The following is a 72,089-nucleotide window of genomic DNA, read 5'->3' as shown; positions in this document are numbered from 1 at the left end:
ATTTCTACATTATATATTTTTAGATTTTTACATTTTACATTTTCATATTTTTACATTTTCATATTTTTATGTTTTATATTTCTATATTTTTACATTTTTATATTTTAACATTTTTAAAATTTTACATTTTTACATTTTCATGTTTACATTTTACATTTTACATTTTATATTTTTACATTTTTTCATTTTCACATGTTTACTTTGTTATATTTTTACATTGTTATATTTTTACATTTTACTATTTTACATTTATATATTTAACATTTTACGTGTTACATTTCATATTTTACATTTTTACATGTTACATTTTATATTTTTACATCTTTTATTTTATATTTTTACATTTTTATATTTTATATTTTTATATTTTTACATTTTTATATTCATGCATTTTATATTTTATATGTTACCTTTTACATTTTATATTTTTACATTTTATATGTTTACATTTTAAATTTTATATTTTTACATTTTATATTTTTACATTTTATATATTTACTTTTTCACATTTTATATTTTTACATTTTTACATTTTTACATTTTACATTTTTACATTTTTACATTTTATATTTTACATTTTTACATTTTATTTTTTTACATTTTTATATTTTACTTTCTGTTTAATGTGTATATCTTTCTGTCGAACTTGATAAGATTTCTGTCGAACTCGGGAATCTGCAAAGAATTTCGAATGGGACCACAGATTATTACTTAAGATTGGACTTTCAACCTTCAGAAAAGTGTAACTTATGATTTTTACCACGTACTTTATCCACTATGTCACGGATCCTTGCGAACAACTATCGACGAAAGTATACAAGGCCAGGATATATAGAGCGTGAACGTTAAAAGATTACTTGCTAACATGTCCGAATATTATAATTAGCGAAAGTGAAAACAAACTGTGTATTATAAAAAGAGCAATAAATATGTTATTTCAAGTGTGTTTGCAGCTGGTAGCAGATCTGACCACAACTGTGAAAAACGAAACATTTTTTTTTCATAACATGAATTCATTAACATAGAAATCAGTAATGATGAATATTAATTATCACCAATAAAAATATGTGAATTGACGCAAGGATTTTTTTTTCCTGAAAATGTTGGTCAGTATTTATCCTCCGTCTGCTACAAAGCTCCTCAGAACATGTTAGTTGAGTAGGAATGGAGAGGAACGGAAACAAGTAAAAGAAAACGATATATATATCTATACATAAATTTCGCTTAGTCGGTCTGTCCGTCAAAATTTTCTCTGTAATTACTGGACCGATCTGGTTATAATTTTGTACAAAACCTTTGTTATGATAAGCTACAGCGAACCCAGTAGTATAGCATCCGATTGATTCACAGTAAGGGATTAATAGGGTTAGGGTTAGGGTTAGTGATTAATAGGGATTAGTCACTACACTTAAGAAGTTTTCTCGCAAACTACTAGGCCGATCTGACTGAAATTTTGTATGAACCTTTGTTATAGTGAAATGCAGCGAACCTAGTATTATGGCATCCGATCGACGCAGATTTATGGATAAAAAAGAATGTAAAAAGATGACGATATAACGCAAAACAGGAGCAATAATTAAAGAATCTTTAACCATCAATTTCGTATAAAACAACAATTCGAAGTCAACAGGATGTACTTTTGTCATGTTTTAACGGCTAAAACATCTAACATGTGTAGGACGTGTTCGGTGGAAGAACGACGTAAGCGCCACACACGATCCTCTCATTACCATTCAAGGAGCAACCGACAGACCGAACGTTTCGTCGACACACTAAAAATGGCAGACCAACAGACATTCTCCAAGTTCATAGAATCATGAAAAATCCTAACGAACCAGATGCCGGATCTTCAGCTAAAATCATATTTTGGCAAGAAATCGAACCAGTTTTTGAGAAACTGTTGAACGACGTAAGCACCACAAAAAAATGCGGTTCAATGTTTGGAGCATAATGATAATTCTTTGGGTCTTTAAATGGGAGAATCGTGAAATAGAAGAAAATTATTAACGATTTAATCAGAAAGACAATCTTACAATATAATTTATCATCTAAATCTCACCTGTCTGTTTAAATGTATGTATGCACATTTGTATGTATGTTTGTATGCTTGCCTAAAACTTTTGATAAAGGCGACGGATTTTAACGAAATAGATATCGTTTTGAAGCTTGACCTTTCGGAAGACAAATATCGAAAAATTGGCCAAACAAATTTATTTCTTCACCCTCAACTAGACACTTTCCTACAGACAGGGGTCGCTTTTTTTCACCGAGATTTTCGAAAGTGATCGCCTCTTTTCGTTTTTTTTTTTTTTTTTTTTTGCTCAACTTACACCCTTACGCACATCTCCGCTTTCTTTTCCCCATTCGCGTCACGGTTTCAATCCCGTCTGCCTACTAAAACTTCTTTCTTTTTGCTCAACATACACCTACACACACCCGGGAAACGCCAGGCACTTAGACTAGTTCTAACATAAAGTACAAATTTAACTAGATTTAGTTATAAACCATATAGCGGTCGTTTAAATTTTTCAGAATGATTAACGCAACCTTCTCCAAGTCTGCGATTTCCTAGAATGCATTTTTATTTTGAAGAACTACTGACATATTCTTCTCCACAATTTCACTTCCGTTTTGTTGTTTCTCTTTCTTATTGGTCAATCGTTCATATTCTCTTTCTTATTGGTCAATCGTTCATATTCTCTTTCTTATTGGTCAATCGTTCTTATTCTCTTTCTTATTGGTCAATCGTTCTTATTCTCTTTCTTATTAGTCTATCGTTCTTATTCTCTTTCTTATTGGTCAATCGTTCATATTCTCTTTCTTATTGGTCTATCGTTCTTATTCTCTTTCTTATTGGTAAATCGTTCTTATTCTCTTTCTTATTGATCAATCGTTCATATTCTCTTTCTTATTGGTCAATCGTTCATATTCTCTTCCTTATTGCTACTTCGTTCATATTCTCTTTCTTATTGGTCAATCGTTCTTATTCTCTTTCTTATTGGTCAATCGTTCTTATTCTCTTTCTTATTGGTCAATCGTTCATATTCTCTTTCTTATTGGTCAATCGTTCATATTCTCTTTCTTATTGGTCAATCGTTCATATCCTCTTTCTTATTGGTCAATCGTTCTTATTCTCTTTCTTATTGGTCAATCGTTCTTATTCTCTTTCTTATTGGTCAATCGTTCATATTCTCTTTCTTATTGGTCAATCGTTCATATTCTCTTCCTTATTGCTCAATCGTTCATATTCTCTTTCTTATTGGTCAATCGTTCATATTCTCTTTCTTATTGGTCAATCGTTCTTATTCTCTTTCTTATTGGTCTATCGTTCATATTCTCTTTCTTATTGCTCAATCGTTCATATTCTCTTTCTTATTGGTCAATCGTTCTTATTCTCTTTCTTATTGGTCAATCGTTCTTATTCTCTTTCTTATTGGTCTATCGTTCTTATTCTCTTTCTTATTGCTCAATCGTTCTTATTCTCTTTCTTATTGGTCAATCGTTCATATTCTCTTTCTTATTGGTCAATCGTTCATATTCTCTTTCTTATTGGTCAATCGTTCTTATTCTCTTTCTTATTGGTCAATCGTTCATATTCTCTTTCTTATTGGTAAATCGTTCTTATTCTCTTTCTTATTGGTCAATCGTTCTTATTCTCTTTCTTATTGGTCTATCGTTCTTATTCTCTTTCTTATTGCTCAATCGTTCATATTCTCTTTCTTATTGGTCAATCGTTCTTATTCTCTTTCTTATTGGTCAATCGTTCATATTCTCTTTCTTATTGGTCAATCGTTCATATTCTCTTTCTTATTGGTCAATCGTTCATATTCTCTTTCTTATTGGTCAATCGTTCATATTCTTTTTCTTATTGGTCAATCGTTCATATTCTCTTTCTTATTGGTCAATCGTTCATATTCTCTTTCTTATTGGTCAATCGTTCATATTCTCTTTCTAATTGGTCAATCGTTCATATTTTCTTTCTTATTGGTCAATCGTTCATATTCTCTTTCTTATTGGTCAATCGTTCATATTCTCTTTCTAATTGGTCAATCGTTCATATTCTCTTTCTTATTGGTCAATCGTTCTTATTCTCTTTCTTATTGGTCTATCGTTCTTATTCTCTTTCTTATTGCTCAATCGTTCATATTCTCTTTCTTATTGGTCAATCGTTCTTATTCCCTTTCTTATTGGTCAATCGTTCATATTCTCTTTCTTATTGGTCAATCGTTCATATTCTCTTCCTAATTGGTCAATCGTTCTTATTCTCTTTCTTATTGGTCAATCGTTCTTATTCTCTTTCTTATTGCTCAATCGTTCATATTCTCTTTCTTATTGGTCAATCGTTCATATTCTCTTTCTTATTGGTCAATCGTTCATATTCTCTTTCTTATTGGTCAATCGTTCATATTCTCTTTCTTATTGGTCAATCGTTCTTATTCTCTTTCTTATTGGTCAATCGTTCTTATTCTCTTTCTTATTGGTCTATCGTTCTTATTCTCTTTCTTATTGGTCAATCGTTCATATTCTCTTTCTTATTGGTCTATCGTTCTTATTCTCTTTCTTATTGGTCAATCGTTCTTATTCTCTTTCTTATTGATCAATCGTTCATATTCTCTTTCTTATTGGTCAATCGTTCATATTCTCTTTCTTATTGCTCAATCGTTCATATTCTCTTTCTAATTGGTCAATCGTTCTTATTCTCTTTCTTATTGGTCAATCGTTCTTATTCTCTTTCTTATTGGTCTATCGTTCTTATTCTCTTTCTTCTTGGTCAATCGTTCATATTCTTTTTCTTATTGGTCAATCGTTCATATCCTCTTTCTTATTGGTCAATCGTTTATATTCTCTTTCTAATTGGTCAATCGTTCATATTCTCTTTCTTATTGGTCAATCGTTCATATTCTCTTTCTTATTGGTCTATCGTTCTTATTCTCTTTCTTATTGGTCAATCGTTCATATTCTCTTTCTTATTGGTCAATCGTTCATATTCTCTTTCTTATTGGTCAATCGTTCATATCCTCTTTCTTATTGGTCAATCGTTCTTATTCTCTTTCTTATTGGTCTATCGTTCTTATTCTCTTTCTTCTTGGTCAATCGTTCATATCCTCTTTCTTATTGGTCAATCGTTCATATTCTTTTCTTATTGGTCAATCGTTCATATCCTATTTCTTATTGGTCAATCGTTCTTATTCTCTTTCTTATTGGTCTATCGTTCTTATTCTCTTTCTTCTTGGTCAATCGTTCATATCCTCTTTCTTATTGGTCAGTCGTTCATATTCTCTTTCTTATTGGTCAATCGTTCATATTCTCTTTCTTATTGGTCAATCGTTCATATTCTCTTTCTTATTGATTAATAGTTCATATTCTCTTTCTTATTGGTCAATCGTTCTTATCCTCTTTCTTATTGGTCAATCGTTCATATTCTCTTTCTTATTGGTCAATCGTTCATATTCTCTTTCTTATTGGTCAATCGTTCATATTCTCTTTCTTATTGGTCAAGCGTTCATATTCTCTTTCTTATTGGTCAATCGTTCATATTCTCTTTCTTATTGATTAATAGTTCATATTCTCTTTCTTATTGGTCAATCGTTCTTATCCTTTTTCTTATTGGTCAATCGTTCATATTCTCTTTCTTATTGGTCAATCGTTCTTATCCTCTTTCTTATTGGTCAATCGTTCTCATTCTCTTTCTTATTGGTCAATCGTTCTTATTCTCTTTCTTCAAGTGCTATTTTAAGGGGGCTTACAACATTAATTTTTTTAGATTATATATATTGCTATTTGATCTTTCGTAAATATATACACTCGTTAAATAAAACGGTTTTATAAAAAATGTCTTACAAGGTGGAAGCAGAATTAAATATTAATTCTCGAAAGCATCCCTGTTGTATCAAAGACCCGAGCTGCTTTGATAGAGTTCAGAACCGCCTTCGAAACCTAGTAGGTGATGTGTTTTTTTCTTCCCTGCAGCCTCTTTCCTAAAGAAGACACGTCACGAGCCTGTCTTTGCTCTATTTCCATGGCAAGTGCTCGTCTTAACTCCAATCCATGGTTATCACTTGCCAAACTTTCAAAAAAACACTCGACTAGCTACAACCACTATCAACAATTCCCCCCACTATTTATCTGTGCCTAAATCATAACGCAAGTTCCATGAACACAGCTTCTTTTCTAGAACTGTCCGCCTATGAAACACTATTCCACTGGCTTGCTTCCCGGTCGGTTACAGAATGGAAGCCTTCAAGTCTAACGTAAACAAGTTCTTGTTGAACCGCTCCCTTAAATAATCAAATTGTTCTCAACTTACACAATTAACGATTACAATACTACCACATTACAGTTATTAATCGTTATCTCTGAGTGGCGTTCGTGCCTTGATAAGTGGTGACTCCCTTGTAAAAAAAATCAAGTTAACATTTGACGAAAAGTGTCATTTTCGTTATTGGTCAACACCCTGAAGCACATACACAATAACCTTAAGGTTCATTGCGCAATGTATGTATCGCTTAACATTGCTGAACAAGGTCAACAATGCTTGGCACTGTCGTTGTATAATGAAACGGGCGATCTCAAATGTACCAGTTTAACGTCTGTTCATTGTTCGTTTTCGTTTTTAAGGGTGATTTTTTGATGTCGACATACAAACACCAGCGAATAAAAAAGGTCAATTTATTGCGACAAGGGATAAAAAAACGAACGATAAGTGATTCAAGGAAACTAACTAATCCTTCCATGTCTATATTCAGCAAAAACGTATGATAGTATCGATAAACGAACAGTAACTATCCTGTTCTCAATGTAAGAGGTAATACCTGGTAAAACGTTAGCGTTACATTTTCACTTGCACTCAACACGTTCCACGCAGAGACATTCGCAAAGGAAGAAAAAAGAAACAGATTTCTCAATTTAAATAAAAGGCATTTATTCATGATACTTTCAAAAGTAACGTATTGTCTCTTGACGTTTCTAAATATCCCTACTACTAGTCATCGGAATACTGTTCTCATCTTGAGTGTGATTTTCACAACGTTTCGGTCGATGTAAGCTCCGACCTTCTTCAGGTATATCTTGTCGAACACCGGAAGAGGTGTTGGAAGAGTAAGAAAGTCAGAAGATCAGAGTTGATTGGCCAAATAAAGAATTTCATGGTTTACGACAATCATGTGTCCATAGATACAATAAGTACACAGTTTGATATCAGTGTAGGAACAATTATTCGTGAAGAACTGAAAATGCGAAAGATTTGTACCAAAGGTTTTCAGAGAACATAAAAAAGAAAGGCATTATTATGGGCATAAAGACAGTGTTTCACTCTCCCTATAGTCCAGTTCTTACTCCGTGTGAATTTTGGTTATTCCCTAAGCTCAAGGAAAACCTTAGAGGTTGGCGTTATGAGACAATTGAGGCTGTTACGAGAGTCATTAACACATTCACACAAGAGGACTTCCGTGGAACCTTCTAGAAGTTCTTGGAACGGTACAACAAGTGCATTACAGCCGGAGGAGATTACTTCAAAGATGATTAGAGTTTCATGTGTGTATTATCAATAACAGTGCCCATACAAGAAAAGTCTGGAAACTTATTTAAGGAACCTTGTATATCTCTTATAATTAATTGATTAAGAGAATATACAAACGCTGGAGAAATAAGTGATAAAAATATAAAGACTCCCAGGCAACATCAAATAATTTAAAAGATTATTTTAAATATAACCGGAATGAAATTCTGACAAACGTGCATTTCCATAAACGTCCCTTTGAAGATAGTTGAAAGGATATTTCACATAAAGGCTGAGTGATAGCAGACAAAGGAAGGATGTTCTAATCCTTTATTTTATTCGACTTTGTGGTTAGCTAAAGGCTAAAGAATAATCAGCTACTTGTTTAAAGGGATCGGTCATAAGCTGGACTTCTAAATAATCGCCATCTCAGCGACTATCTCATTAACAGTGATGACATTCATAGCATAGAAATTAAGGTTTGCTTTCCTAATTGATCTAGCGTTAGGTGTGATTTCCACAACCAGATCTTGTTTGCAAGGACTTCCTGTCTGTTGAACATTTTTACCGGGGAACCATTTCCCTGCAGACTACAACATGGTTGTCTTCAAGCATAATGTTAACTAATTTTTGCAATAAAACGCACCAATCCCATCAATCATATATCTTACAAAGTCACCATTCGCACATGACTTAAGTATTGTTGCCAGATCTGGATTTTTGCATCTACCACTAGTCTCTGCATCTTAGACAGAGTTAAAAAAAGAGTCACCAATCTTAATAGGTTTCCTCACTGTCGGCCAAGCTCCAAACTCTGTCCCATCGCCGCAGTATTGCATCCCTGCTCCTGTTGTACAAGTACTTTAATGGAATATGCTTCCCTTCAACGAACTCATAACCCATTCGATGTAAAAAACCCTGACTAACCCGAAAAGCAGCAAAATCTCACCCCTTCACTGATGAGGTCCCTAGATATCGGAACGCTTTCGTCTCTAACAATTTATTTCTTCTGAGTGCTATACTTTGGAATTCCTTTCCCTCTTTTTGCTTTCCTGGCTGTACTAATCTACAGAATTTTAAATGTAACGCGAACAAATAATTTGCTGCTCAAATCCCCACATTGTCTTCTGTAGACACGTTAGACCCTTTCGTCCAAATGGCAATACATTTTGTTAGAGGCGAACAAGTGTGAAAGACATGCAGTATACTTAATCATCTTATGACCATCTTATTGTTAACTAATAGCTGGCCGCCTTGCGTTGATCGGTCGTGCACGACGCTTAAACTTGATATTAAAATTTATGCAGATTACCTACTTGTTTATGATAGAATCTATCTTCTATTGAAAGAAATAATTTGCCCGGTGGACAACTTCACGAAAAAAAAAATAATGATGATAATGTCGTTCATCGAATTCCGTCTGTTTGTTTACAATATGACGTCATATGATATTTGCGTTTGACGATCTTAAAAATAGTCTTCTTTGTCTATAAGAGAACAAAGACTATTTTTAAGATCCTATTTTTTCGATTTTTGATACGTAGTATATCTGAACATTTTTATCGTAAATTGAACTCATTAATAAGAAAATAAAATAAAATGGTGAGGTACACCCGGGCTTGAACAGGGGATCATTTGATCTGTAGTTGAATGCTCTACTACTGAGCTATATCTCTAGGTCACAATAATTCTGTTTTTAAGAAGAAATGATTTGCTGAGATTTTATTATCACCCCCTTTGACCAGTGTAACGTAAAATATTCCCCTGTAAAAATCCTTTATTTTTTTTATCTATGAGAAAGAAAGACTACTTTTAGGATCAGATATTTTCAATTTTCTGATACTTATCGGATGAATTTTTGTACAAAACATTTCTAAGAACACTGCCAGACATATAAATTAGCTTTTTTTTAATTTGCAAAAGATAGACTCAGCTGTTTCGGAACCTATGAGAAAGGAACTCACACCCATAAAAGTGATATTTATACGATAGTAGAGATTATCAATGCGGGATTCACCTTACGCGGGCTAAACAGGATTCCTATAATTCTAGAAGGTTTCTAGGAAATATCAAATTCACAAATGGTTCCCAGTCGCTTGCATATCCCAGTCAGAAAATGACGACAATATGCTTCTCCCACATGGTTGTACATCTGATACTATCTCGGCTAAACGAAGCCTGCTACGAAAAAGGTGGGCTCTCTAGAAAGTTACCCACACGTGAGAGAATCCTGTACCTCTACAAAGCCAGTATTCGCCCATGCATGGCGTATTGCTGCCACATCTGGCCTGATGCATCTGCCACTAGTCACCAATCTAATAGGTCCGGCACTAACAGCCAAACTTCAACCTTAAAACCAGACAAGCAGCAAAGTCCCACCCCTACACAGTAGAGATCCCCAGATGTCAGAAAGCTTTCTACTCTAATAAATTCTTCCCTAGAACTGCTAGATTTTGGAACTCCCTTCCGCCTTCCTACTTTCCCGACTGCACTGAAATGCAGAAGTTCAAGTGAAATATAAACAGCCATCTTGCTGCTCAACTCCCTAAATAATATCCCTGCAAATTATGACCCAGATAGGAGCCTCCTATATCAAAGTGGTACTGTGCCTTTGGGGTGAAAATGCAATACAAACAAAAAATAAACAGTTTGGTTTGTATTCTAACTCATAGAAAAAACTAACCCAAGACAGATGTTTCTGGTGTGCCGCACGTAACAAAGGGGCTACAATTGCTGAATTGGACTATTTTGACAACTCTTTTCATCTTGACTGTTATTTTCACAACGTTTCGGCTGATGTAATCGCCGACCTTCTTCGCATATTATCGAACTCGAGAATCTGTATGAAATTCAGAACGGAATCCATTATTTAATCTACGAAGGTAACATTTTTTAAATTCCATTTTCACCCTCAAAAAGCCACAGCACCACTTTGAGATTGGGGGGGGCTATTATCAGAGACATAAGTTGCTGGGATACTATGTAGGGAGTTCAGCAGCAAGATGTCTGTTCACATTACACTTGAACTTCTGCATGTCAGTACTGTAGAAGAAACATGACTCCGGGAGGGGATTCCAAAGTCTAGCAGTTCTAGGAAAGAATATATTAGAGTAGAAAGCTTTCTGGCATCTGGGGATCTCTACTGTGTAGGGGTGGGACTTTGCTGCTTGTCGGGTTTGTCGGGGTATTTAGGTCGAGAGGGTACCTCATTTCATCAACTATGGCTGAGTAGAACTATAAAGTAATTCTCAATTCTATTCTTAGTATCGTCTGCATTGAGAGTAAGAAGCTCCAATATCCAGAAGTCTGTTCCCCAGAATTGAATTTACCTTAATACTTTACCCGTTACGCCACGGGTCGATTCACATGGATTAAATAAATTCTGTAAAGATTCCCGAGTTCCCAGAAAGATCACCGCGTAAAATTTTATAAGCGAATATAATATTTTATGCTAGTGGGGCAGATTGCTGAAACAATCTTTCACTTGGTGCTTGTATCACTGAGTGAAAGATTGAATATTGAGATGACCTGCCCCACTATGTATCCATATTCAATATTTACTACAACAGTGTTCAATACCTAAGAAAAGCTAAGTACTAAGTTATGAAGACATTTTTTTAGCAATAAAGCTTCACAGTCTTCTGCATTTCATCCCCGTACGAAAATCATCAGGATTAAATGCCTGAAGATTCCCTACGTGGTTGAAACACTAAAGCGTAGTTTAATTTCAATAAATACACTTTCATCACATTTTTACGTAAATGTGTTTCATATTTACACAATCGTAAAAAAAAACAAGATAATTACTTCCGGTCGAAGGATTCGAAACCAGTTTAAAGTCAGTCAAAGACCAACATAAATTAACACGCAATCAGGAACCGTCTGTGGATTTGCTATTTCCTAGAAACCTTCTAGAACTGTAGGAATCCGGTTCAGTCTGCCTAAGGCGGATGCCGCTTCAGTCGATAATCTATCTATCTATCTATCTATCTATAAAAGTGAAAGTGTCTGTCTGTGTGTGTATCTGTCTGTCTGTGTGTGTACATTTCCCTACGCAATAACTCTGTCAATTTTTAGTCTACAGACTCGAAATTTGATATACAGGGTATTGAGATTTTGGAATATCTATGTAATCGGTTTCGACCAAAACTTTGGCGATTAATGGGTCAAAGTTCAACCATTTGACCTTTGAGAACTCTACTAAACTCCTCCGACAATTTTGGGTCTAAAAACTTGAAATTTTAGATAAACGTTCCTTGGACATGGATCTAACTTAATAACTTGATCTGAGCCCAAAACAATAAATGTTAAGGGGTCATAATAGGGGACAGAGTTAAAAGAAATTGACAACTTTTTTTTTTTGCTCAACATACATCTCCAAATACTCGGGCAACGCCGGGCACCCATGCTAGTATATCTATAAAAATGAAAATGTGTGTGTGTGTGTGTGTGTGTGTGTGTGTCTGTGTCTGTGTACATTTCCCTACAAAATAACTCTGTCAATTTTCAGTCTTGAGACTTGAGATTTGACATAAGGTCTATTGAGAGTTTGGAAACACTTTTTAGTCGGTTATCGGCCAGAAATTTTGGTGTCAAGGAGTTAAAGTTCAACGATTTGACCTTTGAAAACTCTACCAAACTCCTCCACCAATTTTGAGTCTAAACACTTGAAAGTTTAGATGTAGGTTACTTGAACATGGATCAAACTTTTTAATTTGATTTGAGTCCAAAAACATGAATGTTAAGGGGTCAAAATTGAGCTCAAAGTTTAAAAAATTGACCTCTGCGATGTCTACCAAATTACTCAACCAATTTCTGGTCTAAACATTTGAAAATTTATATAAAGGGTATTTCAGAGACCGAAAATTGATAGAGTTATTTGGTAGGGAAATGTACACAGACACACATACACATGCAGAGACAGACATTTCCACTTATATATATTATGTATGTATGTATGTATGTATGTTTCATTGAAGAGCTGAGACAAATTTTGTTTGTTTCTCTTACAATCCATTTTTTCTTTCCATTCAACACACTATTTCATTTTTTATCTTTATTATTTTTTATCACTCGCCTGATGATGACCAATGAAGGTCGAAAACGGTCGTGAATACGGCAATTTTCTTTTTACACTCGAACAGAATGTTCGGAATCTAGTCCGTCAAAAAGGAAAAAATGGATTGTAGAAACAAACAAGAGTTGTCTCTACTCTTCAATGAAACGTGCATTAAGGAAAAAATGTTGCCCAAGTATACTAATGTATGTATGTATGTATGTATGTATGTATGTATGTATGTATGTATGTATGTATGTAATGGATAGCTTTGGTGACTCCTGCACTGCCTTTGGTCTGAGGATCAGTCTGTCTAAAACAAAGGTGATGTTCACTCCGGCACCGGGCCAGTCATATGTGGAGCCGAACATCATGGTCTATGGTGCTAGACTGGGAGTAGCTGATTCATTTGTTTAGTTTGGTAGTTTTCTATCGAGGGATGGCTGTCTCGACACCGAAATCTGCTGACGAATTCAGAAGGCATCTGTAACTTTTGGAAGGTTGGAGAAGAGAGTGTGGTCTGATCGTGGCATCACAGACAAGACTAAGATCTGCGTTTACAAGACCTGCGTGCAAACCACACTGTTGTCTTCATCGGAGACATGGACATTGCAACAAAGGCACATTAAATGGCTTGAACAATTCCACCAAAAATGCTTGAGACATATCTTAAACATCAAGTGGCAAGCACAAGTACCCGATACTGAAATCCTTGTGAGAGCATGTTGCTCTAGTGTGAGACCCTTGTAATCAAATCTCACATGCGTTGGGTGGGCCACCTGGTTCGAATGAAAGAATGTAGGCTACCAAAACAAATTTTTAACGTGGAGATGGAAAATGACAAGCGCCCTCAACACCAGCCTAGGAAGAGGTTCAGGGACTCTACAAAGAATAATTTGAAAGTCTTACAAATCGACATCGACACATGGGAAGAACTTACTCTGCAAAGGCTGAAGTGGTGAAAGCTTGTACGTGAAAGTTGTGATGTTCTAGAGAAAAGAAAGCAGGCCCACAACAATCTGAAGCGAGAGCTTCGCAAAGGTTTAATTGATGGTCTTAACCATGACACACAGAGCTGGAAATGCGACACTTGTGAACGAGTGCTTTTGTCAAAAGCTGGCTACGTCAACCACCTTAAGTCGCACAAAACTCCTGTTCAGGTTAACTTTGCACCTATTAGTCCGAACCAAAGGATCTGTTTAACATGCAGCAAAGTTTGCAAGTCTACTGCTAGTTTGAGAAGACATGTGATTGTTCATAGGAATACCTTTAAACCTCCAGAGGAAATCATCTCGATGGAATTTGCTCAATTTGTATGTCACATTTGCTTCAAGATGTGCAAATCTGCGGCGGTAGTGCAGAGTCATCTGAGATGGCATGGACGACAAGATTGGGAGAACGCAATGTGACAGCGATCATCTGGAAAGATGCAGCAATCATCATGTATGTATGTATGTATGTATGTATGTATTTTTTTTTTTATAATATTCCGCTTCACTGGAAACAGGCAGTCACTTTAATACTCATCTAAAAAATAAAATAATAGTAAGAAAAAAAAAGTTACACGAAAGTACTCCATGTGCTTGGCAGTGTTCTTAGATAGGTTTTATATCGGGATGTCTTCGATAAGTATCGATAATAGATAATGGAAATAATCCGATGCAAGAAGGAACAGGCGATTGACATCTTACACAGTTTAACATCATAAATGCATTTGAAAAGTTTTATTACTACACAAGTCGAACGGTCCGAAATATAAAATCAATAGTAGGTTCTTTGATATGACAGGGGCCTGTTCGAAATGAATGTTCTGTTTAAAACACCATTTCCTACTGATACTTGACTTTTCATTTTAAACTATGAAAAATAATTTCATAAAATCAACTATAGGTTCCCTACAGTGCAATGTACAGTGCATTGTATTGTGGAGTAAGTCACTCCCGAGAGCCATGTGAAGCTTCCTTCGGATGCACCGCGATGCGTCCCCAACTAAAGCAGGCAATCAATCGATTTGATGGGAAAATGGGCGATTTCACCATGAATCATCGATGACAATATAAATATGTGTGAAGCATTTGTTGATCATCATCTAAAACCGGGCAACGTCAGTCTTCTTGCTAGTATATGTATGTATGTGTGTGTCGGAGGAGGGAGAATATTGATCCGGATGTAGAGGAAATCCTTTCCGAATTGAGTGGATTTAGAACCTCTACGTTTGACAATTATAATTGTGATTTGCTCAAAAAAAAAAAAAAAAATAAATAAATAAAAAAAAAAATAAGTAAAATAAAATAATAAAGGTGGAGATGAATTCATAAAAAGGGTTTTGTGGTTGGCGTGCCCCTTACAAGCCGGACGAGCCGCTCCTGCGGAAATGTTGTAAACCGGGCGTTAGACACACTCCTTCTCACGCCTACGCCCATTACTGGCCGCCGGGATTATTATCCTTCTGATTGGCGTTAAACCATGGCTACCTCGCAATAAGTAATGCGTGTATTCTCCTTCAATTTTTGTAGATTTGAAAATCAAATCCGCTTTTCTGTTTTTAATAAGGACAAAAAAGAGAAAGGGAAAGGAAATTTGATTGTTAAACGTTTAAAAGTGCGTGCGAGTATTACGCGAGATAAAAGAGTATCAAAAACCCTTTCACCTTTTAAAAGTCGCCCAATCGCATAGAATCAGAAAAAAAAGGAAGTAGTAAACACAGTATTTGCCTTCTTTCCACTGCAGGAAGATGTTACACAAGATCGGAAGTGGGGCGAGTCAAATCAGCGCCCATCTATAAAGAAGCAATCTGGACTTTTAAAAAATGCATGAGCAGTCGCCGGCATATCCCGGCCTGGGAGCCTCAGGAAATAAGCAATAAACCTACTTCACCTGAAAGTCTGAGAATGCGGACCTCCTATAATTGCATAGAACCCAAAACATACCATATCTCGATCAACAGAGAATAAGCTATTTCCACAATGGCTTTTACCACTAGTCCCTCTCTCTCTCTTGGATAGGGTCCCCAAAAATGTTTTCAGTCTAAAAGGCCCCACTTTGCCAACTAAGCACCAACCTCTGTCCCATCGCCGCAATGTTGCATCTGTGTCCGTTTTGCATTTCTTTTAATGGAATTTGCTCTGATGAACGCGTTGCACTTGTGCCCCCTCTCGACGTACATATATCCGACAAACCCCACTAAGCAACAGAATTACACCCCTTCACTGTTGCGGACCTTAATAATTTCTTCCCTCAAACAGCTATACTTTGGAATTCCCTTCCTGTTACCTGCTTCCCTGAGTGCAGATATGTAGAAGTTTAAATGCGAGGTAAAGCAACATCTTGTTAATCTTTTTTAGGCATGGTAGCAAATAGTTTGTTTGTTTGAAATATAAAAGAATAAATGTGAAGGGAGAAGTTTAAGATAATTAAAAAAAATAAGGTAATTTTTAATAATTTATCTAACAGTAAATGACTCAAGGACTATCAATACATATACATATATATATACATATATATATATAAATATATACATATATATACATATACACATATATATATACATATATATACATACACATACACGCACATACACATATATACACACACTCATATACACACATATATACATAAGTAACTAAACTAAATTTATTATTATTATTATTATTATTATCATTATTAATTTTATTATAATTATTAATATCAATATAATAACACTATCATAATATTCCGCGTTTCATCCATACTAGGATTCGTCAGACATAAGCCTCCCCATAACTGACGAATCCTAGTGTGGCTTAAACGCGGAATATTCTGTGTAGCTTAATTGCCATATACATAATTCTAACTTACTATATATATATATATATATATATATATATATATATATATATATACATGTATGTATATATATATATATATATAAATATATATGTATGTATGTATATATATATATATAGAGAGAGAGAGAGATAGATAGATAGAGAAAGTAAGAGAGAGAAAGAGACGGAGTAGAGAGAGAGAGAGAGAGAGAGAGAGAGAGAGAGAGAGAGAGAGAGAGAAGGGGGATAGATAGAAAGAGCATCAATAATACCCTTATAAGTATATTACATGAGGCAACAGCCACCAGTTTTGTGTTAAAGCATCAGGAAAGTACCCAAGCACTAAAGAAATTCAGCAGTGGGAATTGTAATAAACTAAAACGAATATCGTTAAATATTATTGCGTATCGTTGCCAATTACTCGTATTTCATGTCGTCGAGACACCAATCTTCTGATCTTTGAGGCATTGTAAGCCAACTGATTTCCGTGTAATATATACGTCATTATATACATATATATATATATATGAATTATATATATATATATATATATATATATATATATATATATATATATATTCTTATTTTGTTTAAAATTCTTTTCAATTTCTACAATATTTCAACATAATCTCTTTTAAGTGTTTTTTTTTTTGATAGGATTTGTATTTTAGTTTAATTTGTGGATATTTGTGACTCAAATAAATGAATTTTTTAATTTATAAAATATGATCCAAAACTTTGCCGTTTAAATTAATCCTTAGATCAGGGGTTCCCATACTTTTGGAATTCGCGACCCTACATATTCGAAACACACACACATGTTTACATATGATTTATGTGCCCGCAACGAGCACACACATACTCGCTACTCGCATGACAGACACTAAAACGAAAAAATGCTGACACTGTACAGAAACTAGTGTCAACCAATGCTGTGTCTGTCCAAAGGAGCAGGTACCATGGGGTCTCTCAGGAACTGACTACCAATACGGAGCCACTATTATGAGCATAGAGCAATATATCATGAGCTGCAAGAATCCAAATCTTAAGATGGAATATCAACAATAAAAAAAACAAGAGTAAGTAGAACAACCTCCATTACAAAACATTTTAGACAAAACTGTTTTACAAATGATATAAAAACTAAAAACAACGGAAATAACCCAGAAAAGTCGACAAAAATACACGAAGATCTTCCACTGCAAAACCATGAAGAATGGGCCAAGCAACAGCGTGCCAATTATTTTCTGGATTAATTCACCCAGGACTGTATAGATAAAGAAGTCTCCGTAGACTGATTGAAAAGAGGATTGTTACACTGTGATTAAGAGTGAATGGTAATGGCCGCTCAAGATCAAGGCTTGATAACCAATGACTTTAAACAGATGAGTGGTTTCAATAATAACAAATGCAGGTTCCCCCCTAAAAAAAATCGAGTTGTAATTTCGTCTGGAAAACAACTATTATACAATGTGACACAATGGAGTGTTCAAATATCTCTACTGGAAATCTGCAAAACGCTGATTATCCAAGGAAGCAACAAATCATGGGAACATGTTTACCAGGAAGAACAGTTGGAAATGTCATACACCATCCGCTATAACTATGAAATTCCTGCAGCTCCTTACTTAGAAAACGGAGCTGTTACGCCTGATGTAGTGATATGGGAAAGGATGGAGGAAGTAGCAACCCTAGTTGAAGCAATTGTCCATAACGATGCTGGGTTTAACAGAGATGAGAGGGAAAACTAACGAGATACTAAGGTGTTATGCACGATATGAAAAGAAATTGGAATCTTAAGAAGATCCTCATCATTCCAGTAATTATAGAAGCAATCGGACATTTGAAAAAGAATTAAAAAAAAACTACCTGTTGAATATATCCGATGAGCCAAGTTCAAGAGAAATACAAACAATTGCACTCAAAGGAACGGTTAAGATTTTTAAAAGATCTCTCAGTTGGAGCAACTGAAATAGTGGGTGAATTTCTGGCGTCTTGTAGGATGCCCCGTCCCCATAAAAGTAAAATGATAAGAAAATTAAAACACTTGAAAGAAACAGTTTCATACACGCATACATATTCACGGGCTCGCTCACAGGCAAGCATACACACACGCATATTATCACATAACGTCGTTGAACTAACGTGACGCACATTCTATTTTGCATGAGGTACCTTCAATTAGTTCCCAGGCTTTTTTGTACAGTCATTTAAAATTGTCGTAGACTCTTGAAGATTGCTATCTTATAAGATGATTGATCAATTTTTATGATTTCAGCTCAAATGAACAGCCAGAACAGGAATTGGAATAAACCCTACTAAAGCCTGGTTATCGCAGCTGATGAATTTTATAAATGCAATCTGAACGTGGAACACTTCAGAAGAACGATATGAAGTTTTGTTTTAAACTTGAAAAAATGTCATAAAAACGTATGGAATACTTCAGACTGCCTTTGGACCATCTCACATGAATCAAGCATCACTTTTGTAGTGACATAAGAGATTCAAGGTAGGCAGGGAGTCTGTGAGGAATGTGTGGAAATAGCAACGAAGTCAGAACACCAGAGTTGATTGGCCAAATAAAGAATTTCATGGATAAGGTCCGTCGTGTGTTTGTAGAGACAAAAAGTTCAATGTAAGTGTGGCAATTGTACCCACAATTATTCATGAGGAACAGAAGATGAGGAAGACTTGTGCGAAGTTTGTTCGAAGGATGTTCAGAGAAGATCAGAAAAAAAAAAAAGATGTCATGACAACAAGGAATTGGTCAATTCAGGTCCTTATAATCCAGACTTTGCTTCCTGTGATTTTTGGTTATTCCCTAAGCTCAAGAAAAACCTTAGAAGCTATCCTTATGAGACAATTGAGGAGATGAAATAGGCTGCGACAAGGGTTATTGACACGCTTACACAAGAAGACGTTTATGTGACCTTCCAGAAGTTGTTGGAACAGTATAAGTGCATTGCAGCCGGAGGAGATTACTTCGAAGGGGACTAGAGTTTCATGTGTGTACTATCAATAAAAGGGCCCTGGCTTGGAAACTTATTTAAGAAACTCCTAGCCAAGCAAAAGAATGTAAAAGCTTGAAAAATGTAATTGATGAAAAAAATGTCTTAAGTTATTTTTAACAAGGCTACACGCTCCCCTACCAAGACGGCGCGACCCAAGGGAAGCCGCGACCCACTAGTTGGTAACTCTGCTATAAATGGTGGGGATGCTGTAGATTGGAGCCGAATCCTCGTAAATTTTCTTTTATTCTTTTTCTTATCCTTTTAGTTACACTCTGTGATTCTGATCTGCATTTGTGGTTTTGGCATCATTTTTTGGGGGAGAAGGGGGGTAATTGGCACGAAATTCATCCTTCTCTAGTTCGAAGTGTCTTTGCACGCAGAACATGGCGATGTTGGCAAAAATATGAATTCCACATGTGGAAAACGGATGAATTACAGAATAGTTGAAGAGAAATAGGTTGGCAATTAATCCGGCATATCTATGTTGACTCATAGATGTTAAGCGACGTTTAGCCTTGCAATTGTAAAGATGGGTGACCCTTTGGCAAGAAAAGGTGCTGTATTGTAAGAAAATCATACATGAAAAAGGTAAGGCGCACAATTTACTATGGTTTTCTTTGTGTTAGTAATATGATTAAGCTAAATATTCATTTAGTTCACAGGTATGGATATAAATATAGAATTAAAAAGCAGCCTTATATATTAGAAGAAAAAATTCCTATATCAATATATATATATATATATATATATATATATATATATATATATATATATATATATATGTTGCTTCGGTAAAACATGTTTTTCAATTATATTTCACTCTGTGTATACCAATCCTTTTTGTTTAGAAGCTCAATGCATGTTAAAAATAACAATAGAGCATATATATATATAATTATTTTTTTACTATAATAATTAAATACCTACAGACACTAGTGTTTCATCCTTTCGGGATTCTTCAGTGCAGGGTGTCACGATTACTACCAGTCGAACGATTCGAACCCCGCGGCACGAGACATCTCTGGCTCGATTAGCGGAGGCCGTATCCATTCGGCTACCATTTTAATTTAAATGTTCATTACGTCAGACAGACAGTGATCAAATCGTTATACGATGATCTACGCATAAGAGCTAAATTGACCCACTTTTTAATTCAACTGAAAGTGCTCAACGATAAGAAACGAAATTCCAATATCCAAATATTTATTTTACATGCAAAATAGCTCCTCGAGCATGTTAAAATTTCGATACTTTTGTTTGTAGATATGTTTCACTAAACAGAAAGAAACGGTTATTATTATGTCGATACTGTTCCCTTCCGTGCATACCCTCTTCAGAAACATTACAAATTCTTTGGTAGAAAACACGCATGACCATATAATGCTGCAAAAAAGGAAAAAGGTTAATAGAAGACTCAACATGTATATATACATAAGTATACATTAGCTGTATATATATGTATACATATTCATATTTAGAGATTAATTAACCTGGTATAACTATCTAGCAGTATGTTGAGCACTATTGGATTAAATGTTATGCTTACCTACTTGATATTTCTTTAGATTATTTCGTTTATATGAACGGATGTCTATAAAGTAGTAAAAGTTACGGTTAGTTTTTCAACTGAGTCTTTCAAAATGTTAACCTTGTACCTGACTAATCTCAGCTCAATAAAAAAAAAACCGTTCGCTTTCGGAAAGGCTCCCTTAAGTAATTTCGAAATGCACGTGATGAATTTGCACCAGTGCGGATCAGTGATAATCTAAACTGATGGCTGATTCGCACTGCCGAGCACCGGCTTGACCCTTAGGTCGCCAAGGTCAGTGGGTGGAATGTCTTTGAACTTGACTTCTGGCAATATAGCTGACGAGACTGCTATCGGTATGCAGACGTCTCCACACAGTAACAGATATGCACAGAGACCAGATGCATGTATGTTGAAAAAAAAAAAAAAAAAAAAGAATAAAATGGTAATTTGGAAAGACTATTTATTATTGGTGAATGATTTTTTTATTTGCTGGTTCTGTTTTAGCGCACATTAACCGATTTTGCCGGAGATTTTATTTCTCAGCACCCAAACAAACAGAATCTATGCCATTTCTATAATGGCCTTTTCCCTGTTGATTGCGGTTTGTTCTTGGCATGTGCAGTTCTAAGATGCCTATCTTAACAGGAATTGTTTTTTCTCTTTGAAAAGGGGCTAGTTTATTGTTAATCGCCTAAAGCACACCCACCAGGGAATGCCGGCTAAGCTGTCCATGCATTTTGTTTTGCAATCCATAATAATCCTTCCCGGGGGCGTTTACTCTTCAATCTTCAATTCTCAATAATTTCATGATTTAAATGTTTTATGTAAGATTTATTTTATTTATTTAGTTATTTTATTTATTTGTTTTATTTATTTATTTTATTTATTTATTTGTTTTATTGGTGCATATTTTGTGAACGATATATTCTGTTCAATCCATAGTCGGAATCCCGGATCATAACCACTTCGTATCAGTAATGGTAACTAAGGTTACTCCAGACTCCTAAAATCTTTTGAATTGATGTCTCACCATCCTATGCATATTAAGTGAGCCTAAAGCTGATCAGTATTAAAAAAAATATATAACAGAGCACGTATGAACGCATGGGAAAATATTAGCAGGAGCTGTAAGATAACTGGCTTGCGAGGATATTTACAGCAGTAGCCGAAACAAGCACATATGCAAATTAGGAAGTGCGTGCGCACTGACGCGACAAAAGAAAAAAGGAGAAAGGGAATCATGTAGTCGGGAGAAAAAAACGCGTGGTTGAAAAAGATGGACGTGTAAAGTCGAAGACGAGACATGGTTATTTACAGCCGGCGTGTAGTGGAGCAGAAAGAAAAACCCGACCAGGTGAGATAGACATGTGACAGCGAGAGACTGTTAAGCTGGTGTCAAGACTGGGAGAAAGAAAAACGGTAATAAACGACTTGTGTTAATAAAGAAAATAAAAACGAGTCGGATTTATTTATTTTTGTTTGTTTGTTCCTTTTCAACGGTGCCGGAATGTCTGGTGTCTGAGTGAGGTTTGAACTGTAACGAACACGGTTCAAGCGTAACTATCACGTTACAATGTATCGATTGTCACTCCCGAGCACTTTGTTCTGATTTTGAATTTCTTTTTATTTCATTGAGCCACCACTTATCAACACCTAAACGCCCTCTAATCTATCTATCTATCTATCTATCTATCTATCTATCTATCTATCTATAAATACAACTTTGTGTGTGTGTAAGATCGTTCATTATAGACTCCGAAACTACTGAAAATATTTTCTTTACAATTTACAGAACTTCGGTGCTTAAGTCTGCGAGTGAACTTAGTTAAGTTTTGTCTCAGAATACCCCCCCCCGATAATTATCGATAATCGAAACCGTTATTTGGATTTGTCTATTACCAGCAAAGCCATTTTTCCAATGTCGTCGCTTAGCAACAATGATAGAACAACGGGCCGTGAAAATTCTACTGTATGTGGGTAAGTTGATAGCATACCTTTTTTTGCACAACATAGTATGTATGTTCAAACCCCGCACGTAAATTTCTTTTTTTTCATTAACTGCAAAATTAACGCTTATTTTTTATTTATTTATTATTTTTTTTTGCATGACGTGGTCTGTAGGTTCAAACTTCGCACGTAAATTTCTTAATATTTTTTTTTGTTAACTGGAAAGAAGTTTATATAAAATAATTTTATAAAAGAAACAGTAGGTTCTCTACACTGTAATGTAGAATGATATATATTTTGGACTAAGTTACTGCATGCAGGCATGTGAAGCTTCCTCCCGGGCGATTTCACGGATTTCGATGACAATAAAAATATAGGAGAGTGAAATATTCGTTGATCATCATTCAATCCCGGGCAACTTCGAGTCTCCCAATTAGGGTAATATATAGAATTAAGTTGCTACTATTTTTCACGTTTGAACTTGATACCAATAAATCTAGAAATTCGGTATTCTGACTATCAAACTTTTTGCGAACCTCACATTTTGTGCATTTTTACATAAAAATAAATTTCAACCAATTTCATCGATTACTTATAAATTCCGGTATGAGAAACTTTACACAAGGATTTATGTTTTGTTTTCATTAGATATAATTAACCAATGATAACGCTGATAATAACTATCAGAAATATATTAATAATATAACTATTATCAAGGAGTAACAATTATTATGATGGTTAGAGTGAGAAGATTAAAAATCACAACATAAAACCCAACTGAATTAAATTAAGATATATAAAGCAGAAAGAGTTTTGCAGTTCCCACCTTCTTTTATAAATGCAATATAGTATTTTTTTTTTTATTACAGTTTTATTTGCGTTTATGAGGGTTAATCAAGCGTTTGTATGACATAATCTTTCATGGATGAAATTTGTGTGAATACCTGGGCAACATAATTATCGTCCTCTACCTCTTCTACCCATGATCTTTCCTGACAAACAAATCTGTTCTATTCCGCTTTTTCTGTAGACATGACCCATGAATCTCATTTGTCCTTTTCGTATTGTTCTCATTAGAGACCTTTCTGCGTTTGCCATTTCTAATACCTCTGGGTTTGTTTTCTTTTCTGTCTCGTACATCTTCAAAATTCTCCTCAGGAACCAAGTTTCAGTTGCTTTTAGTCTCTTCCTCGTGCTGTTGGTTATTGTCCAGCACTCACAACCGCATAATAGAACAGACCATACATATGTACGGAGCATTCTGAATTTGCTGTCTATTTTAATGTTTCTGTTGGATATGATTGATGATAATCTCTTAAAGGTGACTTTGCGACTATACAACTTTGTATTTCGGTAGTGCACCTTCCATCAGATGTGATCCAGTATTCCAGATATTTGAATTTATCAACTTGTTTAACTTGTACATTGTGACATTGTAGCTTGCATGTTCTTGGATATTGCCATGCTTACCGTTTTTGAGATGTTTAAGTCTTTTACTTTCACTTGTTTCCACCACAATATCCAGCATGTGTTCGAAGGTCTCTTTGGATTGTGCTATTAAGTGTCGTCTGCATACCTTGGATGCTTAATCTTGTGTCCATCCAAACTTATTGCTTTGATATCCTCAATTTCTCTCAGTACATTTTCGCTTTAGAGGTTGATTAAATCTGACAAAACACATCCCTGGCAGACTCCTCTTATTAAGGTTTCCTCACTGTGCTCTCCATCTATTCGAACTGTTGCCTTTTGTCTCCAATAGAGATTACTCAGAATTCTAAGGTCTTTCCCATCAGTGGCTAGTTTTTTTAGCATTTCAGATCTTACTTTATCAAGGACTTTTGAGAAATCGATAAAACAGGTCTTTCTGCATCTCTATACATGCTTCTGTCAGCATCATCATTGTGAATATGGTATTTGTTGTTCCATTGTCTGCGACAAATCCAAATTGCGCTTCTGATATTTCAGATCATATTTTATTTCGCAGTCTCATTTTCAGTAGAAGCTTCAATGTAGGACTCATCAAGCTAATTGTTCTGTGACATTCACAGTCGACTGTTCCAGGTTTCTTGGGGAGTGTGATGAATGTGTGAGATTAACATACCTGTGGGAATCTTTCCAGTGTCATAAATGCTATCGAAAAGAACAGATATCTTATTAATACCTATTTTATCAAGTGTTGGAGGATCTCCATTTAATATAATGCTTTTATTATGTTACAATCTTACTTGCGTTTGTGCGGTTTAATGGAAATTTTGTATATGATATTTCGTTTATGAAATTTATTTTTTTCACATGTGTGGTAAACCTTAATTTAAAAGTGTATATAAAAACCGATTAGAATAAGGGTTTTCTTAGGCTCGTTTGAACTAAGGTTGAACACAGACTTGAAGAAAACATCTGCTCATCCCTAAAGTTGTATTTTTTTAACCAAATGTTTTTTTTCGTTAAACCAAATTGAATAAAATTAATAAGAAAGCTAAATGTTTTTATTTTTCGTAATTTTTTAACAAAGGTTTATACATAAAAAAACAAACAATTTTTATGTGTTTTTCATGTATAATATTTTTTTGTATTTTTTTTTCTTATTTTTATAACTAAGTAAACTTTTTTTTTTCATGAATATTTTTTCCTGTCGGTTGGGGCTGGACAACTGATTTTAAAAAAATTATATTAAATTAAGACAGCCGGGATATTCTTTTAGGATTAGATAAACTTGTCTACGATTGCATCAGACGATGTCAAAGTAGGGTGAGATGAGATAGCAGATGTAGAAGAAACTTCGCCAACCCAATCGGGTAGCTTTCCGATATATGGTTTGAGAAGGAGACAAAAGGATCATTACTGTCGAGAAGTTCTCCACTGCGTCCGTTGATTTTTCCCCAGTATTTGCCCCAAAGCTCCTTGTCTGCGGACCGTGTCGAGGAAATATTCACTTCGTGTAGTCACATCTGATGTACCCCTACATCGCTTTCAAACTGTCTCGAAACTCTGTGACGTCTTGAACACGTGTCGTTATTTCTATCTAACAATTCCACACCTGCTTCTCGCATGTTTTGTCTAGTGAGTTAGACTCGTTGGGCGCAGTGGGTCTATTTCCGTTCTTCTTACATGCACTCAATGAAACAGCCTCGAAATTCATACTAGTTAACATAATCATAGGGTAGCAATATATAACACATAGAAAAGAAATTGCGAGTCTAACTCTGCTCTATTGCTATGTTCATACCAAGTGCTCGGTTGAGCTTCGATATATAACCCCTCTTTAAAAACATTCGCAACAAGTACTCGTCTAGCTACAACAACTCTCAACAATTTCTCTTATTCTTTATCCCTGGATAAAACTAAACGAAAATTTCATTAGCAGAGTTTCTTTCCTATGAAACACAATACCTTAGGGCTGTTTCTCAGCTGACTATAACATTCTAATGTAAATAAGTTTTTTTAAGCCATCCTTTTATTAAATAATCCGCATATTCCGCCATTGCTCATCATCACAGTGTTGTTTGACCGTCTATTTAACACTCATTAACCCTTATCCTAGAGTGGCATCTAGGCCTTGATAAGCGATGACACACCCCCAAGTAAAATAGAACTTTTTCGCCCACTTACCTCTTCGTTATCACAGAAAAGTCATTGCAAGATTATCTTTACACTGTCGTTGATTTTATGGTCGATGCTCGATAACCGGTGACCGCGAAGTGTAAAAAACGCCCTCGTAGAACGGTTATCACAACTAGTCCTTAATAAACTTGAATACACGCGCAAATTTCGATTATACCCACTCGACCAGTGACATTTCTCTTGAGGTTTTCGACTTCCTCCGGGTCAGATAAATCACATTACTTAGTTTTGTTAACGTCTCAGTTATTGATTGGCACACGTCCCGCGTGTCTACAGTCGAGCTATTCTTCCCACTCACCTTCGCCACGAACCTCTTGTAATGATCAACAGCCTTTTCGGGGGATGGAAAGGGTTACGAGAGGGTAAGGGTTATGTCCGTTCTCCAGTGCATGAATCAATATTGCCCGAAGGACAATATTTTCTGAAAGAGATGGAACGAATGATTTAAGAATTAGTTGAGGGATTTGATCAATAGAAGTAAGTTTAATAAAGAATGGACTGACCTTTTCGAGAGGTCAATAGGATTTGTCTCTAATGAAAAGAAAAGCAAGAACTAAATACGTTCGTTTTATTTCGATTCTATTCCCATCTTGAGCATTATTTCCCCATAGCACAGTGAAGATCTTAGTGGTCACTGGGACATAAGTATAGTCCTAGGTGGTTCCAATTCGGAATACCCAATAACGTTCAATGCAGTAGCGAAGCAATTCTTTTTGCCACCAGGAAAAGTCGTAAGACTTGCCGCCCTCTTGGTGAGATTTGATAACCTGTTCAAAAAGCCATTAAAATATTATATTTTCATGGAACTATTTTTAGACTTTCATCTAATTTCTGTACTTTTATGCATATACTTCGTCTGTACTTTTATGCATATACTTCGTCTGTACTTTTATACATATACTTCGTCTGTACTTTTATACATATACTTCGTCTGTAGTTTGATACATATACTTCGTCTATACTTTTATACATATAAGGAAATAACTAAGAAATGTTATTTTTTTTCAACTAGACTGTAGTTTTACATAACATTTTAATAAACAAAAGATACTGAAAAAATTGAATTTTATAGTCTTCTCTGCATAATTACCAAGACAAAAAAAAAAAATGAAAAATAAAACAAAACAATGAAATAAAACAGCTAAAAAATAATGTAATCTTCCAGAATAAGCAACGAATTTTAATATCTTTTTTTTTTGTTAAGAATAAAAGTCGTGTGAAAAATGTAAATAAAGGCACTAAAACACACACACACACACACACACACACACACACACACACACACACACACACACACACACACACACACACACACACACACACACAAAACTTATCAAGTTGGGTTAAAAAAGGAACTTTCCTTGTCTTTGGTAACATTTGTTTTTGGTTTATTTATTGTTTCACCCATTTTGGAAACAAAAGCGAAAATGTGTTTCTTAGTTTTTTCATAAATGACGTCACGTTTGCGAACTGAGAGAATCAAAGGTTTTCAAATCAGTCTCTCCGTGAAAGCCGTGCGAATAAGACGCTACCAATAATGTACATACCACTGATGTTCACTAATTTTAAAATGGCAGCTAATATTAGTCTCTCTCTCTTTCTCTGTCACACACACTCTCTCTCTCTTACTCTCTCTCTCCCTCTCCTGTGTCAATTCTGTCTAAATCATACTATTTATGACAACTTTCATCGAACTCGTTGTTTTCTATTTCTTTTCGAAAATAATCTTATTTCTATAGCAACCAGTAAACAAATCGGCGACGACGCAAAGAAGCGGAAAGCGCGCACAAGACCAACAAACACAAATACCCCAACCTATGTTTAAAGAACGCTTTGAACTGTAACGGATACAGTAGATACAGATAGGTCAGTTTCATGGTAGGTGTTCGTCTTGTTGTATAGCCGGGGTGTGGAGCAAATATATAGAGCGGAATGACCAGCTACGTGTCAATATTATATACTGAAGATATGTAACATAGCTGTTACTTATAAATTGTGTCGTCATATTTAAAACTTCTCGGACCCGCACGTTGTCAGTTACTTCGTCGTAAATGAAAAAAAAAAAACAAATAGAAAATAGAAAGGAATATAAATTCGACACGCCATTTTTTTTAAAAGTGAAAATAAAATGCATTTTTTCGTGCTTCTTCCAAAACAACGCATTTCATTACTTTTCTAAAGTCTTTTCATACACACATGTGCTTTTTAAAAGTCTCCTTTTTCCAGCCACCTGACGCTTTCGTATTCACACGCCTATCTTTCCCGGTGAAACTTGATTCCCACCAACGCTTTCTTCACCCTCGTATTTACACGATAATCTTATTTGTGGGAAACTTTTCTTCTCTCTCGACGACGTGGAGTATTTTTTATCTCCTTTTTTTGCAACGAAAGCTCGCACAGACTTGGTAATTTACATAAGAACTTTAACAGCCGTTGCTGCTAATATTTTTGCTAGCCAGCTATCCTTCGGCTGCTGCCGCTGATTTTCTCACATACACGCATATGCGCCCTGTTATATATATATATATATATATATATATATATATATATATATATATATATATATATATATATATATAACTTTGTATGAGAAGAATGTTGTAGTTTTTCATTGTGCGCAATGTTTGAAGGCTATATCAATGCGGTTCGTAGGAAACGCCATGGACATTAGTTAGCGCACAAAAGAATAATGACAATATTAGAAGATTAAAAAAATAATTTTCAATTATATTACGTTTATTTACGAACATAAAATGTATCATACAAGATGGTAGATGTTCATGTCCCTAATTTTCGAGAGTAGTATCTCTTCTTCCGGGAGCACTTAACAGAATTCTCAGCGTCGCAGGCTTCGTACCGATTTCCGCGTAAAATCAATTTGTTTCTCATGCAAATCAAACAGAAAACAGACAGGGTGGTCTAGTCTACTAAAAATGTAATTAAGGGAGTTTTAATCTCCCCAATGGGGAGCAATACCGCTCCCCCTATGCAGTCACTCCATAAAAGTGCTGTTAAGAATTATTGTAGCTTTGTATATAAATTATTAATTTTTGTGTATTTCGTTTTAAGTATGTACTTAGGAATGTTAATGACTGCTGTATTAGTGTCGTGTAATAAGCGTTGTTTCGTTTCCTTTGGCCATCTTTGGGTCTTGATTGATGAAGTCACAAAAGCTGCAATAAAGTTCGATCCCAAAAGACCAGAAGTCTGGAGTTGTATTTTCAGCAATTTTTATTTGCAGAATGTTTTCCCCTTTGAAAGTTGCACGCTTGTCCTAAGTTTTATATCCTGGCTCTTTCGTACACAGAACAACTTTCCCGGCCCACAAAAACCATGCTTGAATTAGTTCCCCCTGCCAAAGTATATTCGCCAAAATATATAACGCTGTATATATGTACGTATCTTTGGCCGTGTATAACGTAGCATATTCTGATCGTCTAATGTGCGAATGTGTGCACATATATTTATAACTGTGTATAACACATATAATAAACAGAGATAGATACATTCACCAACAGTTCAACAAACGGGATTAAATGCATCTTACAACTAGTTCCTTTGGAGAATGAAAATCATATTTTCGGGGGAGTTATATTCTGGCCAATAGAGGAAATACAACTAGTTCCTTTGTCCATCTTTGGGTCTTGATTGATAAATCCACAAAAGCTGCAATGAGGATTGATCCCAAGAGACCGACTAGAAATCTCGAGTTGTATTTTCAGCAACTTTTATTTGCAGAATGTTTTCCCTTTGAAAGTTGCACACTTGTCCTAAGTTCTATATTCTAACTCTATCGTACACAAGGCAGCTTTCCTGGCGTACAGAAACCATAGCCCTCAGCCGCCGATGCCTCTCGTCTATTTAGCTCAATCATATCACTCCAATTGACTTCATGACTAAACTCTACATGTATATTAAAACTATCCTCCTTTTTAATTACGATTCAATACACGTAACACTAAAAGATCTTCGCCTGATCTTTTTTCATGTATGTTTGTTTTACTAAGAATTCCAAAGTTATTATAATTGTCAGCTAACATTTTTAACTGTTCAACTAAAAATTCCACTTCCAAGTTATTATTTATCCAAACTAAAAATTTTAACGCATTTGTAAAATTCCATTTCATCAGGTTAATATTCCTGGTACACTTTTCAGCTGCAGAAAACATCTAGACTAATAAATAATTACAAATGAATCACCTTTAACGTATTTATGTATATTTGCACATGCGTACAAAGGCACTTTAAGTTGACCTACGCCTGCCAAGTTCAATTGTTTTTATTTTGACCCCTTAACAGCTATTTTTCCAAGCTAATGACCGAAGGGAATTTGTTCCACAAGTCCAAATCCCTTATTTATCAAGTTTAAAGACAGTAGAACAAAAATTGACAGAGGAGTTGGTAGACACCTTTCCTAAAACAGACAGATACGTTCACTAACACACACACACACACACACACACACACACACACACACACACACACACACACACACACATATATATATATATATGTGTGTGTGTATGCGTATGTGTGTGTATATATATACTATTTTATATATATATATATTATTTTATATATATATTATTTTATATATATACTATTTTATATATATATTATTTTATATATATATTATTTTATATATATATTATTTTATATATATATTATTTTATATATACATTATTTTATATATATACTATTTTATATATATACTATTTTATATATATATTATTATATATATAAACTATTTTATATATACATTATTTTATATATATATTATTATATATATATACTATTTTATATATATATTATTTTATATATATATTATTTTATATATATATGATTTTATATATACATTATTTTATATATATATTATTATATATATATACTATTTTATATATATATTATTTTATATATATATTATTTTATATATATATTATTTTATATATATATTATTTTATATATACATTATTTTATATATATATTATTATATATATATACTATTTTATATATACATTATTTTATATATATATTATTTTATATATATATTATTTTATATATATATTATTTTATATATACATTATTTTATATATATACTATTTTATATATATACTATTTTATATATATATTATTATATATATATACTATTTTATATATATATTATTTTATATATATATTATTTTATATATATATTATTTTATATATATATTATTATATATATATATTATTTTATATATATATTATTTTATATATATATTATTTTATATATATATTATTTTATATATATATTATTTTATATATATATTATTTTATATATATACTATTTTATATATATACTATTTTATATATATATTATTATATATATATATTATTTTATATATATATTATTTTATATATATATTATTTTATATATATATTATTTTATATATATATTATTTTATATATATATTATTTTATATATATATACTATTATATATATATTATTTTATATATATATTATTTTATATATATATTATTTTATATATATATACTATTATATATATATACTATTTTATATATATATTATTTTATATATATATTATGTTATATATATATTATTTTATATATATATACTATTATATATATATTATTTTATATATATATTATTTTATATATATATTATTTTATATATATATACTATTATATATATACTATTTTATATATATATTATTTTATATATATATTATTTTATATATATATTATTTTATATATATATTATTTTATATATATATACTATTATATATATACTATTTTATATATATATTATTTTATATATATATTATTTTATATATATATTATTTAATATATATATTATTTTATATATATATTATTTTATATATATACTATTTTATATATATATTATTTTATATATATATTATTTTATATATATATTATTTTATATATATATTATTTTATATATATACTATTATATATATATTATTTTATATATATATTATTTTATATATATATTATTTTATATATATATACTATTATATATATACTATTTTATATATATATTATTTTATATATATATTATTTTATATATATATTATTTTATATATATATTATTTTATATATATATTATTTTATATATACATTATTTTATATATATATTATTATATATATATACTATTTTATATATATATTATTATATATATATTATTTTATATATATATTATTTTATATATATATTATTTTATATATACATTATTTTATATATATACTATTTTATATATATATTATTTTATATATATATTATTTTATATATATATTATTTTATATATATATTATTTTATATATACATTATTTTATATATATATTATTATATATATATACTATTTTATATATACATTATTTTATATATATATTATTTTATATATATATTATTTTATATATATATATTATTTTATATATACATTATTTTATATATATACTATTTTATATATATACTATTTTATATATATATTATTATATATATATACTATTTTATATATATATTATTTTATATATATATTATTTTATATATATATTATTTTATATATATATTATTTTATATATATATTATTTTATATATATATTATTATATATATATATTATTTTATATATATATTATTTTATATATATATTATTTTATATATATATTATTTTATATATATATTATTTTATATATATACTATTTTATATATATACTATTTTATATATATATTATTATATATATATATTATTTTATATATATATTATTTTATATATATATTATTTTATATATATATTATTTTATATATATATTATTTTATATATATATTATTTTATATATATATACTATTATATATATATTATTTTATATATATTATTTTATATATATATTATTTTATATATATATACTATTATATATATACTATTTTATATATATATTATTTTATATATATATTATTTTATATATATATTATTTTATATATATATACTATTATATATATATTATTTTATATATATATTATTTTATATATATATTATTTTATATATATATACTATTATATATATACTATTTTATATATATATTATTTTATATATATATTATTTTATATATATATTATTTTATATATATATACTATTATATATATACTATTTTATATATATATTATTTTATATATATATTATTTTATATATATATTATTTTATATATATATTATTTTATATATATATTATTTTATATATATACTATTTTATATATATATTATTTTATATATATATTATTTTATATATATATTATCTTATATATATTATTTTATATATATATTATTTTATATATATATTATTTTATATATATATATACCATTATATATATATTATTTCATATATATATTATTTTATATATATATTATTTTATATATATATACTATTATATATATACTATTTTATATATATATTATTTTATATATATATTATTTTATATATATATTATTATATATATATATATACTATTATATATATACTATTTTATATATATATTATCTTATATATATATTATTTTATATATATATTATTTTATATATATATACTATTATATATATTATTTTATATATATATTATTTTATATATATACTATTTTATATATATACTATTTTATATATATACTATTTTATATATATATACTATTATATATATACTATTTTATATATATATTATTTTATATATACACTATTTTATATATATACTATTTTATATATATATATTATTTTATATATATACTATTTTATATATATACTAGTAGGCCACCTGGTGTTGTTCGATCGTAAAATCCACATCAATTATATAATTTAATTCTTGCAAATGTGGTATTCATTATTACAGAGCCAATTCTCTATTGATTATTATATTATACCCAATATATATATAGCAATGATTTAAAATGTTATTAAGGAAAACTGACTTGAATAATATTTAGCAATCCACCTTAGTTATTTCGTAACGTTCCAGCATCTTGGCCGGTTGAGTTTTCAACAGATTGATAAAAAAAGTTTAAAAAATTAAGCGATTTTAAGCTGTGATTTTTTTCACATGTGCAGGAGTAACAGTTTTATTTGACTTACTCCTGATAGGACACATTGTCTCTTTTTTCAATTTTAGCCTGTTAGCAACCATTTTTACAGGCTAAAACTAACACACACACAGATATATATATATATATATATATATATATATAGTGAATAAATGACAAAAGGCTATATTCCAAAGTTCATAATATTGACCATCTTATAATTGATTCCTTTAGTTCAGTTGACATTTATAATTCTTGGCAGTATCTGTTTCGTTTCGCAAAATCAATCATTTAATTATTATATCAATCAGAGAATCTATTATGCCCTTCAATCATCAGAAGGAATAGCAACACCCAATTGCAACAATCAAAGATATGTATATATATATATATATATATATATATATATATATATATATATATATATATATATATATATATTGGTTTTCGCTCTGCAAGATCTACCGCAGATGTGCTGACGTTTATATCTCACAGGATTAGTGAATCTCTTGACAAAGGCTTCCTTTCTAGGGCAATTGCTCTTGACATATCAAAGGCCTTCGACAACTTATGCCATAAGGGTCTACTTCACAAGATTTCCAGCTACGGTATAACTTGAAATGTTTTCTCAATCATTAAATCATTTCTCTCCGATAGGCTCATAAGAGTAGTGGTCGATGGATAAAAGTCGGAGGTTTGCAGTATTAATGCTGGAGTCCCTTCTGATCTACATCAATGACCTCCCTAAACACATGCTTAAATCATTCGTTGGCATCTATGCTGATGATATGACCATCTACGGCAACACATCAAAGGCTGTAAATGACAAAGTTCTCTCTGATTCTCTCTCCTCTGATCTCGAGCGCGTGGTTCAGTGGAGGAAGACGTGGCTGGTTACCTTTAATGCATCTAAAACCAAACTCTTATCCTTACATCATCAACGCTCTGATCCCTATCTGGCATCAATTGGGATGGATGGCTCTCGTCTGGGAGAGGCCCCGTGTTTTGATAAGCTTCTGGGTTTGACCTTTACTCCTGATCTGAAATGGAACACGTACATCAAGTCTGTTGCCAAGGTCGCTGGAAAGATGGTGGGATCCTTCTATCGCTCCAGAAGATATCTCACTACTGATGCAATTCTCTATCTATACAAAAGCCAAGTACGTTCAAGGATGGAATACTGCTGCTATATCTGGGCAGGAGCTACTAAAAACAGCCTATCCTGCCTTGACAGAGTACAAAATAGACATCGTGGCTTAGTGTGGGATGCCCTTTTCTCTACCATGAAACCTCTCTCCCACAGAAGAGACGTTGCGAGCCTATCCTTGTTTTATCGTTATTTCCATGGCAGGTGCTCGTCTGAACTCCAATCTCTGGTCCCCCCCCTCGCCAATCGTTCACGAAAAACACCCGTCTAGCTGAATCCTCTGTGAAAAATTTCCCCCACTTTTTATCTGTGCCTAAATCAAAACGTGGATTCCATGAACAAAACTTCTTTCTTAGAACTGCACGCCTGTGGAACTCTGTTCCGTCTGCCTGCTTCCCACCGGACTACAACCTGGATGTCTTCAAGTCCAAAGTTAACAAATTCCTAATGAACCGCCCCCTTAAGTAAACACTTCATCAAATCTCCACACTAACGTAATGTACTTGCAATAACCCTTATCCCTGAGTGGCTTCTGGGCCTTGATAAGTGGTGATCACTGTGTAAAAAAGAAAGATAGAGAAATGGACCTTTGGTGCCATCTCAGGCCCAGTACTTATTGAGCAATGTGTTAAAACCGTATTGTAGTCTGAACTCATTGATCAGAATGATTATTTCAAAGCTGAGAACTTTTTCATGAGTACGCTTCCCGGCTGTCCCTCCCTACGTGAAGAAGTCTCATGTCAGACCGTCAAGAAAGTACATTGTAAGTAGCAGTTCACGCGGTTGTAACATTGATTAAGACTTTGTTGAAGAGAGTATCATTAGCGAGGCCGAAAATAAATCACGGTCTCCCAAGTGAGCCCAGGGAAGGTGGGGGGGGCAGCTGACACGTGGTAGAAAAAAAAAATGAATTTATGATAATTGAACGAAACATAAGTGTTGGAAATGTCATCTTCTATCAGTGATTATTTTATGCTCAGCGGAGCATTTCGTTTTCGGCCGAGTGAAATTCCAAAAATTGTTGTTGGCCGAGTGTTCCATTGTTACAATCTCCCACGGGTTTACTCGTTTGGACCTAAAGTTCAGTGCACACACACACACACACACACACACACACACACACACACACACACACACACACACACACACATATATATATATGTATATATATATATATGTATATATATATATATATACTAGGTAGCAGCCCGGCGTTGCCCGATTGTTTGTACAATACGCTTACACATGATATTTTAATTCATGCAGATTGCGTATTTATTAGCATAGAATCAAGTCTCTATTGAATATTATATATTACGAGGAATTATTTGCAGGGTGTACTAATTCGAAAAATAAATAAAATAAATAATAATGTTAACGTCGTTCATCAAATTATGTCTGTATTTCTTTACAATATCACGTCAGCTGATATTTGAGCTTGACGATGAATGCCCTGAAAAGGTCACTTCTGATTAACGTTTAGTTTTAAAATATGCAAACGAAGAAATGATATGCAGCGATTTTAAATGGTATATTTTGTTTTATCGAAAATTGAACTCATTAATAAGAGAAAAATTAAAATTAAATGGTGACGTGCATCCGCGCTTGAACAGGCGATCATTTAATCTGTTGTCGAATGCTCTACCAATAAGGTATATCTCCAGATTATAATTAATCTCTTCTTTTTTTTTTAAGAAGAAATGATTTGCTATAATTTTAATTATCTCCCTTGACAGTGTAACGTAAAATGCTCTTCTTTTAAAATTATTCTTTTTTATCTATAACAGAGAAAAGCTATTTCTTTTTCGATTTTCGTTACTTATGTACAAAACATATCCAAGAACACTACCAGACATATAAGTGACATTTGTGTGAAATTTGCAAAAGATGGGCTCAGCCCTTTCGGAACTAGTATATATATATATATATATATATATATATATATATATATATAAAAGTGAAAGTGCCTGTCTGTCTTTGTCTGTGTGTGTATATTTCCCTACGCAATAACTCTGTCAATTTTCAGTCTACAGACTCAAAATTTCATATACAAGATACTGAGATTTGGGAAAAACGATGTTATCGGTTTTTGGCCAGAAATTTGGCGATTAAGGGGTCAAAGTTCAACGATTTGACATTTGAGTACTCTACCAAACTCCTCCGACAATTTGGGGTCTAAACACTTGAAATTTTAGATATAGATTCCTTGGACATGGATCTAACTTAATAACTCGAGTTGAGCCCCAAACAATAAATTTTAAGGGGTCATAATAGGAGATTTGGGAAAATCGATGTGATCGGTTTTCGGTGATCGGTTTTGGGGTCAAAGTTCAACGATTTGAGAACTCTACCAAACTCCTCCGCCAGTTTTGGGTCTAAACACTTGAAATTTTAGATGTAGGTTACTTGGACATGCATCAAACTTTTTAAAATTATTTGAGCCCAAAACAATAAATGTTAAGAGGTCAAAATTGGGGGCAAATTTTTAAAAAATTGACCCGTGCGGTCTCTACCAATTTACTCAGCCAATTTATTATCTAAACATTTGAAATTTCACATAAAAGGTATTCAAACATAGGGTAAGCCTTTATATCGGTTTTTGGCCGGGAATTTGGCTGCCAACAGGTCAAAGTTCAAAAGATTTGAACTTTTCGGTCTCTAGCAAACTATTCAGCCAATTTTGGGTCTAAACATTTTAAATTTTACATAAAGGGCATTCAAACCTGCAGCAAGTTTTTTTAATCAAGTTTTGAGCATAAATGTTACTGCCAAGAGGTCAAAGTTAAAAGAGTTAACCTTTGCAGACTCGGTCAATTTTCAGTCTACGGACTCAACATTGAACATAAAGGGTATTAAGATTTGGGAAAATCTTTTAAATCGGTTTTCGGCCAGAAATTTGGTTGTCAATGGGTGAAAGTTTAACAATTTTACATGTGAAAACTTTACCAAACTCCTACGCCAATTTTGGGTCTAAAAACTTTAAATTTTAGATGTAGGTTACCTGGACATGAGTCAAATTTTTTAATACATATATACATATGCACATAAAGTTAGGAACAGTACATAGGGCCCGAGCAAAGATGAGTGAGGGCGAAACATGTCAATTGACTCGTTTTAATTTTTTTCCTATTTCCCTACTTTTATTTTTAGTCGTTTCCATTTTCCTTTTCTTTTCGGTCTTTTTTTTTTAATATAAAATCAATTCCGAAGGAATACGTCTTCCCTTCATGATTGCCTTAATAAAGTTTTGTACCACCAATAAAATCATGATATATATATATATATATATATATATATATATATATATATATATATATATATATATATATATATATGTTGGATGTGATAACTAACGGCTACACATATGCAAACATGTTTCAGTGACCACCCTGCCAGGGAAAATCACCTCATCAGGCCAAGAATATCCATATTCTTGGCCTGATGTTGGTTACATCCAACATATTTATATTGCTCTGTATAAACATTGAGCATTCTTTGGTTGACACATTTTGGTTTTGTTTAAATAATACTACCAATAATATAATATAATATAATATAATATATATATATATATATATATATATATATATATATATATATATATATATATATATATATATATATATTCTGTTTGGAAACAGAATATGATTATGAATATCTCCATTATCAAATAATCCTTATACATTGTGAAATTTACGTTATGTATGAAACCAAGGAGGGGAGATATAACATATGGGAAATATTTATCATTGATATGTATCCGATATAAATATTAAAAAAAAAAAAATTAAAGAAATTTAAAATAATGAAAGTTTGGAATCAAGTCTGCCTTTGCTATTATTTCAGATCATTTGAAATCATATTAGCAAGTTTTCCTCTCCCCTCTCACCAAGGTCAGAGATTTTGCAGGTATATATATAGGAGACGCCACATCAAATCCCGGAGTACACTCGAGGAGAAAGGTTAATGAGTATAGAGTAGTCAATGGGATAATGTCCTAGTAATCGGTTCAACAAGAATTTGTTTATGTTGGACTTGAAAACCACTAAATTGTTACCAGAGGGAAAGCAGACACACGAAAGAGAGTTCCACAGGTGTGCAGTTCTAAGAAAGAGGCTTTGTTCATGGAATCTACATTTAGGTTTAGCCACAGATAGAGTGGTGGAAATTATTAATAGGGGTTTCAGCTAGACGGGTGTTTATATATATATATATATATATATATATATATATATATATATACTCTTTGCATTAATATTCTGTCTAGCTTAATTGCCATATATATTTTATAACTCACTATATATATATATATATATATATATATATATATATATATATATATGTATGTATGTATGTATGTATGTATGTATAAAGTGATTACTCTCCACAACTCACAGTATAAATTGTTGACTTCTATTTATCTTCTACTAAGAAAGCATTTTTATATCAAATTGTCACAATTGGCTGTTCATTAGCTAACTAAATACTTACATTACGATTTCTAGCACAAATAATTGCTGGTATTTCTTAATAGCTGAACACATTTCTTAACAGTTGAACACATTTCTTAACAGATGAGCTCTGTCTGTAAAAGAAAAGTCGGTCAGTTTTCCTAGGTGCAAGATAGCGACCTCCTTGTCACTTGATCACTGTAAGTCGGCATTTAATAAAGTTTATGCGTTTATAAGTTTTTAATTATAATTAAATATCGTTAAGGTTGATGCTGGTCCTGGGGTTATAGTCCTTACAAATGGAAACAGAGGCGGCTTCGTTATGGGGTTCGAATCCCAGCAACAGCAGCAATAGTAACTTCCTGCATTGGTGATCCCAGAAGGATGAAACACAAGCGGGTTATTTGAAATATTGTATACTAGACTCCTCGTGACCCGTTGGGTCAATAGATGTCACAGCTAGCTATAGAATAGTGAGTATACAGAATTAATGTATAAACGTGCAATTATTGAATGCACGCGCGGGCAAAAGTGTTTAAATCGTCCTTCCTGTTAAAGAGTCAGGTTTCGTACAAACACGTAATAAATACAGACGATATTGGCGAGATTTGTTAATTAACAACAAATAACGATAAGACGATTGTTTGAAAGAAATACATTTAAAAAATAATCAATTTACGTGATATTAAAAAGCTATTTTCTATGCCCAAGTTCTGCGTGATTAAAACTAGAACTTGATTAAAAAAAAGAACTGTACGTTTTTCGCGTTCGAAATTTGGTGTTTACGATGATCTTATTTGTATTTTTTTTTTTTTTTTTTTAGATTTCTACAAGAATGGCTAACGCCGCCATATCCTATAGAAAACTCAAACAGAAGGTCTGGCAAAATAAAGACCTGACTTTCAGAACTAAATGCTTGGTGTACCGCGCCATCGTCCTCTCGTCACTCTTATACGGTGCAGAAACTTGGCCAGTGTACAAACTGGTAGCCCGCAAGCTCAACACCTATATGATGAGACACCTCTGGCAGATTTTAAATGTCAAGTGGTATGACTTTGTCAGCAAGAGGGAGATCCTATCATAAGCCAACCTCCCAAGCATGTATGACCTGCTCATCCGGAAAAACCTGAGATGGGCCGGGAATGTAAACAGAATGGAGAACTCCCGACTACCAAAACAGATACTGTTTTCACAACTGGAGGATGGGGTACGAGGCATAGGCAGACCCAAGTCCAGGTTTCGTGACACCGTCAAACGAAATCTAAAGGACAGGTTGATCCCTACTGGAAACTGGCAGACCCTCAGTCGCGACCGTGACAAGTGGAGAATGATGGTTAACGGGAAGTCGTCTTCGAACAGGAAGGACAGCACATGAATGAATTTTTATTGCAAAATTGAATAACAATTCAAACAAAACAAAAACAAAACAAATATGTTGTTCTAATGTAAAAAAAAAGACTACTTGATCAATTTACATATTCTGAAAACAATATTTAGGTTAGGACCTAACCCAGCGTATGTTATCTCCTGAAAGGAAACCAAAATCTACTATTTTTTTTGGCTAATACGTGTTTCATCGGCCTCTAAAGAAAATATAAAAACTGAATGTTTTCTTTTTATAATTAAAATTTAACATTGTAGAGTGGGGTATCACTTTTCTACATAAATTTAACGTAAAATGAAACCCCACCTCTTGGCTACGTAGTGAGACATGTTATCGTTAGCATTTTTTCAAGTTTAGTGGCGGGGTTGGGGCAGAAATTGGGGTGAGTGGGGTGGGGTGGGTTCATAAGTTCCAAACATTTAAAAAGACGCAGAAACGCTTCAAAACGTATGCGTGAGGGATACTTTACATTTTTAAGGTCACACGCACATACGCACATACACACACATACACACATACACACACGCACATATACACGCACATACACACACGCACACATACACACATATACACACACGCACACATACACACATATACACACACGCACACATGCACACACATACACACACGCACACATACACACACGCACACATACACGCACACATACACACATACACGCACATGCACACACGCACACATACACACATATACACACACGCACACATATACACACACGCACACATACACACACGCACACATACACACATATACACACACGCAGACATACACGCACATACACACACAAAAAAACTAGGGTGTACTTGTACAATCCACACTCCCTCCTTGTATTTTTTCTTATCGTTTAAAAAAAAAAAAATTCAACGGATTACTCCGCTCTTATAAAAAAGAATTTTTATTTAATCTAAGAGAACTGATGATAAGATTGTTATTATCCAATGTATTCCGTATTGTTTTTACTGGTCACCATGTTTGTTTTCGTGCGCGCGTGCATTGAGTTTTTTGTCATACGCGTGAAATTGCGCATTGTTTTCACTGGTCGCCACGTTTGTTTTAGCGCGTGCGTGCATTCAGTTATTGCGCGCTTATACATTAATTCTGTATACTTACTAGCTAGTTTGAACATATACTGACCCAACGGAACACGCGTAGTCTAGTCAATTTATATATTCCAGTAATCATTTTGGCTAATGTATATATTTTAAGTGTTGAGTTTTCTAATGAACAGCTGATGCAACAATTTGGTATGAATAAGCTTTATTAAGTAGAACGGTAAATAGACTTACAAAAAGTTTATATATAAAAAATCTAGAATTAATCTCTTTTGCGAACAATACGATTTTCACACAGATTTTCAAAACGAATTATGTTTAAAAGTCGAGGTTCCACTGTGTGTGCGTGTGTGTGTGCGTGTGCGTGGTCATGTGTTTGTTTGTGTATGTAACGAGATACACTTGAAAAAGTCTTGTGTTTATTTACAGTTTTACCTTATTAAATGTCGGCTTTTTAAATATAAACAACAAAAACTCACCTCCCATCCAAAGAAAAAACAAGTCAACAGAGATAAAACGCATCACATGTTGTCGGTTGCGGGTCAGGGTGGCGAATCCAAGATGAGGAGAGTGAGGGCGATCAACTTCTCTTACGCTACCGAAACGTTCGTCGGACCCCCTAAATCTTGAGGAGCAACGAAAACACCAATATCAAAAAGAAACCAGAGATGTCATTAAAAAAATAAAAAAGAGCGTTCGCATCATTGAATAAAAGACGCGGGGGGAGGCGAGCTATTTAGTTGATAACCAAAAAGCGAGTTATTTGTGTCACTGGAATGACCCCCCCATTTCGTGAAACAAACACCTGACGAAATAGACGGACATCTCTTCCCATAAGGCCTGGTGCAGTTTCCATCTTCAAACTCATCTTTTTTTTTTGTAGAAAACTATTTTCTTTGTAAGTAGAAAAAGAAAACGGGATCATTAGAAATTACTTGTAATGATCTTTGCCCTATTGAGGTTGGTCCTGTGCAGTTCTAGGAGGTCCACACTTTGAGAAAGGATTAATTAATTTTTAATCGACTGAGGCGTCTCTCCGGGGGAATAGCGTCCGAGTTGCCCAGCCATCTTTTGCAGGGTCAGAGTGCTCCTCCTCTGGTGCGGAGGTTTTAATCCCATTTCCGACCCTTATGTGGAATTTCTGACTGGGGAGGGGTAAATAAATACCTTGCAAACTGGTGCCCAACAAATATTTGGTCTGATCGTCACTTGAAATAGTCGCTAGTTTCTCTGTAAAGATTTTATATAACTAAAATTGGGAGAGTATTTGCAGAAATTTATGTAATAGTATATGTCACAACCTAGTTTTATGTAATAGTATATGTCACAACCTAGTTTTATGTAATAGTATATGTCACAACCTAGTTTTATGTAATAGTATATGTCACAACCTAGTTTTATGTAATAGTATATGTCACAACCTAGTTTTATGTAATAGTATATGTCACAACCTAGTTTTATGTAATAGTATATGTCACAACCTAGTTTTATGTAATAGTATATGTCACAACCTAGTTTTATGTAATAGTATATGTCACAACCTAGTTCATCTAAAGCAGAGTTTGCCAAACTTCAGGACACCATTGAACCCCTAAGCAGAACAAAGTTTCTTCACGAAGCACTAACAAGATACTTTCTAAAATAAATAAGAAAAACATTAATTTCAAATTTTAACTTATACTTGTTTATTAATTGTTACTGTTCGTAATTTTACTATATTTTCATGTTTACAACCAATTTTTGTTTAATCAAAAACTGTCGCATTTTTGTTATTTTTTTAAAACTTATTTTTGCATGAATCATCCTAAAACTCTTTACATCTGTAGTTATGGATCATATCTCTTTCCGGTAAAAAAAAGATCAACAATTAAATGTTTGCAGCCATTTCATTTTTCTATTTGGTCCTCTTTTAGAAAAGGGCTTCTGGAGTCCCTCAGCCTCAAACAAAAAGCCTCAGGGTTCCATGGAGACGACCTTAGGAAACACTGATCTAATAAATCATTTTGCTTAACATTGAAATATTAACTTATTAAATATTAACTTATTAAATATTAACTTATTAAATATTAACTTATTAAATAAAATCGGAGGCGACAGTAGTTGAGTTGTTAACGACTAAGACCGCCGATCTGGTTGTCCACAGTTCGAATCCAAACAATTCCGCAAAAATGTTGGCAAGTTTCACGTGCTTCCTCCTGTAAGTACCCAATGTCTTTTTAGAAATAATTCTGTCTAGAAAAATATCGGGGAAACCAATTCCGACAATAGAATCTTTTAATTCATACTATACTAGCGGGGGTACCCGGCGTTGCCCATGGAGTAAATAAAAACAATAATAAAATGAAAAAAAAAATTAGCGAACGAAATAACGCTGTTTAAATGTTAAAACTTCTTTTGAAAATCGGAAACACGTAAGCAAAAATAAAACAGCGACCGTGATGAGAAAAAACAATAAGCAAACGAAAAAATGTCATAAATAACCCTGTTTAAATTTGAAAAAATGTTAATAAATAACCTTGTTTAAATGTAAAAAAATGTTAAATGAATAACCCTGTTGAAATGTAAAAGTAATGTTAATAAATAACCCTGCTAAAATGGAAAAAACGTTAAATAAATAACCATGTTTAAATGTAAACTAATGTAAAATAAATAACCCTATTTAAATGTAAAAAAATGTTAATAAAAAACCCTGTTCAAATGCAAACAAAATGTTAATAAATAACCCTGTTTAAATGTAAAAAATGTTTAATAAATAACCCTACTTAAATGTATAAAATGTTAAATAAATTACCTTGTTTAAATGTAAAAGAAAATGTTAAATAAATAACCCTGTTTAAATGTAAAAAATGTTAATAAATAACCCTGTTTAAATGTAAAAATATTTAATAAATAACCCTGTTTAAATGTAAAAAATGTTAATAAATAACCCTGTTTAAATGTAAAAATATTTAATAAATAACCCTGTTTAAATGTAAAAAATGTTAATAAATAACCCTGTTTAAATGTAAAAAATGTTAATAAATAACCCTGTTTAAATGTAAAAATATTTAATAAATAACCCTGTTTAAATGTAAAAAATGTAAATAAACAACCCTGTTTAAATGTAAAAAATGTAAATACATAACCCTGTTTAAATGTAAAAAAATGTTAATAAATAACGCTGTTTAAATGTAACAATATTTAATAAATAACCCTGTTTAAATGTAAAAAATGTTAATAAATAACGCTATTTAAATTAAAAAATATTTAATACATTACCCTGTTTAAATGTAAAAAAATGTTAATAAACAACCCTGTTTAAATTTAAAAAAATGTAAATAGATAACCCTGTTTACATGTAAAAAATGTTAATAAATAACGCTGTTTAAATGTAAAAAATGTAATAAACAACCCTGTTTTAATGTGAAAAATGTAAATAAACAACCCTGTTTAAATGTAAAAAATGTAAATAAATAACCCCTTTGAAATGTAAAAATTTTTAATAAATAACGCTGTTTAAATGTAAAAAATATTAATAAATAACCCTGTTTTAATGTAAAAATATTTAATAAATAACCCTGTTTAGATGTAAAAATGTTAATAAAAAACCCTGTTTAAATGTAAAAAATGTTAATAAATAACCCTGTTTAAATGTAAAAAATGTTAATAAATAACGCTGTTTAAATGTAAAAAATATTAATAAACAACCCTGTTTAAATGTAAAAAATGTTAATAAATAACCCTGTTTAAATGTAAAAAATGTTAATAAATAACCCTGTTTAAATGTAAAAAATGTTAATAAACAACCCTGTTTCAATGTAAAAAATGTTAATAAATAACCCTGTTTAAATGTAAAAAATGTTAATAAATAACCCTGTTTAAATGTAAAAAATGTTAATAAACAACTCTGTTTCAATGTAAAAAATGTAAATAAATAACCCTGTTTAAATGTAAAAAATGTTAATAAATAACCCTGTTTAAATGTAAAAAATGTTAATAAACAACCCTGTTTAAATATAAAAAATGTTAATAAATAACCCTGTTTAAATGTAAAAATATTTAATAAATAACCCTGTTTAAATGTAAAAATTTTTAATAAATAACGCTGTTTAAATGTAAAAAATGTTAATAAATAACCCTGTTTAAATATAAAAAATGTTAATAAATAACCCTGTTTAAATGTAAAACAATTTAATAAATAACGCTGTTTAAATGTAAAAATATTTAATAAATAACCCTGTTTAAATGTAAAAAATGTTAATAAATAACCCTGTTCAAATGACAATAAAATGTTAATAAACAACCCTGTTTAAATGTACAAAAATGTTAATAAATAACGCTGTTTAAATGTAAAAAATGTTAATAAATAACCCTGTTTCAATGTAAAAAATGTGAATAAATAACCCTGTTTAAATGTAAAAAATATATATAAATAACGCTGTTTAAATGTAAAAATATTTAATACATAACCCTGTTTAAATGTAATAAATGTTAATAAACAACCCTGTTCAAATGTAAAAAATGTTAAAAAATAACCCTGTTTAAATGTTAAAAAATGTTAATAAACAACCCTGTTTAAATGTAAAAAATGTTAATAAATAACCCTGTTTAACTGTAAAAGAACATGTTAAATAAACAACCCTGTTTAAATGTAAAAAATGTAAATAAATAACCCTGTTTAAATGTAAAAAATGTTAATAAATAACGCTGTTTTAATGTAAACATATTTAATAAATAACCCTGTTTAAATGTAAAAAATGTAAATAAATAACCCTGTTTAAATGTAAAAATATTTAATAAATAACGCTGTTGAAATGTAAAAATGTTAATAAACAACTCTGTTTAAATGTAAAAAATGTAAATAAATAACCCTGTTTAAATGTAAAATATGTTAATAATCAACCCTGTTTAAATGTAAAAAATGTAAATAAATGACCCTGTTTAAATGTAAAAAATGTAAATAAACAACCCTGTTTAAGTGTAAAAAATGTAAATAAATAACCCTGTTTAAATGTAAAAAATGTTATTAAATAACGCTGTTTAAATGTGAAAAATGTAAATAAATAACCCTGTTTAAATGTAAAAAATGTTATTAAATAACCCTGTTTAAATTGAAAAATATTTAATAAACAACCCTGTTTAAAAGTAAAAAATGTTAATAAACAACCCTGTTAAAATGTAAAAAACGTTAATAAATAACCCTGTTTTACTGTAAAAAATGTTAATAAACAACCCTGTTTTAATGTAAAAAATGTAAATAAAAAACCCTGTTTAAATGTAAAAAATGTTAATAAATAACGCTGTTTAAATGTAAAAAATGTTAATAAACAACCCTGTTTAAATGTAAAAAATGTTAATAAATAACCCTGTTTAAATGTAAAAAACGTTAATAAACAACCCTGTTTAAATGTAAAAAATGTAAATAAATAACCCTGTTTAAATGTAAAAAATGTTAATAAATAACCCTGTTTAAATGTAAAAAATGTTAATAAATAATACTGTTTAAATGTAAAACATGTTAATAAATAACGCTGTTTAAATGTAAAAAATGTTAATAAACAACCCTGTTTAAATGTAAAAGATGTTAATAAACAACCCTGTTTAAATGTAAAAAATGTAAATAAATAACCCTGTTTAAATGTAAAAAATGTAAATAAATAACCCTGTTTAAATCTAAAAAATGTTAATAAACAACCCTGTTTAAATGTAAAACATGTTAATAAATAACCCTGTTTAAATGTAAAAAATGTTAATAAATAACCCTGTTTAAATGTAAAAACATTTAATAAATAACGCTGTTTAAATGTAAAAAATGTTAATAAATAACCCAGCTTAAATGTAAAAAATGTTAATAAATAACCCTGTTTAAATGTAAAAAATTTCATAAATAACGCTGTTTAAATGTAAAAATATTTAATAAATAACTCTGTTTAAATGTAAAAAAAATTAATAAATAACCCTGTTAAAATGCAAATAAAATGTTAATAAATAACCCTGTTTAAATGTAAAAAATGTTAATAAACAACTCTGTTTAAATGTAAAAAAATGTTAAAAAGAACCCTGTTTAAATGTAAAAAATGTGAATAAATAACCCTGTTTAAATGTAAAAAAATTTAATAAATAACGCTGTTTAAATGTAAAAATATTTAATAAATAACCCTGTTTAAATGTAAAAATGTTAACAAACAACCCTGTTTAAATGTAAAAAATGTTAATAAATAACCCCGTTTAAATGTTAAAAATATTTAATAAACAACCCTGTTTAAATGTAAAAAATGTAAATAAATAACCCTGTTTACATGTAAAAATGTTAATAAATAACGCTGTTTAAATGTAAAAATATTTAATAAATAACCCTGTTTAAATGTAAAAAATGTTAATAAATAACCCTGTTTAAATGTAAAAATATTTAATAAATAATGCTGTTTAAATGTAAAAAATGTTAATAGACAACCCTGTTTAAATGTAAAAAATGAAAATAAATAACCCTGTTTAAATGTAAAATATGTTAATACACAACCCTGTTTAAATGTAAAAAATGTAAATAAATGACCCTGTTTAAATGTAAAATATGTTAATAAACAACCCTGTTTAAGTGTAAAAAATGTAAATAAATAACCCTGTTTAAACGTAAACAATGTTATTAAATAACGCTGTTTAAATGTGAAAAATGTAAATAAATAACCCTGTTTAAATGTAAAAAATGTTAATAAAAAACCCTGTTTAAATGGAAAAATATTTAATAAATAACCCTGTTTAAATGTAAAAAATGTTTATAAATAACCCTGTTTAAATGTAAAAAATGTTAATAAATAACCCTGTTTAAATGTAAAAAATGTTAATGAACAACCCTGTTTAAATGTAAAAAATGTAAATAAATAACCCTGTTTAAATGTAAAAAATGTTAATAAATAACGCTGTTTAAATGTAAAAAAATGTTAATAAACAACCCTGTTTAAATGTAAAAAATTTAAATTAATAACCCATTTTAAATGTAATAAAATGTTAATAAATAATCCTGTTTAAATGTTAAAAATGTTAATAAATAACCCTGTTTAAATGTAAAAAATGTTAATAAACAACCCTGTTTAAATGTAAAAAATGTTAATAAATAACCCTGTTTTAATGTAAAAAATGTTAATAAACAACCCTGTTTAAATGTAAAAAATGTAAATAAATAACCCTGTTTAAATGTAAAAAATGTTACTAAATAACCCTGTTTAAATGTAAAAAATGTTAATAAACAACCTGTTTAAATGTAAAAAATGTTAATAAACAACCCTGTTTAAATGTAAAAAATGTTAATAAATAACCCTGTTTAAATGTAAAAATATTTAATATATAACGCTGTTTAAATGTAAAAAATATTAATAAATAACCCTGTTTAAATGTAAAAAATGTTAATAAATAACCCTGTGTAAATGTAAAAAATGTTAATAAACAACCCTGTTCAAATGCAAATAAAATGTTAATAAACAACCCTGTTTAAATGTAAAAAATGTTAATAAATATCCCTGTTTAAATGTAAAAAATGTTAACAAACAACCCTGTTTAAATGAAGTGGATAAAATAGAAGTAAACGCCTTATTTGAAAAAGATGTATTGCACCGAAATTCCCAGAAAAATATTTTAATTCTTTAATAAATATTGTTTATTTTTACTTGGTTTTCTGAAATTTCAAATTATATGTCGTCGTATTAGGCATGAAAGAGTAAGTATTTTTTTGAAGGAGTATCTCTTTAAAAATCTACCATAAGTCAAGTAATTATCTAATCAATACGAAATTTTCACAAATTATTAAGTAAATAATGAAATTTATAACGGTGTACTCTTTTTTCATAATCGATATTTATGTATATGTATTTTGCCGAGAAAACACCCTTTTTTTATTTCTGGCTACAAATATGCTTAAAAAATATCAGCCGAAAATGAACAAAATATATTGTATTGTGGGGAGGGCGATGAGTTTTAATAAAACAAAAACAACAACTACGCACATACCAGATTTTAAGGTTGAAAATTCGAATTTTGAATGTGTTTAATCTTTCATTCTTTGTGTTTTGGAGTGCGAAATTAGAATAGAATTGAATATGCTAATACTAATTATTCTTTCAGATTAACCCGCAAAATATATTTTTCAATATTTTTGCGAAAAAAAAACTACTTTTAAATCTTTGAAAAGAAATTAATAATTTTCTGTTAGTGAGCCCAATATTGCTAATATACCATTAAATAGAAAATGCGCTGAAGAATCGATACCAAAAGAAAAAAATCGATAAATAACTGCACATTCTGGTAAAAATACGATAATTTCTTTCGGCAATTTGTCGTTATTGATATTAATTTACCTATGGAAGACCATAAAAGCCTAAAAACAATTGTTATCTCCCCTTTTTTCTTTTTGCTGTGACTTAGTTTAAAGTATTGGGGACTTTCATCTAACACACTCTTTCGTCCATTAACACTTGGTCCTAATGGCAAGACAGGGTCAAGACGACCAAATGTGATACTAGATGCAGGAGTTGTCCATTACACATACGGCGCTTAGCATTCTCAAAAGTATCACTAATCTGGCACTGGCCAATCTGATCGTTGCTTAACTTCGAGGGTTATGTAGGCAATACATATGTATCGTTTATAAAAAAGAATTAAATCCTTATGAAGTTAATTCTTCCCTTACTCGTTCAAACAAACGTTAAAAATACATGGACATTTACGGAACTAAATGACTTCATTTATTCTAGTAAAGGCTTCCTACTGTCGTTAAAAGTTGGATTTTTTAATTTCGCCATGCAAAATCTATAGAGGGAGATAAAAGATGGAATTATGTAAAATTCTTATGTTATAATAATTTTGCATATTCTTGCATATTCAAATCATCCCAAATTTTATTTAGACGAAAAAACCTTTAAAAAATATATAAATATGTTATTAAAATAGACAAAAATGGCAGCGAATGGTGTTTTTTTTATTGTTTTTTTGATAATTAAAAATTTTAAATTCTGTTAAAAATAGTAGAAAAAGTTTTATTTTATTTATATGATAAAAGCTAGCTTTTATCTTTCTGGAACAGTTGTTGAAAAATAATAGATTTTTATAGATTTTAATTCGTTTAGAAAAACAACTTGGTTTTTCTACAATTTTTTGGGCCATGCCTTATATATATATATATATATATATATATATATATATATATATATATATATATATATTATAAGGTAAAATTAAAAGCCAAGAACAATGCGAGATTTTTTTTTATATAGAGTAAAATTAAATGAAAACAAAAGAAATAAATTTCTTTTTTTTGTTGTTTGTTTTTTCTTTTTCACACAAATTTTAACTCTAAACAACAGTCATTTTTTTTCTGTTGTATTCAATGGTGTTATAAATCCCTTTTGCTTCAAGCAAACTACAATCTACTCATATATATATATATATATATATATATATATATATATATATATATATATTAATGAAAACAAAGGGATGTAGTGTTTACCTGATATACACAATGGTAAACCTCAAACTAATATAAATAACAGTATTTATATATAGAACATGTAATCCCAACCGATTAAAAAAGCTCAATACGCAATAGAAAGTAGAACAATAAAATTAAGAGAAATAAAATTAAAACCGTAATTTGAAATTTACAATCCAAATTTATTGTTTCACTGAATACTCGAAAAAAATTTTTACAAAGTCCTTATCCCGCGGAGTTTCAAAGAATGCTATTCTTATTATTCTTCTCGTCAGAGGACATGAAGAAATCAGCAAATTATATTTGTAGCAATGCTAGAATTTGCTAGTTAAGGCATTAAGTGAAACCGCAATTTATTGTAGTTATAAATTGCCAAATGTAAAAATGAAAAAAATATTGGATATGTAAAAAACTAATATAAAAGCCAACCGCGCATAATCTTACAGCTTTAATGAAACTCCTCTAGAGTTGATCCAAAATGCAAAATAGTTCTTTAGATAGAATGTATTCCAAGATAAATCCAGCGTGACGATGCATATAATCCGATTGGAAATTTTCAAAAATCCGATTGGTAAGTTTGATTGTAAAGTTCAACTTACAGTTTTAATTTTCTTTCTCTTATATATATATATATATATATATATATATATATATATATATATATATATATATATATATATATATATTTAATTGTACAGAAGCTCAGAAAAAATACAAGAGTATTGCAGAGTGAGAGAAATGTAAATAGGCTAAGAATACTCGAAGCATTGTACATTAAAACAAAGAAGCCTCAGATAAATAATATTAATTACCAGTGCAGCCGAAACGTTTTGAAATGTTTGGGATGAATTTTGAATATATATGTGTGTGTATATGCATATAAGTATATATATATATATATATATATATATATATATATATATATATATATATATATATATATATATATATATAAATAAAAGTCCGCCCACCTAACTTGTAACGAGCTACGACGTTACTATGAAAAATGTATATATATGTAATTAAAAAGAAACAATTTCTACATTTATTTCTACAATATGCCTGAGGATGATAGAAGTACTTCTGTCGAAAGCGCTCGCGATTATGGATCCAACTTATACAATTTCGAGAATAACACAAAAAGGACTGTTCAGAGATTGAAGAAGATAAAAAGGAATATATATATATATATATATATATATATATATATATATATATATATATATATATATATTGCTGATTATAAAAGATAATACTGCTAACAAGCATCTTCAGACTTAACGATCTTTTCTTTAGAAAATTGCCCATAGTTTGTGGACGTAAACAAATATTATTTATTTATGCATTATTTTATTTTACTTATAAAACTAAGTTTTTTTTAAGTAATATAAAATAATAAATAATATAAATATATATATATATATATATATATACATATACATATATATATATATATATATATATATATTCGTGTGTATATGTATGTGAAACCTTACGTGTAAATTACATGAGAGAGAGAGAGAGAGAGAGAGAGAGAGAGAGAGAGAAAGAGAGACAGACTGACTGACTGGCGGACAGCGCTATATTTTCTCAAGGTAGGTCACATGAATTTTTAACTTGTGAAGTGTGACGTTTATTGCTCGTCATGAAATGTGTTAGATAACAAAACGAAAATATATTCGATAAAAACAAACAAAAAACAAAACCAACAAAATGAGAAAAGAAATAGAAGTCTAATCTGAAAAATAACTTTCAATCTTGATCCGTAATTCTTTAGTTTATCACCAGATGGCGCTCGGTGTCAATATCAGTAAATGCATTGGCGATCTAAAAACAAAAAAAAAACAAAAACAAAAAAAAACAAAACAAAAACAAAAAAAAACAACAAAAAATGCTATTTACACGATAAGACTCTGAGTTCTAGAATTTTAACGATCACTTTTTTGTTTTTTGATTTTGTTGTCCGTTTGTTTAGATCTTAATAATAATGAGATTGTTAGCCATAAGCAGAAATGGATTGAGATAACAAGATTATATAATACATTCTGTTGGCGTGGAGTGACTGTGGTTAACGACATGGACTGGCAACCTGAAGTTTTTAAGTTCGAATCTAATTCGTTCTACAAAAAAAATATAAATAAATAAACTAAATAAATGAAAATATCTCGCTTTTACTTAGGACATCGGCCACCTTCACGTGGTCCCTCCCGTAAGTACCTGATGCCCCTCTAAAAATATATTTGACAAGAACATATTGAGAAAACTAATGCCAATATGAAACTTTCAGGTCATGAATGCATAAACTAAGTCATCATAACAATGCAGTTTTCAATCGCCTCTTATCCATTTAAAAAAGTATCTATATATAATTTATGATTATAAATAATAATAATTATTATTTATACCTACAGACAATAGTGTTTTATGCTTTCGCAATCATCAGTGTAGGAGGCAACAATTTCTACCGGCCAGGAGATTCGAACCCAGTCATGAAGCAACTTTAACTCCATTTGCTAAGCTTTTATCTCTATGCCATTAAACAGTTGCCCCGGGACTGAAGGGAATTAACAACTTATAAATACCAAATTCGGGCGTAGACGAGCCTCATATGACAGTTTAGAGTGTTCAAACGAGCGTAAGTCGTGAACGTTACATAAACATTTGTTGAATTTTTATTTCCCAGACAATGCTCATCTTTAAATAATTTTGTAGGATGTGACAGTTATACCGATCGGGAGATTCGAACTAAGTAACGAAGCAACCTTTGACTCCATTTGCTACGTATGTATATGTCTTCCTCTCAGTGTGTCAACGTGATTGTGCCGTATATATGTATATGTATGTGTCTATAATGCTTTGATGGTTATGATTACCTAGGTGTAAATCTAATGAAACTGTTTATTAAATTGTGCTATATTACTAATAGAACTGTCTTATTGTATAATTGTCTTTATTGATACAAATATTATTGGCGTCACATGTGCATACCTGTTGCAGCTGTGATTTATTTAAATTCTGTGTCATCACGCCACTAGTCTCAACTGATTTCAAATACTCTTACAAAATAATATATATATATATATATATATATATATATATATATATATATATATATATATATATATATATATTCCTTGAGTCACAAATCAAAGAGTTCTACATCGGCACAAAAGCACTTAAAGCGTTGTTAGAAAAAGTGTTCAGTCATTAAAAGTTTCACGGTTGAAAATTAATTATAAAAAATCTCTTATCTCTTTTAGTTTTTCTGATCCTAACAACTTTCCATAAACACCTCATATTTAAATTATATAATATGTCTTCTAGTGACGCCATATTTGTAAAGCGAATAATTGTAGTCCAGAATTGATTATTTTCAGCTCTCGGCCAATCAGAATGGGCAGACTTGGAAAGGGAATCTTTATTATTTATGATCGCAAATTAGAAAGGTTATGTTAGATCTATGTGCTTATGAGCCAAACAGGATCTATGTAATGACACATTCTGTGGAAAGTGTATAATTAGCACTGGTGACAACTGGTAGCAGTGGGAATAGTAAATATTTAGAGAGAAAAATAGGGACGCCTTTCGCTAAAGATGTTGGAGTGAGTCTAATGCAATTATTTAACATTAAAAAACATGCTTATACTTAACTAGTTACTATCACCAAAATACGGCATTCAATTTTTTATTGGCAAGTGCTTGTCTAAGCTCACATCTAAGCCCCCCCCCTTGTCTGACTTTCACAAATAACATTTGTCCAGCTGAAACTTCTAGCACAAAATTTCCCCCAATCCTTTTCTGTGCTTAAACCTAAACGTAGATTCCATGCACAAAGCTTCTTACTTAGAACTGCACGCCTGTGCAACTCTCTTCCGTTTCTTTGCTTTCTGGCTGACTACAATATAGTCGCCTTCAAGTCTAATGTAAAAAATTCTTGATGAACCGTCCCCTTAAGTAATCCAATTTACCAAATTTATACTACTAACAATTACTACAATATGTTTACTGTACACTCTTTAACCTTTATCCTCGAGTGGCCTGCAGACTTTGATGAGTGATGAATTCTTTGTAAAAAAATACAATTGCTTTTAATCTACGTAAAATATCCCCAATGACGTCAGTGAGTTTTAATTATGCACGTATATTTTCACAACAATAACTATACATGATCATAAAGAAACTTGGACAATATAAAGAAAATTATCAAACAAATGGGACAGGTTAGTAAAAACCTCTCCAGTTCTTTGCTAAATTTAAGAAAGCTTATTGTTTTCCATGTCAACCGAAAACAAGTCAGTAGTTTAATGTGACGTGGCCGTTACTCTGTGTCGTTATGATTCAAACCTCTCAGTCTCACATGCCGTCCGGCAGCAAAGGAACAAACAAATAAAAAAGGAATGAACTAAAAATCCGATTCTGCATTCAAGTGCAAATGAAATGCATTTATTCGTAGTTCCTCCAGAATAACGTACTTCATCATATTTCCAAAGTCTTTTCGGACACACATGCGCTTTCCAAAAGTATGTCGCCGCCACTTTACGTCAGTGCCAGCGAGTGCCTCTTCGACTTCGATTTTTACACGTCTATCTTGCCCGGTCACCTTGCTTCTCTCCTCGACCATGTGGTGTATTTATCTCTCTTTCTCCTACCATGCAAGCGCGCACACACTTGTCAATTTGCATGGTGCCCCAACTGCTGCTTCTGCTAAACATTAAAATATTCTTCAGCTGCTGCTGGTTTTCTCACACTCGCCCATATGCACCTGAAGATGGCCAGAGGTGAAAGCTAACGAAACATTAGTTTATTTCGTTTAACAGCATATCACCATTTAAGATAAAAAAAAATATTCATATAATAACTTTTAATTGCACAGCGGCATTGCTTCCAACAAAGTCTTCATAAAATGGTGACTCTGGGTTCATTACCACAAGCCTAGAGCGCCCCAGCAGTACCTCACGATAATACTACACTTTATTGGATTGTTTTCACTCTATGGGATTGCCATATCTACTCAAATGCAGATATAGATCTGTCTCGTATTTTTTTATGTATTATTTCTTGTTTGACCGAAAAAGACCAATTTAAGAATTATCATGTAATGCTTGGTATGATTTTCCAACAAATGTTTTCCTTTTGTAAATGAATTCTTAGAAGAACAATGAACCCAAAAATTAGCAAAATGTGTGTGGGGTCATTCATACCTTTCTTCAGTACTACTCGTTATGTTAAACATATCTGATGCCTGTGCAAGACTGGGTAAAAGGTGTCGAGACACGTCCTGAAAATGTTCCACAAAATTCCCCCCCACTCTTCGAAAATGTATGGATTCATTCGAGTAGAAACAAATTTACATAAGTATTTCACATCAAAGGGCGCCGACAAAAAAGTCTAATCATTAGTCAAGCAGCTGTTGTGTTGGTAAAGAATTCTAAAAATAAGTATAAATTTTAGCGAATGAAAGAAAAACACGGTTTCCAAGTGAGAGCTGTATCAAATTGTTAAAAAAAACTTGCGATTTGTAAAGGAGATGTGCAATAAGTTTATAAGTAAGATCAGAATAGATTCTGGGATCAGTCAAGTATTTTACAGATCGTAAAAATTGATGAAAATTGTTGGTGAAGTTTTTATAGTATTTTGTGTTAAACGAAACTTCGCCGATCTGCACTCTAATCTATAATCTATAATATAAATCTCACCTGTCTGTTTAAATGTATTTATGTATGTATGTATGTCTGCCTAAACTTTCGACAGAGGCGACGTATTTTCACGAGATCAGTATCGTTTTGAAGCACGACCCTTCGGACGACAAATATCGAAAAATTGACCAAAAATCTTCACCGTCAACTGGGCACTTTTCTACAGAGAGTGGTCGTTTTTTTTCGCCGATATTTTCGAAAGCCATCCCCTCTTTTCTATTGACTAGCCTTGATTTAAACCTTCATCACTTCCGGTTTGGCGATGGACGCAACAGCAAAGACTTCACTTTTTTCACGTTCTTTTCCTCCTTCGCGGTTCGGATTCGAGTCTGCCTGTCTACTAACTCTATTTTTCTTTATGAAAATACACCCTCAAACACTCGGGCAACACCGGACACCCAGGTTAGTCTCTCTCTGTCTCTCTGTCTCTCTCTGTCTCTCTCTGTCTCTGTTTCTATCTCTCTCTCCATATATATATATATATATATATATATATATATATATATATATATATATATATGGGGCAAAATGTGTGATTGTGTGTGTGTTTGTATGTGTGTGTGTTTGTATGTCTCGCAAGAACTTCTAATAGACGCGTCAAAATGTAACTAAACTGGTAGCGTTTTAAACTCGATCTTTCAGAAGACAAATATCGAAAAATTGGGCAAAAACAATTATTCCTACAAGGAGTCGCTTATCGTCTCCTTTCGATTGACTAGCCTTGATTTGAACGTTCAGACCTTTTGCTGCTCAACTCGCTACATAGTACCCCCTGCAAATTAAGTCCCAGATTATAGACCCCTTACACTGTGCCTTGGTTTGAGTGAAAATGCAAAAAAGAAAAAAAAATAACATCTCTGTCATACTTTATTGCAGATAAACGATCAGTTATTTTGGGTTTTGGTTCATCAATTCATTATGAAGATATTTGTTGAATAATTTTGGCGAATTAAACCGAGGAAGGCAGATTAAAATAATAAAACTTCAGGGCAGCGCCAAAATGCTCGATAGCGCAAGTTAATAATAAAAAAAAACAAGAATGTTAAAAGATAAATATTTATAATAACAGTTGAAACATTGGAATGTAAGTTAGAAAAAGAATTATCCAAATAGTTTGAAAGCTAGTTCGAATAATTGTTTACAAATAATAACCTTCAACGTAAGGCTTACGTAAGATAGAACAGGGAAACATGACAAATCGACAAATCAGTCAATCAGTGGAGGAGGGGGTAGTTGAGTTCGAGCAACTGAATAGGCCATCTAGGATGAGATTTTTTTCTCTTGCAGTCTGAAAATGTGAAGGGATGCGTTTACAGCAGGAGGTAGGAACCAAAATGGAAATATTTGCAAACCCGGTTGGAGTGAAAATAAAGTGATTCCATGGCAGGTGCTCGTCTGAACTCCAATTTCTGGTCCCCCCCTCGCCAATCTTTTAAGAAAAATACCCGTCTAGCTGAACCCACTGTCAAAAACTTTCCCCACTCTTTATCTATGCCTAAATCAAAGCGTAGATTCCATGAACAAAGCTCCTTTCTTAGAACTGCACGCATGTGGAACTCTGTTCCGTCTGCCTGCTTCCCACCTGACTACAACCTGGATTTCTTCAAGTCCAACGTAAACAAATTCCTGATGGACTGCCCCCTTAAGTAGACACTATATTAAATCTCCACACTAACGTACTGTACTTACAATAATCCTTATCCCTGAGTGGCTTCCGGACTTTGATAAGTGGTGAGCACCTTGTAAAAAAATATTCCCGTTGTCTTATGTGTGCTTTAAAGAAAAATATCTTCATTAACAGCATTTTACAGAACGTAGAAAAAGAACAGTTGAAAAAGGTATGTGTCCCCCTTATGTCTTTTGTACGTATAAAAGTCATTTCTCTCACAGTCTCGTACTGGGATTGAAATCAGCAGTACGTTGTAAAGAACTGTTTATTGAATGCGTTAAACACACACACGCGCCTGCATACGGACGCATTTACAAATGACAACACCAGAGTGTATAGATACACTAGACGATATATAATATATATTATATAATATATATATATATAAATTATATATATATATATATTATATATATATAAAAATTTTAAGCCAAAAATGGTTGACTTAAAGAGTAAGCTACAAAATTATCAAATTTTATAATTTAGCATTAATATACTGTGTAAGCAAAAACAAGACTTCAAAACAAGGTGTTGGTGAACACAAAAAGTGTATTTCAATTTACGTTACAATTGTTTCCATGTCCAGTTCGACAATTTCAAGCATTATGTCGTTTGAAAATTTTCAAAACCAGCATTTCTTCAGACTTTATGAATAAGCACACTTTTGGCAATGGAGCATTTCCCCCCTTCCTTCCTTCCTCCCCTTCAAAAAAAAAAAAAACGGAAAAAGAAAATGCTCCATTGCCAAAAGTGTGCTTATTCATAAAGTCTGAAGAAATGTTGGTTTTGAAAATTTTCAAACGACATAATGCTTGAAATTGTCGAACTGGACATGGAAACAATTGTAACGAAAATTGAAATACACTTTTTGTTGCCACCAACACCTTGTTTTGAAGTCTTGTTTTTGCTTACACAGTATATATATATATATATATATATATATATATATATATATACATTATATATGTAATGTAAATATATATATATTAGTGTTATAACAATTAACTAGAATCAGAATCGGGAATCGAAAAGATCAGCACTCTTTAGGGCATCGAAATTGAAATCGAAAAAATTTTGTGAATATTTTCCGATGCCTAAAAAGATAATTTTTTAAATCAATTTATTTCTTTGTTTTTTGTTTAACACTTAATTTTCTTTGGCTCGTATTAATGATAAAATGATAAATATTTATCAATTTTAAACTTCCAGGAAAACTAAAATTCATAAGTCACACTCACGAGTGTATTTTTAGATTTGCGAAAATACATAAACATGTTATGTGCATTTTTGCGGTAATCACACCTCCAACGAAAACCACTATGTATAGAATTTTGTTACAAGGTTGCTTTATAGTAAGAGTTAATGAATGTAAGATTGTAGTTCAGTAAACGTAATGATCTAGCATTAATTACTGAGGAAATTGGTCAAGCTAAAGGTGTCCTAAGCCAACTAGAAGAGGAAGCACAATTGGTGGATTTGTACTGCAATGCCAAGAAAATAGAGATACAAGCCTTCAATCACGTTGAACCAATTGCAGTGAAAGCACTTGATGGGACCTTGCTCAAGGTTGTCGAAAACTTCAAGTACCTTGGAGCATGGTCAGAGAGCACTGAAAAGATTTTGAAGTGAGAAAAGCACTGGCATAGAGTGCATGTCACAAATTGAGGAAGATATGGTCATCCACTCTCTCAGAAAAGCTGAAAGTAAAACTCTTTATTGCCACAGTAGAAATATTCCTTCTCTATAGTGCTGAGGCATGGACCCTTACAAATGTGCTGAAGAAGAGACTGGATGGCTGCATCACACAGATTCTCAGGATGGCCCTCAATACATCATGGAGGAGCCACGCAATAAACAAACAGCTTTATTGTGACCTGCCACCAGTATCATTGAAAGTACAGCAGAGAAGGATGAAAATAGCCGGTTACTGCATGAGACACAGCGAAGAGGAAGCCAGCAAGCTGGTTGTCTGGATATTAGCAGATGCACACCCAAACCGTGGTAGAAGAAGAATGACCTACATTGACAACCTGCTACGGTACACAGGATTGGAATGTGTTCGGGACCTGCAAACTGTCATGCGAGATCAAGAGAAATAGAGAAGTCGTGTGGATTTGGCGTTGAAGCGTCTTGAAAGACGACGTAGATGAGATATGATCTACACTCGTTTAAATAGACCGCTATATAACAGATTGTCACTCGAGCAACATTTCCAAATTGTGCAAATTAATTTATTTTTAATGAGAGAAACATTTGCTAATTTCACAAAATGGACCCATCAACTGGCCACTTGGTTCGTGTGATTTTACCCCATTAGATAATTGGATATCTATATTGTCATGCCTACGCTGATAAACCAGACACAATAGATCATTTGAAAGAAAACATTCGACACGTTATTATCGATATAGAACCTAATTTTATGTGTAGAATCGTGTAAAGTGTGTGGATCTCTAGTTTACGCTTGGACTACCAGATTAGGCTGTCTGAAGATATTGGTTTCTCGAGACGAAATGCACCTAACATTGATGCTTTTTGTTTCTCTACTTCCTTTTGAAAAAACTTTATTATGTTCTGCAAAATCAAAAACAGAAATAGCTCACCTTTCCCCCCTTTTCTTTCTTTCCATTTTCCCTTTCTCTTTCTGTCTCCCTCACTTCCTGACTGGTTTCTTAGCTTAAAATGTACCACACATTAATACTGTAATCCTTTTCTCTCTCCCATTGCAAAACTCATTCATGTTCTGCAGGGCAGGGAACAAAAACGATAAAACCACTATAAAACAACAACAACAACAACAAAAAACAACAACACTACAAACGAATATATATATTATTCCTTAATTGGAATTCATTTTTTGAGATGAGCATTATATATATTAATTTATTTTTATTTCGGACTACTAGTCTCATATTTATTAGTTGTTGTTTTTTCATCTTTTATTGGTTTGTTTATTCACAACGTTTGTTGTCGTCTCACCACATTTTTGGCACATTAACCTCTGGCACGCTTTGGGTGGGATTGAAACCGCTATCTTCAGACAATGTTCATCTGGAATTGTAGAGATTCAACGTCTCTATCAACTGCGCCACGGGCCCCGAAGGCCGATCAACAACTACGGATGGCAGTGATGGCTGAGAATGCAGTTAGGAGATTCGAAGTTCCTATCCGTCGCGGTTACCACCTGACGAAGGCCAGAGGAATTAGTTGGCCGAAACGTTGTGAATAAACAATCCAATAAAAGATGAAAAAACAACAACTAATAAAGATGAGACTAGTAGTCCGAAATAAAAATAAATTAATACTACAAACGAATGATTGAAGATACAAATAGTTTGAAGAATAAAAACCTTCTACAAAATAACTGAATGCAACATGAAAACTACTTCCAAAATAACTAGATTCGGCATTAAATAACCCGAAAAGGGTTGATATGCCGCAAAACAAACCAAACTAAACCTCTAGTTTACGTCATATACGTATGAACAGCGGAAACCCTTTGTCAGAAATTGTATTTAGATTATAATGCCAAAAATTAATCTTTGGAATAAACTACATATTCGTATAATAAAAATATATTTCTGTTATTTAAATTTAAAGTTTACCTTCTTTATAAAACACCCTTCATTTAACACACGTGAACGGCGTCGTAATACAAACACTTGCTAAAAGTAGAGGTTCCAGTTCTGTTGCATTCTCATTTCATCGAATGAAAGTTGTATTTCAAGATGCCAATATAATTTCTCGCGTAGAAATGCATTCTCGACTGTTTACGTATGCGAGAACATGGTGCAGTCGGACGCCGTTTCTACGAGCAGCGATCATCGTTGGAGTGTCCCTTAAATGTCTTCAAAAGGTCGACGTTAACAACAATAACGAAAAGAAGATAAAATCTGCTCTTAAGCTGCTCGAAAGGAGTTGACTTCTCAAGAGTCTCTGGTTACAGCTCTACAGGAAGGAGATTAAAAGAATCAACTGAGCTGGAAACCAATTAAAGTCTACACGTGTTTTACTACGTCTACGCACAAGACGCATATATATATATATATATATATATATATATATATATATATATATATATATATATAACTGTGTGTGCTATTCTGTGTGCGTGTGTGTGTGTTACTGTGTGTATGTGTGTGTTTCTGTGCGGGCGTGCGTATGTTAATGTGTGTGTGTATGTGTGTGTATGTGTGTGTGTGTGTGTGGGTGGTTCTGGAACAGTCTTTTGCTGGCTTAGTATTCATGAGAACTACTGTTTGATAAAATTTATACCTACAGTGTCGTCAACTTACAATGATCTAGCTTTATGTCTATCAACCCATGTACGAGGTGCCTCTAGTCCCCTTCGAAGTAATCTTCTCCGGCTGCAATGCCCTTGATTTACCGTTTCAACAACATAGTGAACGCCGCATGGAAGTTCTCTTGTGTGAACGTAACAATGGTCGTCTGAGATCCAATCCCTCGTCCCCCCCCCCTCGCCAATCTTTCACGAGAAACACCCGTCTGGCTGAAACTACTGTCAACAATTTTCCCCACTCTTTATCTGTGCCTAAATCCAAGCGTAGATTCTATGAGCAAAGCTTCTTTCTTAGAACTGAACGCCAGTGGAACTCTCTGCCGCTTGCTTGTTCCCACCTGACTACAACTTTGACGTCTTCAAGTCCAACATAAACAAACTCCTGACAAACTGCCCCCTTAAGTAAGACCCTCTATCAAGACCCCCAATACTAATGATTACTACAATACTATCTCATTTATTACTGTACACGCAATAATCCTTACCCCTGAGTGGTCTTCGAGCCTTGATAACTGGTGACCCTCATGTAAAAAAAAAATCACAGCCTATTTCATCTCTTCAATTTTCACAAAACGACAGCTTCAAAGGTTCTCCTTGAGCTTAGAAATTAACCAAAAGTCACAGGGAGCAAGTTGATTGACCAAATAAAGAATTTCATGGATGAGGACGTATAGAAATAAGTACACGGTTTGATGTCAGTATTGGAATTGTACACACAATTATTTGTTGAGATTTTAAGCCTATTATCTTGTGTTTTTGGGTGTTAGAGTTGGTGGTGATAGGGGAGCCTTTCTTTATCAAAGCCTGATAGCTGACCCTGGTTAGTCTCTGTCATGACTATCGTGTCACTTCTAGGGGAGAGGAGGTTGACACAATCATTTACCTTTTCCCGTCTATCGTATAAACGGGTTGAGGGACCCTTTTTATCCTGGAAAAGTAATTTATCCCTGACGATGAATCTCGAATAATTGGAAAGTACTCGAACTTATGATAAATATGGTGATTACATAAGCTATTTCTTGCCAGAAGTGAAAAACTCTTATTCGGAAGTTGGAAAGGATCGAAAATTAAATTAATAGACAAAAATGCCTAATTTATTTAATGGTATATATATATATATATATATATATATATATATATATATATATATATATATATATATATATATCTATATATATATATTGTATTGAAGCTACATAGAGGCGTCTGTATTTCATATCGCAGGTAATCAGCAGACATAATGCGGGAAGTTAATGCGGATACCTCTGTGTAATTTATTTGCCATATATACGGGAGGAAACGACAAAAATTGTCGCCATAGAAAATACATTATTGCATTTCTGTTTGATTAAAACTGGTTTTCTTTTGTTGTTGCAGACCATCTACTAATTCGCCAATTGTGCACAAATTCCAATTGTGATAGGAGTCTTAGTGACACAATGTTCAACCAACAAGATCGGACATGCGCCGCTGTAAAACTCCTGCTCTTTAACGATCCAGGTTATGAGAACAGAACCATTGCCAGCACCTTCAAAATGCATCACTAAATTGCCACGAATAAAAGGGAGGTGTCCAGGGCAATGAAAACAAAGTTTCCGACCAGGCTTATAATCTTTGGTGATGTTTCAAGTGAGGGCCACATGATGTCACCTCACATCTTCGAAGGCGGCTTGAAAATCAGCAGTAAAGTGTACTTAGATGTTCTGAAGACTGTGGTGATCCTCTGGTGCAATTAGGTGGCGACTGTCAGATCTTCGTTGTAGCAGCAGGACTCGGCGGCAACCCACATTTAAAAGAAACCAATGCTTCGCTTCAGAAGCCACGACTTTGTACACTTCTCTCACTGGCCCTTCTCCTCTCCAGATCTAAAGCCCCTGGATTACTTCGTTTAGTGATCCGTCGAAAACATCACCAACATGACCTCCCACAATACCAAAGCCAGCCTGACCGCGGGCATCCGAGCTCCCACCGGCGTTTGTGGAAAGAATAAAATGATCTAACAATCAACTGGTATGGAAACCTGTGATTATAAGTTTTACAAAATATTATTGGCAGTAATATTCTATAAGTACTATTCCACCTGAATAAAAATTGCTCGATATACATTGCATACTATAGAAACCCTGCTTTTATAGGCGTAGTTATTATACCTTAATTTTTCATATATATAAAGTTGTTTTTCATTTAAGTATTATTATTAATATTTTGATATTTTCTCAGTAATGTACTATTATAAGTATTATAATATTTATAACACGTTTTATTAATAAACCTAGATTTACTTTGCAAATTACTTCCACAGATTATTATAGTTCTAAATTTTCAGTTTAATATTGTCAAAGAAAGCATACATATATATTAGTAAGAATTGTACTGTATATATTGGATAAGATTATTTTACGTTGACTTGATTTAAATTGATTTAAATTTATTTAAGTGGGAATTTCTATTTGACATGCGTGATTTTTTATTTGTTTCTTTTTCTTTTTCTTTCCTGTATATGTCAAGACTTACTTTCGCGTTCTGACCTATTTTCGCGGCCTGCCACTTTATTTTATAAAGGTTTATTGACTTCGTCTTCTTAGTTCCTCTTCCCCTCTCTCTCTTTCCCCCCTCTATTTCTTTCTTCATTATTATTTTCTATTTTCTATCTCTCCCTATTCTTAAATCTATTTCCCTCCCTTCCCATTTATTTTATTTTATTTTATCTTATCATCTCTTATATTCGCTATTTTATTACGCGTAAGTATTTTCTTTTCTTTTCGTTCTTTTACTTTATTTTACTTTTATTATTTTATTTTATTTATTTATTTATTTTTATCCTTTTCAGTTTTCATTTTATTTTAATTTTTAATTTTAATTTTTGATTTTTTAATTTTTTAATTTAAAATTTTTCTTTTTTCATTTTTCATTTTTCTTATCAGTTCAGTTTCTCTTAATTTGCGTTGTCTGTCAACTGAAAGCGGTTTTATTTTAATTTTATTAACAATTTGAAGTTATTTTGGAGTGGAATTTGATGCTCATGTACTATAATTATAAAAATATTAAATATATTAACTTATATGTTTATTAATAAACAGATCCACAGGACCTAAATAAAATTTTTTCTACCGGACCCATTATATAAACAAAGAAAATTGCTCCAGGAAAATGTCTACTTCGGACCATTACCTTGTAATGTGGATTACTTAAAATACAGTTTGGATCATTTTACAACACTGCTATCTAAGACATTCACTTCGAATTTTACCATGCAATTTGGATGTGAATTTTTATATCCTTTTATTAACTTCCCTTACTCTATGACATTTAAATACTTAAACAATTTTTAATTGTGATATTCCATGTCTCACTGACTTTAGCAAATAAGGTGTAAACCATTATAACTATTTGTTAATAATTTCTCATCTGAAGAGATGGTAGATATCGAAATCGTACAGGATAAGCAGTTATAATATTTCAGATGTATTCTTTGTCTTACATAGAATAATAAAACTCTTTTGATGTGTAATTTAAATATTTCACGTTATAAAGTTTTACATTTATTGAATGACTAAAGTTTGATTTGACACACACACACACACACACACACACACACACACACACACACACACACACACACATATATATATATCATGTAGCTATATAGATGTTATTTTATTTGTTTTTGCGATACGTTTTGAATGAATTCAATTATTTATACGAAAGTGCATGTTTACCTAAATGCGAGTTGGGAATAATTTTCCCTTTGACCAATTTGGTATCCCCAAAATGGGGAGCGGCATATATATTCTTTGTAAAATGTAATTACCCACTAAGACGTGTTTCGTCGTCTACGACTCATTAGAGTTGCTGAATCTTGCGAGATTCGAAGTAGGGACCTTATGGTAAGAAGCCTATATTCTTACCACTGGACCATCTCGCACGAATGTTTGCCTATATCGCGATTTACGTAGATCTTATTTTATTTGTTTTTATTTTTGCGATCTAGCTATATATATATATATATATATATATATATATATATATTAGCAATCATTTAGTGATGTAGCTATTTATATATAATCATTTTTGCTAGAATATATAATGTAAGTGTGAGTTTTTTCTTATGAACAGCCGATTGTGACAATTTGGTATAAATAAACCTTATTGAGTAGAACTCAACATTTTATACAGTGAAATATGGGAAATAACCACTTCATATATATATATATATATATATATATATGTGTGTGCGTGTGTGTGTGTGTGTTTCTCTGTGTGTGTGTGTGTATAAATATGTATATATTTATATATATAGTAATGTATATGTATATACATATGTATATATATATATATATATATATATATATATATATATATATATATATATATCAAGTTGACAAGAAAATTCTTGCGGTTTTTAACTTTTAAATCTAGATAGACATATGTCGGCTCAAACAAAAATTGATTGATTGAAATAAACCTCATCAGAATCAATACAACTTTTGCCAACGCAAAAGAAGTGTATTTATGCCAGTAACGTAAAAATCTTGCGTTCTGATGGCGATGAAGCCACTGAAGGCGTTTTAGATATTGCTTAGGTTCTTGACGCATTTCTTATGCAGAAAGTTGTCGAGATGCTTGAAAAAGTGGTAGTCGTTAGGTGAGAGATTTGGAAAGTACGGTCGATAAGGTATAGTCTAGCAGCCCAGTTCGTTAAACTTCTGCAGTGTCGCTTTAGCAACATGCGACCGGACATTGTCGTGGAGGCGAATTGGGCCTTTTCTGCTGACTAATGTTGGGTGTTGTTGTTGAATTTTCTATTGCATTTCACTTTCATTTGTTGACAATTATTCGCCGTAATAATTTCACTCCCTTTAAAAAACTGTAGTGGAAGAAACCGGTCGCAAACAATCAACATTCAGCATGACTTTCATTGGCTGCAACTCTGGCTTCGAGAATGTCGTGGAACTTTGCCGGCGTCTAACCACTGAGTTTAACGCCGCAGGTTGTCGTAAAGAACCTACTTTTCATCGCAAGCCACTACCCGGTCGAGAAACAGGCCGCTCGTGTTGCGTAAAAGAAGGAAAGATGACACTTTATAACGTCGTTTCTTTTGGTTGTCGTTAAATTTACGAGACACCCATTTATCATGCTTTGTTTTCTTTCCAAATTCTGTCAAGTGGTTGGAAAGCATTGTTACGTCTAATTCAGAAGCAAGTTTTTGAAAAGTTGTCCTTGGATTTCGACTGAAGCTTTTAATTGATCGTTGTCAACATCCGATAGCCGACAACTACACTCATCATCTTCAAAACTCTCATCGCCGCCACGAATTTTCTTAAACCACCATTGTATAGTGCGTTCAGTAGTGGTTACTGGGCGAAACACTTCATTGATATCCCGAGCTGTTTCAGCATTTTTTCGGCCTAGCTTGAATTGAAATAAGAAAATTGTGCGTATTTGCTTTTTTCCCATCTTGTATTAAACGTTCTGAAAAGAAGACATAATTGTTTTAAAACGATTATAATTTAAACGATTAAATCGATTATTTCGGATTTAAAAAATCTCTCGTCACAGAAAAGGGTTTCTGAGATTTGTTGTTTTTTTCCTAGGAATAAACGTCTAAAGTCTATCGCCTTTTCTCGGTCGAGTGGTTTTTAAATCCGAAATTAGAAAATAAAGAAAGTAAAATTATTTTTTCGAATCTAAAAGCGTGTTCTAAAGCAGTTTAACTGTTTATTATTGCCTTTTCCAATTCAATATGCTTTTACTTGCCGTCACCTTTTTCAATTTTATATTTATACTAGCGGGGTGGTACCCGGCGTTGCCCGAATATTTAGAGGTGTGTATCTAGGAGAGGGTTACCCTGTTTTAATATTATAAGAAAACACGATGTTAAAAAAACAAAGCAAAGCAGCGAACAAACGTAAAAAAGGGGGGGAAGGTGTAAAAGAGGGAAAAAAGTTAAGGTAGGAAGATAGGCTCGAACCCGAAGCATTGAGGTTAATGCGGAGAAAAATACCTGACACGTTACCCCTACGACATAGAGACATAACATTTGAGAACAGATAAAATTAAATCTTTAAAAACACTTGCAGGTGGTTTAAACTACCGTCAATGTTTTCTATGTCAAACATGACGTCATCATCGTAGTAGCAGGAGAGAAAATGAAGTAACGATTTTTTCGGCACTCATCCTTGTAGAAAAGGGTCCTGTTTGAGGTGAAGTAATTAATGTTTTTGGCCACTTTTTCGATATTTGGCATCCAAGATGTTGAGCTTCAAAATGATACCAATTTCGTGAGAATCCGTCGCTTCTGTCGAAATTTTTGCGAGACATACAAACACACATACATACATACAAACACACATACATACATACATACATACATACACACATTTTCGCTTATATATATATATATATATATATATATATATATATATATATATACATATATATATACGAACAATTATTTTTGGAAATAAAACTTTACGATTTTTTGTGATTTTATAAGTGTATTTATTATAAGCCAGATCTCGATAGTTCGAATTGAGTTTCTCTGACTTATTTATACACGATAGTTGATCAAATAACTACGTCTCGCTTAGTCATGAAATTTGATTTTTTTTGATTGAGCAATTTATATAATATTTAGAATATGATATTTTCTTTAATAACGAGTAGGTACACTAAACCGATTTTTCTGTGATTTTAAATAAGCGGAATTCTAAACAATCACTCAAATATTTACAAATTTTCAATTAACAACTCAAAAAGCATCAACATATTTTTTTACATGAGCGAAATCTATATATCTATAAAAATGACATTGTATGTGCGTGTGTGTGTGTGTGTCTGTGTGTGTAAATTTCCCTACAAAACTACTCTGTCAATTTTCAGTTTCCAGAATAGAGATTTGACATAAGGGGTATTGACATTTGGGAAAATCTTTGAATTCGTTTCGGTAAGAAATTTTACTGTAAATGGGGTTAAAATTTAACGAATTGATTTTTGAAAACTCTACCAAACTCCTCCGCCAATTTTGGGTCTAAACACTTGAAATTTTAGATGTAGGTTACCTAGACATGAGTCAAACATATGCACATAAAGTTATGAACAATATATAGGGCCCGAGCAAAGCTGGGTTGAACTGCTAGTACCAACTAAAAACATAGTTTTACATATCTGATACATAAACATTCCGAAATTACAACAGGCCGTCTGAAGATATTGGCTTCAAGAGATGAAATGCACCTTACATTGATGATTTTTGTTTTTCGACTTCCTTTAGCAAAACTTAATTATGTTATGTAAAACCAAAAACAAAAACAACCCACCTTTCTCCCCATTTCCCCTTTCTATCTCCTCCACTTCCTGACTGATTTCCTAACTTAAAATCTACCAAACATTAATACTGTAACCATTTTTCTTCTCCCATTGCAAAACTCATTCATATTCGGCAGGGCATGGAACAAGAACGATAAAATACACCATAAAACAACCAAACCAAACCAAACACTACAACCTAACTATTGATGATCTAAACAGCTTGAAAAATAAACACCTTCTACAAAATAACTGACTTCAACATAAATACTATTTCTAAAATAACTGAATTCAACATAAATACTATTTCTAAAATAACTGAATTCAACATGAATACTATTTCCAAAATAACTGAATTCAACATAAATACTATTTCTAAAATAACTGAATTCAACATGAATACTATTTCTAAATTAACTGACTTCAACATAAATACTATTTCTAAAATAACTGAATTCAACATAAATACTATTTCTAAAATAACTGAATTCAACATTAATACTATTTCTAAAATAACTGAATTCAACATAAATACTATTTCTAAAATAACTGCATTCAACATAAATACTATTTCTAAAATAACTGAATTCAACATAAATACTATTTCTAAAATAACTGAATTCAACATTAATACTATTTCTAAAATAACTGAATTCAACATAAATATTATTTCTAAAATAACTGAATTCAACATAAATACTATTTCTAAAATAACTGAATTCAACATAAATACTATTTCTAAAATAACTGAATTCAACATAAATACTATTTCTAAAATAACTGAATTCAACATAAATACTATTTCTAAAATAACTGAATTCAACATAAATACTATTTCTAAAATAACTGAATTCAACATAAATATTATTTCTAAAATAACTGAATTCAACATAAATACTATTTCTAAAATAACTGAATTCAACATAAATACTATTTCTAAAATAACTGAATTCAACATAAATACTATTTCTAAAATAACTGAATTCAACATTAATACTATTTCTAAAATAACTGAATTCAACATTAATACTATTTCTAAAATAACTGAATTCAACATAAA

This window comes from Euprymna scolopes, chromosome 13 (assembly GCF_053919585.1).
Source record: "Euprymna scolopes isolate OS-2025 chromosome 13, ASM5391958v1, whole genome shotgun sequence".
NCBI classification, from domain to species: Eukaryota; Metazoa; Mollusca; class Cephalopoda; order Sepiida; family Sepiolidae; genus Euprymna; species Euprymna scolopes.
Note: the sequence above shows the minus strand (reverse complement) of the source record.